Source organism: Beta vulgaris, chromosome 7 (genome assembly GCF_026745355.1).
Source record: "Beta vulgaris subsp. vulgaris cultivar EL10 chromosome 7, EL10.2, whole genome shotgun sequence".
NCBI classification, from domain to species: Eukaryota; Viridiplantae; Streptophyta; class Magnoliopsida; order Caryophyllales; family Amaranthaceae; genus Beta; species Beta vulgaris.
Genome location: NC_079208.1, coordinates 50,042,186 through 50,113,688, shown reverse-complemented (window position 1 = coordinate 50,113,688; position 71,503 = coordinate 50,042,186). Strand labels below are relative to the sequence as shown.

At 35.4% G+C, this 71,503-nt stretch overlaps 7 protein-coding genes across 8 annotated transcripts; 4 read left to right on the top strand and 3 right to left on the bottom strand.

The window, feature by feature from the left end:
• Positions 1-14,580: 14,580 nt before the first annotated feature.
• LOC104908660 (disease resistance protein RPS2) lies at positions 14,581-19,769 on the top strand. 2 transcript variants are annotated; one of them, XR_007276013.2, is made up of 3 exons: positions 14,581-14,888; positions 15,063-17,601; positions 19,345-19,769. XR_007276013.2 is itself a non-coding variant. In XM_010697794.3 (2 exons), the coding sequence occupies exon 2, from the start codon at positions 15,063-15,065 to the stop codon at positions 17,544-17,546; it is 2,484 nt and encodes an 827-aa protein (XP_010696096.2). In that variant the 5' UTR covers positions 14,581-14,888; the 3' UTR covers positions 17,547-18,424. The 2 variants fall into 2 exon arrangements, 1 of the variants encoding a protein (XP_010696096.2); XM_010697794.3 differs by lacking the exon at positions 19,345-19,769 and having other exon boundaries at positions 15,063-18,424.
• A 5,273-nt stretch (positions 19,770-25,042) lies between these two features.
• On the top strand, positions 25,043-35,050 carry LOC104908659 (putative disease resistance protein At3g15700). Its single transcript, XM_010697793.4, has 2 exons — positions 25,043-25,125; positions 33,369-35,050. Exon 2 carries the CDS (start codon positions 33,382-33,384, stop codon positions 34,480-34,482), a length of 1,101 nt encoding a protein of 366 aa, XP_010696095.2. The 5' UTR covers positions 25,043-25,125; positions 33,369-33,381; the 3' UTR covers positions 34,483-35,050.
• On the top strand, positions 26,638-28,456 carry LOC130592217 (uncharacterized). The gene is made up of 2 exons (XM_057396407.1): positions 26,638-28,064; positions 28,138-28,456. Exons 1-2 carry the CDS (start codon positions 27,425-27,427, stop codon positions 28,140-28,142), a joined length of 645 nt encoding a protein of 214 aa, XP_057252390.1. The 5' UTR covers positions 26,638-27,424; the 3' UTR covers positions 28,143-28,456.
• A 12,327-nt stretch (positions 35,051-47,377) lies between the features above and the next one.
• LOC104908657 (disease resistance protein At4g27190) lies at positions 47,378-49,436 on the top strand. The gene is made up of 2 exons (XM_010697790.4): positions 47,378-47,903; positions 48,052-49,436. The coding sequence occupies exon 2, from the start codon at positions 48,065-48,067 to the stop codon at positions 49,187-49,189; it is 1,125 nt and encodes a 374-aa protein (XP_010696092.2). The 5' UTR covers positions 47,378-47,903; positions 48,052-48,064; the 3' UTR covers positions 49,190-49,436.
• Positions 49,425-52,144, bottom strand: LOC104908658 (probable acylpyruvase FAHD1, mitochondrial). Its single transcript, XM_010697791.4, has 7 exons — positions 51,942-52,144; positions 51,604-51,769; positions 51,383-51,435; positions 50,911-50,973; positions 50,729-50,779; positions 50,510-50,627; positions 49,425-49,953 (listed from the first exon to the last, which is right to left on the bottom strand). The coding sequence occupies exons 1-7, from the start codon at positions 52,023-52,025 to the stop codon at positions 49,838-49,840; spliced, it is 651 nt and encodes a 216-aa protein (XP_010696093.2). The 5' UTR covers positions 52,026-52,144; the 3' UTR covers positions 49,425-49,837.
• A 4,401-nt stretch (positions 52,145-56,545) lies between these two features.
• Positions 56,546-60,164, bottom strand: LOC104908667 (exocyst complex component EXO70A1). The gene has a single exon (XM_048634187.2). It carries the CDS (start codon positions 58,583-58,585, stop codon positions 56,630-56,632), a length of 1,956 nt encoding a protein of 651 aa, XP_048490144.1. The 5' UTR covers positions 58,586-60,164; the 3' UTR covers positions 56,546-56,629.
• A 96-nt stretch (positions 60,165-60,260) lies between these two features.
• On the bottom strand, positions 60,261-65,784 carry LOC104908656 (coatomer subunit beta-1). The gene is made up of 5 exons (XM_010697789.4): positions 65,564-65,784; positions 63,055-65,129; positions 61,975-62,484; positions 60,885-60,970; positions 60,261-60,793 (listed from the first exon to the last, which is right to left on the bottom strand). Exons 2-5 carry the CDS (start codon positions 65,101-65,103, stop codon positions 60,589-60,591), a joined length of 2,850 nt encoding a protein of 949 aa, XP_010696091.2. The 5' UTR covers positions 65,104-65,129; positions 65,564-65,784; the 3' UTR covers positions 60,261-60,588.
• Between the last annotated feature and the right edge of the window lie 5,719 nt (positions 65,785-71,503).

Here is a 71,503-nt window from a genome sequence, read left to right as displayed (position 1 = left end):
ATAATAGAGATTCCTAATTCATACCTCTTTTTTCATAGGTAAGAGAAATCTTAATGCATGCATGCTCTCATACAGTGCCTTATCTAGAGGCCCATTGTAATCCTACAACCCCAACTTTCCTTAAATTCCAAACAAATATTCGGGGGTAGAAATTGAACCTTAAACTTTGTTAGGGAAGATGGAAAAACTCACTACGTGAACCAACCCCTCATAAAATTGTCTTATTGTACGGTAATACCATTGTACTTTTTATGTTAATCTAATTAGTTCTTAGATACTTTCACAGTTTCATGTTAGTTGTATCATATTGGCTTTTGACAATATTCACTAATTTTGTTTCGACCATTTTGTATTATTTGTACATAAGGAAAAATATAGTCATTGGGAAATCGTGTTATATGGTTCCAACTTCCAAGGTAGATCAACTTCTTATAATTTTTTCTTATGCATAATTAGAGATATTATAGTTAAAAGTTACGTGTTGAAAAACTTACAAAGTAATTTGGGTATAACTAAAAGAAATGAAAGAAGTAATTGTTTTGTTACTTTAATATAAAAATTACTTTATCTCATTTGTTCTGATGTGAGTCACGCAATCAACTAACTATCTTCTTCACACACTCATGGTAATGTGTTATCCTCTACTAAAGCTTTGTTCTTTTATACTTATTTGAGTTTTAACTAGATTGAAAAGAGGTTAACTGAACTAAGTTGAATGGAGATGAACTAAATTTAACAAAACAATAGTAAGCGGAAGTTAAGTTTTAGAAAAATAGGGTTTCTATTATCCATTTAACTTTTATTCTTACTTTTAACTATCTACCCAACCATCTACATACCATGCCCTTTACGTTTAATATGCATGCTCAAACTTGAACAATTAATTAAGGACGGAGGAAGTTACTGATGCTATGAACATTTAACTATTTACGCTGTTGGTAGCTAGCTCTGTATTTGACAAGAAATATATTGAATTGTAATTTGCATAAGGTAGTGTTTGGGAATGGACATTTCATTTGAAATGATTCATTTGAAATTTGTATTCTCAAATCATGGAATCTAAAATCAAATTCATTGTTTAGTAAACTTAAGAATTTCAAATTTAGGATTTCAAATCCATCTTCATTGTTTGGCTTACCATAGAATTTACAGAGAGGAGATCGAATAGTTAGAAGCTAGAGATTTGTTAATGGAGGAAAAGAAAGCTAAGAGATATGTTAATGGAGGAGAGAAAGCTAGGGTTTATAATTGAGGAGAGAAAAAGTTAGGAATATGTTGAACACTTAAAGAGGAAGTAGAAAATAGTTAGGGTTTAGAATTTGCAAATGACACCCTTGCACATGAAATTTGAAAATTCTTAAAATTGGGCTATTACTACCTTCGTTTCCTAAAGATCTTCCTTGTTACTGTTACTACAGATACCAATGAGAATTAATTTTGTGTGGGGTGGATAAAGTAGGAGAGAGAAAGAGGTTAATATAAATAAACAAATAAAAATGGGTTAAAGTAGGAGAGAGAAAGGAAGTAAAATTGAATTAATAATGTAATGGTGGACCAAATGATAGGGACAACTATACTAATATATTAAAAGGCATGCCTAAACCAGAAACGGTGACACGTGGCGCTCTCTCTAAGGGAGTTTTACTCCATGTAATCCACAACAATAAAAAAGATTAGAAATTGCATAGTGTAAGGTTTGATCCCGGAACCTCAAGAACATACACTAAAGAATTAACCACTAAACCAAATAATATTTAGCGTTATCATCTTAAATTATAATATTAATAAATGAAAAATTTTCCTTACTCGGAGCGTAGCCCGGGCCTAATAACTAGTGAGAGGGTAAAAAGGGGAAATTTTTTTCCAAATGAGTAAAGTAAAAGAGGGAAGATCTTTTGGAAACGCACTTAAACGGAAAGAGGGAAGATCTTTAGGAAACGGATGAAGTATTATAAAGGTTGGAATTTGGTTGGAATTGGGCCAATTCCAATTCCAAATTCCTGGATTTCCCAAACATGTCATTTGGCCCAATTTCACATTTAGAAATGAAATGCTCATTCCCAAACATAGCATAAAGGAATTACAAATTATTTTTTGGCCAACAAAAGCCCGCTAATTTAGACCCAAAATAGGGGGCTTTGGGCACAAAAATTCGGCCCGCATTTAGGCCCGGCCCGACCAATGGGCAAATTTTTTTGCTGCTGCCCGACCCATGATCACCTCTAAATGATATGAAGACCCAACATGAGGCTTGGCTTCATAAAAGCCTAGCGAAGAGAGAGCTGCGTTGCTCAAGATATACTTAGCATGCGGTAGCCAGTTGAGCGAGACCGACACCCTTTTTTTTACCGGCACGAGCCGATACAAAAGAAGCTTCAAAAAAATCATAGGCCTCTTTTTCCCGGTATGTAAGGCCCCGATCGAGGATGTGCTCCATCGGGGGCGAGGTTTAATTCACTGTCGGCGCAATGAAAAGTCTGCAGGCACCTTCACCCAGAAGAATCTGGGCCGCCAGTGCTTCAAGGAGGTAAGCTTGGGATATATTGTCAGCTTACCACCCTTTGTGTATAAAGACATCCATCCACCCTAGTCTGGATCCTCATCGGCCCGTGATCTCTTTTTCTTCCCGCCCCCTTACCCTTCGCATAATCGTGTTCTTTGATCTAGTGATGTTTGCGAAACAGGTTAAGGGTTTTGAGGGAAACCTCTTATACCGGATAGTCCAGACATAGGCTATCAGGTTGCGCCATCCTAACAACGTTAATTGTGCTAAACAAATGCTCCATGCCTGGAAAATCTAAACGATAAATGGGTCCAAGGGGAAGCAGAGGCCAATGTCCAGGGTGTGCGCGTAAATCGCGACATGACCCGCCGGGCAATCCGTTACTCGGCTCCCAACAACCGATAACACTAACTCATACCGTCTGGAAAAGCGTAATATTTCAGACCTTTCATGCATAATCTGTTTTCTTTACAGATCTCCATCCAATCTAAATCGACCTGTACAGAGGCTGCACTGCCGGCCTCATTAGGAGGCATGTACAAATCGGCCAGTGAGTCTTCATCATCCTCCTCGGGTTCTAAGGTGGTCGACTCCCCATCAGATATCCGGGAGCGCACTACGCTATCTACCTCGTTTGAGTCAATGAACGACACCTTATCCTCTACAACGTTCGTGTCTTTGACGGTCTGGAGCGGGCTCAACCTCCTCTACTGCCCATGTCGGTTCAGAAGATGAGGGTTCGCCAGGAGGAAAGAGTAGGGGGAATGTTCGGCAAGTCCCACCATGGTCCCATATTGGCCGTAAACAGGCACCCCTAAGGCGCTCCCAAGCGCCATAATGGCGGTAAGAGGGGAGGCACGTACTGTCGGCTCCTCGACAACTCTACCGGAGGTACGACAGATGTGATGACTCTTAATCCTATGTTCTCTAATATAGTCCACTATCGGTGAATTAGCAGATACTACAGCGCTAGAGGAAGTGATATCGAAATTAAAATCACTATCGGTCATAGAAGAAGGACTCTCAGAATTATTTTGAGAATTAGAATGAGACAACATAATTATGATTTAGAAGAATGAATTGTAGAAGGAAATTTGTGGGAAATACCTGGGAGCAAAAGAGTTGGAGGAATTTGCGAATGAAGCACCGAGTTCAGCCGACAGGAAAGTTGAGAGATTATTTGTGAACGAGATAAGAGCAATTCAAAGAGAGAGTGTTTTGAGAGTGCAAGCAAAGTGAAAATGAGCAACGAAGGTCATCTGTGCCCTATTTATAGGAAAATTCACGGCTTGGATCAGGCGACTCTTCGTCTTTCCGTCTTTGATCATGCCACGTGGTATGAAGTACAGAAACAGCTAGAGAGCAGTTACTCCGAAATCTCCGACACCATTCGCGCAAAAACCAAGACGACGATTGGTATTCCTACGAAATTCCCAAACGGTTGTACCCATGATGGTTTATAACTCATTTGCTTGTATAAGGCATACCCGCTTGGGGGCTAGTTTTATGGGGGCTGACTAAGTTCCATACCGGTCTTGAGGAACCGCTAAGGGTCGTAATGGTCATTCACATACTATAGGACCGTTGACTGCATCATATCGCCGGCTTTACCAGGATATTTTGACGGTACTCCTGCCCTGGGCCATCCTCATATGGGCCTGGGTCTAATCCAATGTCTATCTAATATGCCTATGGGTCTAAAGATAAGTATTAAAAAATGATAAAATTGTATCCAACTAATAGGAGCAGAGTCCTACCTCAGCAAGGACACTGTCGGCTCCTATAAATACTCCCCCTAACCTTAGTCACAAGGTACGTTCACATACATTATTATACTATACTTGAGATATACCGGCTATTACCCTTTAGTGACTTAGGCTTCGAAGGGGCGTTCCTCGGATCAACCCCCGAGGTTAGTTTACGTGTTCTGTCTTGCAGGATATTAAACCGGCTAACACAGTCGAAGGATACTTGTTCACTCCAACGCATTTATTCCATACCAGAGCAAAACATATGGTCCAAACTATACTTTTGCAACAGCTGAGCTGCTTCCATTGCTTAAGCAACGCTGAGTTTGCAGATAAGGTAGCCAATAAAGGTTCACCCCCAAAAAAAATATTCTTGCCAAAACATGGTCGTAGGAAAAAAAACACATGGGTGAATATTGAAAGAGAAAAACAACAATTTTGAGAAGTGAGTGGTATGTTAGAGTACTTAACTAATCATACTAATACAGTATTACATACTAATACAATATTACATACTGATACAATATTACATACAAATAGTAATAATCATATACAATCATATGTAAATTCTTAACTTTCAACTAAATTTTAGGAATTACCAAAAAAATATACTAGCACCTGCAAATTCTCTATTTATACTTCATTCTTTAGGATCAATCAAAAAAAATTAAAACAAAGAATATAAATGAACTGGGCATGCAAGTCATCCAGCACGCTTGATTTGGATCAAACTCATGCCCGACAAATATAACTCATCCAGAGGTGTCGGAGACCCTGCATGCTTTCATTTGGTCACACCCAGGTCCCTTGATCATTTTAGGAGACTTTAACCAAGTTGAATACTCCACACAAAAGCTAGGAGGAAATCTAGTCCTACAAGGAGCTAATGATTTTAGTAGTTGGAAGCTTGATTGCAAATTAATTGAATTACCTTTCCATGGGGTACCTTTTACTTGGACGAATAAGAGGGAAAATGAAGATGTCATACTGGAATGATCGTGCATACTATAATGATGCATGGAATTCAAAATTTTCAAATGCCTTTATCACAAACTATCCTATATTTGTATTGGATCACGGACCAATTATTTTGTAGTGCAGTCCAAAAGCTAAGAGACTAATGAGACCATACAAAATTGAGGTATGGTGTCTAGATTATGAGGAGGATGATGAGTTAATCAGAACTAGTTGGACAAGAAATGTAGTGGGCTCAGCTTCTTTTGTTCTACAAAGGAAACTAAAGCATGTCAAAAACAATTGCAAGAATTGGTGTATTCAGTTTAAGGATGAAAATAATATCCGATGGGCTGACATGAACAATGAGCTTATTGAAGCCCAAAAGGATTTGTGTGAACTGGAAAAACGAGAGGACGTGTTGGAAATGACAAAACAAGTGTGTGTCTCACGAGATTTGAAGCTAGAATTTTGGAAGTAGAGGGCCCGTTGTATTTGGGATGATTTGGGGAACCAATCCAACAACTTTTTCTTCAAGAGTGTTAAGATTAGACAAGCGGGTAATTGTATTAAAGCAATCAAAAAAACTCTGAAGGGACCTGGATAACGGAGGCCTCTGAAATGAAAAGGGAGTTTGTCCATTATTGTTGAGCCATCTTTCAAGGCCCATGTGCAGAACAAGGGGAAAATAGGGATCCAAGTGAGATGGATTCTTGGTTCATGGATATGCCTGATGAGTCATATTAATATAGGTATTTCATGATGCATTTATATTGCATTTTAGGATCATTTAGTTGCATTCTTAGCCAATAATTGCATATAGTTACTTAAGTTGAGAAGATATCACTCTTGTGTGTGTTTTCGGTGTTTTTGATAGTTTTCAGGTATTGAGAACACAAGTGGAGTATTATTGGACAAGTTTAAGCATGAGAAGCATCTAGGAAGGAGCTAAGTCAAATAAGAAGTCCAAAGGGCATCTTCGAGTCGGATTGCAACCCAAACATAGCGGAAACATATTAAAAGAAGTATGGAAATTGAGTCATGTGCACTCTTTTGATCATAACTCATTATCCAGAGATCGGAATTTAGTGATTCCAGTGGGGTTGGAAACTAGACTTGAACAGATTTAGAAACGGTATATCACACGCCCCAATACGACTTCTAGTTTGCGAGATATGGTCTTTACAAGTTGACGCTGTTTCGCAGGTCGAAAACCCGCGGCCGCGGGTTATTCCGGGTTTCCTAGTCGAATAAGGCTTTATCTTTTGACGAATTGAACTATATTTTTCTAGTTGTTTTAGGAAATAGAAAGGTATAAAGACTCAAGGGAATATTATTATTTCCTATGTTATTTTCTATTTTTTTGTTTTTCCATCATTAATTCATTGGAGATTAGAACTCTTTTTCTCTCAATTAGTGAAGAACCCTAGTTTTGCTTTTTCCCCAATTACATTGAATTTTCAATAGAAGCTTTGATTTTTGCAAGATTGATTCTACACTTGGTATTATTTCTTTTCTCTTCTTATTCCTATTCAATCCTTTATTATTAATTCATGTTTGCTTATTTAATTATGAATATGTCTTCCCCAATTATGATTGAGTAGTCTATTTCTAGGGTTTAGGGGGATCCATGATCAATTAGGAAGGGATGTTTATTAAAGTATTGATTTTTATTGATGCATGTTGATTCCTATTGAATGTTTCTATGTCTATTCGATCCAATTTGGCCAGATTTGATTGTTATAGTGTTGCAATATTAGGTTATGCACCGAGAGGTATAAACTTGATATTAAGGCTAGTTTCAATAGGTAGAGTTGGTATTAATAAATTGCGAGAGCATGTTAATACCGTCCTATGGTTGATTTAGACTTGAGAGAGCGAATTAACCTATTTAACTGCATCATTAATTGTTGACTTTTGTGTTTTATCCCGAAATATTGATCATTGGTGAACCTATGCCCTAGACTTCTTATTATTGATAATTCTTGATATAGTATAGTCTAGTTTAGTATAATTACTCACAAACACTCGTTCCTATACTCTAGATTTGACTCACAATTAGGAAAAGAACATTGTTTCTCTGTGGATTCGACCCTACTTCCCTGACTACTATTTGTTAGAGGACTTTAGGATTACTTTTGACAAGGTGATACGACTATAGCCTGTCAATGCCTTCAATGAATAAGGAACAAGCCTAGGATCTTTCAAATACTTTCTCAAAGGATGAAGTTCACGCAGCTTTGCTTAATCTAAAGCCATTTAAATCTCCGGACCCATTACGGGATCTCGCCGGGTTTTTTTCATAAAAAATGGGATATTTGTGGTGAAGATGTTTGCAAAGCAGCTTTGGAATTCCTCAATGACGGATTCATGCTCAAGGAAACTAACTACACGTTCATTACTCTCATTCCTAAAGTGGAAAGACCAGATCAAGTAAGTCACTTTCGCCCAATCAATCTATGTACATTAGTGGAAAAAATCTTATATGTCACTTAGTATCAGATGCGATTTTCTGTAAAACCACATCCGAAAATCAACCAAAAAATGGGAAGGATATTTGGCCAAAAAAATCTGATGTTGTCCTCAAAAACTGCATCAAATTAAAAAACCGATGCGGTTTTTTTAAAATTTGATGCGGTTTGGTGGACCGCATCAGATTTATGTGATTTTTTTCAATTTGGCCCAACACAAAAAACCGCGGCTTATGAAACATAAACAGCCCAAACTGTTTAAAATCTCATACTCAGCCCAACGGGGGTTTTTTAAGAATAATGGATGAAAGCATCATGTTGTTTCTAACCTAACTCCCTCCTCTCTCCTTACACGCGGCCTCTCTTTCTCCTAACTCCCTCCTCTCTCCTCACACGCGACCCCTCTCTCTCCTCAAACCCTAACTCCCTCATCTCTACCACTCCCACTCTCCTCAAACCCTAACTCCCTCCTCTCTACCACTCCCACTCTCCTCAAACCCTAACTCCCCAAATTCTCACTCACCTCTCTCTCTCGTCGAGCGAAAAAGAATATCGAAAAAGATCGAAAAAGAAAGCGAAAATGAAGTGCGAAAATGGAAGATCGAAAATGAAGAGCGAAATGAAGAGCGAAACGAGAAACGAAGAATCAATGATATGTACACAAGAAATTGATTAGGTGTTTTTTTCCATTTATTTTGAGATTTTGTTTTTAGATCTGGTTTTGGATTTAGGTTTTTATTTCGTTTTTTTAGCTTCCATTTTCGTTTGATTTTTTTGTTCGAACTCTTAATTTTCCTTCGTTTTCTATAATTATTTCCTTCGTTTTCTAATTTTCGTTTTTTTGTATATATTGAAATTTTAGATCTAATTTTCGTTTCGTTTCTAGATCTAATTACTTCGTTTGGTTATTGATGCATGCAACGCATGTACTTTCTAAAACACGGTTAGCTGTTTATATGTTTTAGTAAAAACTAGTATGCTTGCTAAGAGGAAGCTTCAATTAGTTTCAAATTCTGAATACTGAGCTGTGCTAAAACACTTGAGAAACTGTGATAAGAATTAAGAACTACCATAAACTGTTGATATCTTTTATGATCGATCAATTCGTTTGAATACAATACTGGCATTTTTTGTCCAAATGTTTAATTTGCGAATATATTTTGATTTCTTTGCACATATCCTGTAAATTACTGTGTTCCTTTCCTTTTAATAAGAGATGGAATTTGCTAAGTTAATTACTATATCGGTTTTTTTTTTTACCAAATACCTCTGACAAAAAAAATTATATATTGAAATATTAGATCTAATTATTTCCTTCGTTTTCTAATTTTCATTTTCTATATATTGTCGTGTATTTTGAAATTTAGTTCTTAATTTTCGTATAGTCTCAATTTTTAGGTTTATAATTTTCTGTATATATGTTAAATTCTTATTTTTGCGTATTTGTGTCTTTTTTTATTTATATTAATCATGAATTTATGTTTAGTTTATATATATATAATCTTATTTATATGTATTTTGTATAATTTTCGTTTCTGTATATTTTTATTGTTGGTATATAATGTTTGGTAATGATGTATGTTTTTTATTGTTGGTATATTAATCATGAATTTATGTTTCTGTATATTTTCGTTTCTTAATTTTCACTCCTATATATACATAATATTCTTATTTATATGTTTGGTAATAAAATAAATGTTGCGCCCAGATTCTTATTATATATGTTTGGAAATATGTTGGTAATAATATTGCGTCCAGATGAGTTGAGTCTCAATTTAGAGGATTGTAAAGCTGCAGGCCTGCTGCTGCAGGTCTGCAACTATTTTTTTTACCACTAATTTCCACATACTAATGCAGTTCTTATGTAAAATCGCATCAATATGTAAGCTTAGTGAAGCGATTTTATCTTAAAACCGCATCAGTGAATCATTTTCTGATGCGATTTTGGACTGCATCAGAAAATGTTTGTAAGCTGCTGCAAACCCACTTGATGCGAACCAAAACCGCATCAGAAAGGCCAGTTTTGGCCGCATCAGGTGGGGTTTTTTTCCACTAGTGGTAATACCTCTTATAAAGTGATCTCTAAGTGCTTGGTTAAAAGGCTTCAGCCCATTATGCGAGAATATATAGGGAAATTTCAGAGTGCTTTTGTTAAAGGTAGATCATAAATGATAATTATATCATTGCGCATGAAATGTTGAATGCTGTTAAGAAGAAGAAAAAAGGGAAAGCTTATTCCCTTATTCTAAACCTAGATTTGAACAAAGCGTATGACAGAGTTGATTGGGATTTCGGGGAACATATTGCTAGTAAGATTGGGTATGCTTGCTTCTTGGGTACATGCATTTGATTATGCAATGCATAACCACTGTATCTTATGCAATCTTGGTTAATGGAGAGGCTTCAATTGAATTTAGTCTAGAAGCCGGGTTGAGGCAAGGGAATCCCTTCTCCCCTATATATCTTCATTTTATGCATGGAGTCTCTCTCAAGAAAGCTTGTTAGAGCACAACAAGAAGGACAAATTTGAGGTCTAAAAGCTGCAAGAAAGGCCCCGAGAATCAATCATATGGTATTCGCAGATGATGCTCTTTTCTTCCTACAAGGGACCATGGATACATGCTAGAATCTCAAAAAAACTCTTAAAAAGTTTTGTGAGCCATCATGTGAAATGGTTAATGTAGAGAAATCCTTCACAATATTCAGCAATAACACTCCAAAGAAGTTTATTCGTATCCTAAGTAAGAGACTAGGAGTGGGAAACAAGGATAAACTAGGAAAATACTTAGGGTGCCCAATGGATGTAGATGGGAGCGCTTACAACTTTTGAGAACATTCCTCAAAAAATTTCTTCAACCATCTCATCTTGGAAATTCTCTAATTTAAACCAAGCTGGCAAAATTCTTCTGATCAATAGCATCTTAGTCACCTGTGCTTCACATATTATGGCAACCTTCCAGCTCCCAAAGTTCATTCTCAATAAAGTGTCGCCTATTCTCCTTAAATTCTGGTGGGCAACTAGTCATAATAGAAAACCCATTTATTGGAGGAAGAAAGAACTACTCCAAGAGCACAAAAGTAAAGGGGGTCTAGGATTAAAAGATATGGAGGCTTTGAATCAAGCTCTTCTTTTCAAGCAAGCTTGGCGAATTCAGAGTAATCAATCATTATTGGTCAGTGAGATTTTCAAAGCCATTTACGCAAATGATTGGTTAAGGAAAGGCCTGAGGGGTAGCTGGCCTAAAAACAGTACGTTGGAGGCAGAAGTATCATAAAAAGTGTTCATGGTATGGCATATGGTGTTGGCAGAATTATAAAAAATAGTTTAGACACTTCTATATTAGATGATCAATGGTGTGGTTCCCTAGGCAAGATCACTTTTAAAGAATGTCAGAGATCTAACTTCACCAATGGGCCAAGATGGGTAAAGGAGTTTTGGAATAGTGAGAAAGAGTGGGATAATGCAAAAATAGAGGATTGGTTTGATGAAAAGAGTGCTAACTGTAATAAGACAGTTCACATCTCCCAAAGCCAATAGGAAGGTGAGTTTACTTGGTTAAACACTACACATGGTGAATATATAACAAAAACAGGCTATTGGCTGCATAGCGCATATGAAAAAAAAACAAAACAGAGGATCAAACTTTTTGGAAGAAATTCTGGAAGCAAAAGTTATGGCCAAAGTGGAAGTATTTCTTCTGGAGGCTATTTGATGGGGCGTTAGCCACCGGAATTAACCTTAGAAGAGAAACGTCCTAAGCGAGAGACCATGTCCTTTCTACAGAGAGAACGAAGAATCAAATACTCACTTATTCAACAATTGTTCAATTTCAACGAATGTGTGGAAGAGTAGCAATCTGGGGATTTCCTCAGGCACAGTTCAGAGTATGGAAATCTCAAGGTGGGCTAGAGATTGGATATGGTTCTTAATGAACCTGGAATAAGAATACTCGGAAGAAAGGCTCTTTGAATTTATGGCGGTATTGTGGTACTTGTGGACCATGAGGAATGGAATAATCTTCTCTAGCAAATCACAAAGCAATATGTAAGCAATTTTGCATCTTGTAGATAAACGGGGAAAAAGATGGTTCTCCACTTATGGTGGAAAACATGGGAGTAAATCTGATGAGGGACGAACTCCTAGTCCTTCGTATGGCCAAATTAAGCCAAATTTTGGTAAGAATGGGTAAGATGAAGAACTCATGCATATTCTGATAGTTGATGGGGCCTGGAAGAAAGCAAAAAGAAAGAGAGAGGCAGCTTTTGGTTGGATCCTTAAAGATATGAACCATGTGATAAAATCTGGTGAAGGAAAAAGTTCTGCTTCATGTGCGTTGCAAGCAGAAGCCTTGGCTATGTTGGCTGGGCTTCGTGGTATTGATCGAGAAAGACTGCCAAAAATTGCTATTTGGTCGGATTCAGAGGGTCTAATCAAGGGCTTGATCAATCCAGTCAAGGCCCACAGATTTATAAAGACAATTATTATAGATATATATCGTTTATGTATTAGACACTTATGTTAACTTTAATGTTTTGAATGTTTGTAGAAGTAGAGTAAACGAAGCGAAGCTCACTCCTTGGCTATCAAAGCTAGGAAAGGCTAAGTTTGTCTCTTGTGTTATTTCTGCTTTGTTATATATATATATATATATATATATATATGTATATATATATATATATATAGTTATTATATATATATATATGTATATATATATATATATATGTATATATATATATATATATGTATATATATATTATATATGTTATATATATATATATATATGTATATATATATATATATATATGTATTATATATATTATATTATTATATATATAATATATATATATATATATATATATGTATATAGGTTTAAGTTTAAATGAGAACCACCCTTATGGTGAGAACCGTGAGAACCGTGAGAACCACTCACTTTTCCTCATTTTACGAAGATTTTGATCATTTCATAACATTTTTGCTCATTTTTTGTTTCACATATTTTATGGTTTTGCTCATTCAACAATTTTATGCTCATTTATCAACGTTTTTGCTCATTTTACGTTTTGCTGATTTTACTTTTTTTCTCATTTAACTTTTTTATGCTCATATTATGTTTTTCTTCTTTTACATTTTTGTTCATTTTATGTTTTTGATAACTTAATATTTTCTATTCATTTTATGTTTTTGATAACTTAATATTTTCTACTCATTTTATGTTTCTGTTCATTTGATAATTTTTTTTGCTCATTTTAGGAAGTTCTTGCTTATTTTAAGTGGTTCTCACGGTTCTCACCATAAGAGGGTTCTTACTAGAACCCAACCATATATATATATATATATATATATATATATATATATATATATATATATATAATGGCCTTACCACAAAAAAATAATAATGAATTGGGCTTTGAGAGAGGCTTGGGTCAGTGATAGTGCTGGCAAAAGGTGGTCTAATCCGACAACGCCCAAATTTAACCCGAAATAAGCGGATTAGTGTTGAGGATTTTTAACCCATTTAAGTAAATTTAAAATTCGGTTAAAAAAGTAAAGTACCATTAAGGTCATAATTTTTCTAAGAAACTTTAAACATACATACTTTCAATAGTGAACTTGCTCATTTAGCTTCTTTTTTTAAAAAAAGTATTTTTTTCATTATAATAGTAATTATGATTAAATGATTTAAATGGGTTATACAGACAACAGTTCATAATTAAACTTCAAAATGAAGATTATATCTTCCCCCTCTCCTTTTTTTTTTCCTCTCTCTTCTCTCTTCTCTCCTACAAAACCCTAATTTTCAACCTAGGGGCTACCACTATCCTTTTGGGCGGTGATAGGCCCCTTTATATTTTTTCCTTTTGTTACTAGTTTTTTTTTATATTTATGTTCCTAATAAATTTCAGTCTCTCTCTAATGAAGAGTTTGTGAGAGTTTGGAGACTTTGTTTTTGATTTTTTTGTGTAATTCAAGATGTTGATTTGTTGACCGAAATTTGTACGGAGTTGCAAGTGATGTCAAGACTTCATTTACAATCACTTGAATTAAATCCAGTTTTACTTGAAAACTACAAAAGATCGACAGACCCCCTTGCAGAAATCTGCATCAGATAGCGATGTAAAAGACGAGGGTTTTTAGAAGTGTTAGATCTACTTAATGATCATGGTTTTATTATATTGAAATTGTATTTATATCATTTTGATATGTATTTGTTTAGTTTCTACTTCTATCGTAGATGTCGTATGACTTTGAATTAATAAATTAATGTTAATTTTTAAAAAATGGAATATACGAATATCTCGTTTATTAAATAGATCGGTTCACAATTGAGTATTTCAACATGTTTATTAAATTATTTAAATTTGAATCGAGTAATTCTTGATCCATTTATCATCAACTTGAATATGAACTCGATCAAACTTGAGTACTTGACCTAGGTTATGTTCAGTTCACCTTATTTTTGCTTATTTCAGATCTAATCAGATCAGATCAGATCAGATCAGAAAAAATAAGTTCAGATCAGATCAGTTCAGATTTTGCTTATATTTAAAAATCATTATATCTTTCATAACATATTAGTAAAAATTATAATAATTGAATATTAATAAAGTATTCATTGAGACGAATCAAATAAGACCCCACATGACTATATTTTTTCTTATATATTGAGAAAAATCTAAAAGATAAGATCTTGTAATCAGATCAGTTCAGATCAGATCAGATCAGAAAAAATAAGTTCAAATCAGATCAGATAAGTTCAGATCAGGAAATTTCAGGTGAACTAAACATAGCCCTAATTGTCAGTTCTAGCTAGTGACACTGACATCATCACCCACATCTTGACTTCCACTCCATTATGCCCTCTTTTTCTCTCTTTATTGGTCATCTGTCATTCTAGTAGGTAGTAATCTCATTTTGTACTCCTATTCCATAATTTAATTCAAGCATTTCGTGGAAAACAACAAAAGTTCGCAGATTTATATTCAGATGAAACTTCCAAGAAATTTCCCATTAACGACGTCTTATAAAATATGTGGTTGTTTCATGACTATATTATATGACATCATCTGTGAACCTCTTAATTACGCCACTGTCGGTTTCTTGTTGAATACTTGAATCCTTTGACTTCCAGTAAACATAAATGAATTTTATACAGTTTGAAGACGCATAAATTGAGCAACTCTTCTCTCCAACTCTCTTTGATGCAGTAGCAGGTTTGTACAGTTTTCTTGATCTTTTTTAAATCTTTGTTATTTTACAATGTCAATGTTTTTCAGATTACATCTTGATTTTTTCTAATTGAACAACAATAACAACAACAACAACAAATTGAATCAGCTTTTTCAGAATAATGATATGAACAATTAGTTATGTTTTTGTTTGTGTAGATGATGAATGCCATATTTACTAAATTTTTCCGGATAGAATTGTTCTGGCGTGATTTACGATGTGATGGAGGAAGAATTGATACAAGGGTTGAAACTGTTGTTAATAATCAATCTGAACTGGGAACTGGTCATATACAACAAGAAAATAAACGCAGGAGATTAGTACAACCATCTTTGTGTTTTAATTCAGAGTGTGTAGATAGGATAATTAGCTGGTTAGATAATGATGAAGTTGACACTATTGGTGTTTATGGGATGTGTGGTGTTGGAAAGACCACTCTGGCAACGCAGCTCGAAACTCGGCTTCTAAACCATGATATCCGTTTTAGTGCTAGTCATGATGTTGCTGGGGTTTCTGTGGGGGTGAATTGCAGTGTATATAAATTGCAGCAGGATATCGCGGGTGCTTTTGGGATCGATCTTCAAGGCGATGAGGATAAGATTAGAAGAGCCTCTATGATAGAGGCGTTTTTGTCTCGTCGTGATAAGTGTGTACTCATTCTTGATGATTTGTGGGGTGATTTTCGTCGAAAAGATGTAGGCATTCCTAAGGAGTGCAAGCTAGTTTTGATTTCTCAGTCGTTGGATGTTTGTCGTGTCCTTGGTTGTGAAAAGGTGCTCAAGGTTGAGCCTCTTTCGGAAGGAAAGACTTGGAAGTTGTTTAACCATAGTATAGGGGGTGGTGTTTTGAATAATGAAGATGTGTGTCGTATTCGGAAGCTTGTGTATGATAAGTGTGCTGGTCTCCCTCTTGCTATCGTTGAATTAGCCAAGAGATTGAGAAAGATGGTTGATGATAATGGTTTTAGTTGGAGGGAAGTCCTTGAGGGTACGAATCCCTTTTCTTCGAGATCAATGCACTTGGAAGATACATTCAGTCACTTGAAGTTGTCTTATGAAAGGCTGAGCGACATCAAACTCCAGCAGTGTTTCTTGTATTCTGCGATATACCCCAAAGGCCATGCTATTAGTAGAGAAGAGCTAATTCGTGTTTGGATTGGAGAGAAGTTGATAGATGATATATCATCATTGCTAGCACAGTATGACAAGGGCCACTCAATATTGAATAAGCTTATCAACTCTTGTTTATTGGAAGCATGTGAAGATTATAAAGGCTGTATAAAGATCCATGAAGTTGTGAGGCATATGGCTCTCTCAATAGCTGGAGATAGTTTTATGATAGAAGCTGGCGTACCTTCAAAATTTGAGTTCCGGGAAAATGTTCGTGTAGTTTCCTTGATCAATTCTTTAATTTCACCGATCCCATCAGGTGCTTCCTCAAAGTATCATACTCTTTCTACCTTACTTTTGCAACACAACCCCCTTGAACTGATTCCAGAATCATTATTCTTGCAAATGCGTGCCCTTAGAGTTCTGAATCTGTCTGATACTCGCCTCATTAGACTTCCTAGTTCCATTGGTGCCTTGGAGGAGCTTCGAGTCTTAGATCTTAGCTTTTGTCAGAACTTGAAGCAAGTGGCAGCCTTATCAAAGCTTCTCAAGTTACAGTTTCTAAATCTCTCTCAGACGACAATCGAAAAAGTTCCTTGCTCTCTTGAAAAGTTAAAAAGACTCACAGAGCTCAACCTATCCTCTATTCCTGAACCAACAAAAATCCCTAGTGTAGTATTGCTTGCCCTATGTAGACTCAAGAAATTAACATGCCATGTTATAGGCACTATTCATGAGCTGCAGAGAATGAACTCGCTAGAAATTCTTGATGCCAGGTTTTTTAGCCTCTGTGACTTGAGTGCTTATGTAAGGTCTCAGCATTGGTGCATACTAGAGAGCTACAGTTTACAGCTTGGTTGCGAGGTGCAAGCTGAGCAACCGTACATCAGAAGAGTATCACTGCAGGGTTTTTCCTTGACTGGTCAAGAACAGTACATTGTGCTTCCAAGTAACATCCAGGAATTATATGTCGATAATTGCAGAGGCTTCCGTAGGCTATCTGATGTCATGTATCCTGTTGCATATCAACATAAAAGTTGCCAGAACTATGAAGTTTTTTTAAGCCTCGAAATATGTGTGATCAGTAGGTGCCCTGACGTTGAGACATTGTTTGCAGCGAATTGGGTAGAGAATCTCCAATCCCTTGAGTTATTGCAAGTTGAAGATTGTGGACAACTGAAGGAAGTAATAACAGAAGAATTTGTAGAACGGGGTGTCTATCCTGAAGGAATTTCTGCTCCTATCAATCTCCTCCAGATTAGGCAGCTAATTTTCACTCGGTTGCCTCAGATGGAAAGCATCTATAAGGGTCAATTAGTTTGTGCTTCGCTTCTGTCATGTACATTTCTGGACTGTCCGAAACTGACGCGCCTTCCCTTCTCCTGCATGGGTAATGGAGAAGAAACATTTCCCTGGCGTCTGGAATGGATTGAAGGAGAAAAGAAGTGGTGGGAGATGTTAGAATGGGACCAACCGGGATCTGAGGCTTTGTTCAAACCTCTGTTTAGATGCAAGTCTTTGGATGATCATTGACTTGGCCATCTTTTTGTGTTGGAGCTTGCTAGCTGAGACATAATTCCATCAAATGGTTTGGAACACTTCTCTTTTCCTTTCCTCCCCCACCCCTTTTGCTTGTTTGAAAATAAACTTTTAGCTGGCTCTAAGTTTCAACAGGGGCGGTAAAAGATTTAAAAATGGAAAACAAAAAGAAACCCATCGTTTTCGGGGAAGTGCTAGCCTCTAATAAGATAGATCCCCAATATTTCCCATGTTGGAATCTATCGTACATCATTACACCCAAAAGAGGAAGCAAATATTTTCAGTTGTTACTCAAAACCCTTTCAATTATTGTAGTCGAATTCATAAAAAATTAAAAGTTTCACAGTATGATCGGAAGAGTTTTTGAGGACTGACATGTCTTATAGATCCCATGTTAATCTATAAGGAGAGGTTTATAAACCCTTCATTGTTCCCTCCAATGGAAAAATTGAGCCTTTTATAAGATAAATAACTCAAGAAGCCTTTGTGATTGAGGCTTTGAGATATACAGTAAGTTATTTGGAGGTAAACAAGAATCCAAAGTGAACCAAAAGTATTGCTGCATTTGTTTACGTATATCTGGGTGTACCAGTACCACCTATGTTGTGGATGTAGATACTAAACACCTACTAATAATACAGTAGTTTCCGAGTGTTTTTCTTTTCTATATTATTACTTAAAAGTTGGGTTGAACTCCTTTTTAAAATATTCTATGTAATTTTTCATGTAATGTGTAATATTTCATGTAATGTGTAATTTTCGTTTGAGCATTCTTCTGCCTTTAAATAAACTCCTTAAAATGAAGTTGGACCTTTGATTTATGTTTTTATATAGGAATAAGACCATTATGATATGATCAATAGGCTTTATGACATGGTTTTATCTCTCTGATTGGAAAAATTTCCTGCATTGATTTATATCTTGGCCCGGTCCGGTTTTCGGCAGAACTTTTTGGCCCGCGAACCTGTTTTTTTTTTTTTTTGCTTTGGGCAAGCCATAAATGACTTCTCAGCCTGTTTTTTGGCCCGATCCGATTTTGGCCTGCAAAGCCCGCTCATTTTGACCCGACCCGGCCCGACCATTGGGCATTTTTAGGTCCAGTCCAGCCCATGATCACCTCTAATCTTGGTGTATTAAGATTGTGTGATACACTTGTGCACATATTTCTTCTTGATCATTTTAGAGTTGTTCGAGGTTGAGTCGACCCACTAAGCTCGATTTGTATTTTTCATGTCATGATGTCTTATAGATCCCAAATTGGAATCTATTTGAAGAGGCTTGTAAACCCTTTATCGTTTCCTCCAATGGGAAAAAGAGCCTGTTATAAGATAAACAACTCAAGTAGCCTTTGTGGTTAAGGCATTGAGATATACAGTAAGTTATCTTCTTTATTCATAAGTTACAGTAAGTATTCGGAGGTAAACGATAATGTGTTGGTTTTCTTACCACTGCGATTTCTTACACGTATATGAGTGCCCGTAGTAGTAGACATAAATATGGAATAATGGAACAACAGGTGATAGCTTAGTGGTATTGGCATTACTTCCTATTCCAGAGATTCTGGGATCGAGTCTCCTCTCTTGCAAGGATGGAGTCCCAATTCCCTCCCCTCTTTAAAAGGGACTTTATCTTACCTTAAAAAAAGGGAATAACGACAAATCTTAGTCATTTGTGAGATGTTAAACTTTTGAAATGGGGTAAGTATAAGATTGTTATATTATTGATTTCTAGTAGTTAGGATGAAGTCCTTTCTAAAATATAACAATCTTATACTATGTGTTTTCTGTAACAGGTGCTTCAAGCTGTCAAGAGGTTTATGAATGGGCCGGTGAATGAGTTCGATATGTTAAAACATCTACCGGAGGAGCAAAAGTTAGACTGGATTTTATTATGTATTAGTAATTAGTAGTTCTATTTTGTTGGTTGTAGGATCGAATTACAATTCCAAACTTTAACTTGGTTTGCCAAACAGTATTTGAATTTGAAATTCAACATTTGAAATTCCATGAATTCCCAAACAACTTATTGGAATTTGAATTCCAAATTGAAATTTCTTAAGTTTCCCAAACACTAGACTTGGAATTGAATTCCGGAAATTGGAATTCCGAAATTGAAATGTACTATTTGAAATGAAATATGGGTATCCAAACGCAACCTTATGTAATTTCTCATGTAATGTGTAATATTAATGTAATGTGTAAGTAGTTGTACGTTTGATTTCTGGTATATAAATAACTAAGACTAGTAGACTATTATGATATGATCATATAAACAAGTCTTACAACATTTTCTGTTCTTTGGTTTTACCTTCATGCTTGGTAATGTTTGGTTCATCTCCCTGATTGAAAAATCTTCTTGCATTGATTTTCATTTTGGTGTATTAATTGTGTGATACCCTTGTACGGAAACTTTTTTCCTGATCAATTTAGACAAACAACCCAGGCGAGGTGGCATTACCCCTGTTCTGTGGCTCGCTTGATTTTACCCTTCTCTAGGCGTAAGTATGCTAAAAGCTCATGCAAAGTATGTACCCTATATACAAGTTTTCATCCTACTCCCAAGGGGCCTTGTCTGCAGACTCGGGTCGGATTGACTTGAGCGAGGTTTCATTTTGATTAGGGCGCCTTTTCCTTACTTTAAAAATATATATACAAGTTTCCACCATGCAAAGTATGCTAAAAGTTCATGCTAAGTCATGCATGTATCTCGGTCATTTCATGAGTAGTAGTAGTAAACAAACCTATGTAAGGAACAAGAAGAGGTAAATTTTTTTTGCAAGGAAGAAAATATGAAGTATAATTTATTTGCAAGGAAAGGGAACTATATTTTGCACCCTACACTGTTATATTGCTGGTAATTTTCTATCCTATTATTTCTTTTTGAACGGACAATCTTATTATTTCTATACATAAGTAATTCCAGGACGATATATTTCCTTACATTTATATTACAAAAGATTTTCCTTACATTTATATTACAAAAGATGGTCAAAAGAGAATGTGTAAATAGTAAAAGTCCAAATGAGATAATAATAAAAACACAAAGAAAGTGTATTGTTAGGGATGTAGACATGTAGTACTTTAGCAAGTTTTTGAGTAAGTTTTCCGTACAACGATATTAGCGTAAGTGTAACCAAGGATGTCTTGGCCTAGTGGTTAAGATTGAGGTGTTGTGAACGATAGGTCATAGGTTCGGATTCCCCTTCTTTGTACTTGTATTGCCTTCGTGGCTCATATGGATCAAGAAAAAAAATATTAGCGTAAGTGTAAGATCACCTCTTGTTTTGCCTACAATATAACTTTATCAATTATACTGTCATTTTTCAAGTTAAAAGAGTCACCTCTTACTTTGCAACGTTCGGTTCTTCTGAATAAGAACCCTCTAGGTAAAAAACTACCCATCTTATATTCCCTCCGTTTCTTTTTAGGGTGCGTTTTCTTCACCTTAATAAATTAAGTTTCATGTCCAATAAGTTATGATAAGTTTAGATTAGTTTCAATCAGGTTCAATCAGGGCAATAAGTTCCAATCAGGTCTAATAAGGTTCAATAAGTTCCAATCAGGTGCAATAAGTTCCAATCAGGTGCAATAAGTTCCAATAAGTTCCAATTGCTAAAAGTTAATAAGGTCTAATAAGTTTCAATCAGGTCCAATAAAGTCTAATAAGTTCCAATCAAGTCAATAAGTTTCAATCAGGTCCAATAAGGTTCAATCAGGTCCAATAAGTTGAATCAGGTCCAATCAGGTCTTATAAGTTCAGTTCATGTCCAATAAGTTCAGTTCAGATAAGTTCAGTCCAATCATTCTCTTCATCTGAATAACCCTTAACTTATTTGAACTAAACTTATTGGACGTGAACTGAACTTATTAGACCTGATTGGACCTGATTTAACTTATTGGACCTGATTGAACCTTATTAAAATTTATTGGACCTGATTGAAACTTATTGACCTGATTGCAACTTATTAGACCTTATTGGACCTAATTGAAACATATTTGACCTTATAAGACAAAAAAATTGATGAGTTATAACATAAATATTACTCCTAACGTAAATACTAACCCTTAAAACTTATTATGAAATAATAATTATTAAAATTTACCCTTTAAAAAATAATTATTATTAATCTTGTGATAAATAATTTAACAAAAAAAATATACTATTTATATACTTGTTTATATACAACTTTCAACATTGATATATCTGATAGTCTTGTTAATAGTAATATGAATAATAAAATAATAGACAATAATACAAGTATAATACTATACATTGTGGTACTTTAATTAAAAAAATTAATAATAACATAGTCAACTAGCAGTAATATGAATGATAAAATAATAGACAATAATACAAGTATAATATGATATAATCATTGTGATACTAATCAAAATTCTAATAAAAACATAATCAACTAATAATAATATGAATAATAAGATAATATACAATAATACAAATGTTTATTGATCATTGACTATTTGGACTTTACTAGAACTTATTGGACCTGATTATACCTAATTGGAACTTATTGCACCTGATTAGAGCTTATTGGACCTTATTAGACCTGATTGAAACTTATTGCACCTGATTGGAACTTATTGGACCTTATTAAACCTGATTGAAACTTATTTCCCTGGTTGGACCTGATTTATCTGAACTGAATTGAACTGAACTTAGGGCCTGTTCTCTTCGGCAAAAAACAGCTGAACTGAACTGAACTGAACTGAATTGAACTGAACTGAATTGAACTGAACTGAATTGAACTGAACTGAACTGATCTGATCTAAACTGAACTGAACTGAATTGAACTGAACTGAACTGAAATGAATAGTGATATGTGAGAGTAAAAGTATTGTCAAGAGCTGAACTGAACTGAACTGAACTGAACTGGTCTGAACTGAACTGAACTGATCTGAACTGAACTGAATTGAACTGAACTGAACTGAATTGAACTGAACTGAACTGAATTGAACTGAATTGAACTGAACTGAACTGAAAATAAGCTGGGGAGAACAGGCCCTTATTGGACTTGAAACTTAATTTATTAAGGTGAAGAGAACGCACCCTTAGTTTACTCACTTTACTTTAGGGGAAAACTAATGAAGTACAAAAGTATGAGAAAAAATATTGAATAGGTGGAGAGATAAAATAAAAAGTGGGTTAAAATACCAAAAGGAGGATAACATGGGTGAAAAAAGAGGGGAAAAAAATGAAATATATTACTAAAAATAGAACAACAATGTGTAAATTAAAAAGAAAATGACCAAAAAAAAGTGTTTATATTAAAACGAAACGGAAGGAGTATTATTTCCTTCCTAAAGTATCCAAGACTGCTAATCCAAGTTCGATTGACTTGTAAGAGTTTATGATTCGATAGGTTTAGAAAACCTCTTTCAATTACAAACACTAGCATTTTTTGCACGCGATGCGTGCTTGAATGCTTTTCAAGACAGAAACTCGATTTTTTTCGACTTATGTAAAAGTCAAAATTTGAACATTAGACATACAAAGTATAATTATTTTTAGTTACAAAATTTAATTGGTTTAGTCTCTGTCACTTAAAGTCTCTCACCAGTCTCTTTTTTTTTTTTTTTTTTTAACTTTTCAAGGTCAAAATTCTATGAACAAAATAGAAATTTTATTGAATTTATCTATGATTTCTAATATTTTAATTTTTAGTTGATTTTTAAATTAAGTACACTACTTCATATATTGTGAAGAAAGTGGACACTTGAATTTTAAGTCAAATTTTTGTGAGTATGTATTGACGTTGTACTGTATTGGTTGTAGTTTGTAAGATAATTTTTTGATTTTTGTAAACTTTCATCATTTGAGTGATTTGTATAATGTAAATTACGCAATTCTATGATTTAAGTTGACTTGTGAGTGATTTTTTATAATTTTATTTTTAATATTTTTATTTGAATCTCCCTTTGGTTTGTAAGTGGATTTGTAATTTAGAAAAGAAAAGGGGTAAAATAGTCTCTTTATTCGGGAACACCATAGCCCCCCCTTCCCTTATATAATAAAGATATGTTGTACTTTAATTCTTGAATGATATTTTACATAAACCTTTTTACCTTCATAATTAATCTCTATTATATAATAGAAAGAGATAGGTCCAAATATATGTAAAAGTTTCATTATATATAGGAAACACTATGAAAAAGTAAATATTTTTTTTCTTGTCTAACTTCTAAATTATGATTTCACTACAAATACACCTCAGTTTTTTTATTCCTTGTCTAACTTCTAAATTATGTTTGCACACATCGATATTTAAAAATTTTCATCATTTCAATTTTTGTCCTTTTCTAAATTTTAACACTTTGAGCTTTAATTATATTTGAAATGAAATTTTGATTTTTTTCATACACAATTTGATATTGGATTTTTTTTTGAACAAAAATCGTTAGTTTTCGCAAATTAATTTAGTTTTTTTTTTTTCTGAAAATGGATTTTTGCAAAAATTATTCGCAAAAAGTTTGATATTGTTTTGTTTTTCAAAATTTATTTCTGAACATGGACTTTTTGCAAAAGTTATGGGCAAAAATTAAAATATTGGCTTTTTTTAGAAAAAAACTAAATTTGTTTTATATGAAAATGAATTAAATTTAAGTCTCATTGTATAAAATCCCTTTTGAACTCATTATTGTCATCTCTATTTTTCTAACCACATAACAGTCAACTATTTTGCTATTGTTTATTTCAACTAATGTGAAATAATTTTGAAGGTTAAAAAAATTATGTACCTTTTTGGAAATTCGCAAATCGCGATGGATGAATGTGTGATATCGCCGTCAAAATCTTATATTATGCTTTTCTTAAATTTGTGTTTATAGGTAACTTTTGTGAGTATGTAATTGTGAATGGTTCTTGAGAACAGTGATTTGTAAGAAAATTTTTGTAGTAAATGTTTTTGTATGTATTGACATTCTAGGTTATTAGTTTTACTTTGTATGTTAATTTTAAGTTTTAATAAAGTTTTCTGATTTATTTGATTGCGTGATTTTTATAACATGATTTTCTTAATTAATTGTATGAGTGATTTGTAAAGTTTCTTCTTTTATGTGATTTGTGAGTGAGTGTTGTACATTAATTTTCGGTAGTTTTTTTTGTTGAGTCCCGATTTTAATTTTGAGATTTCTTTTATAATTTAGGAAAAGAAGGGGGGCAAAATAGTCCATTCAAAAGAGGACACCATAACTTCCCCTTCCCTTATATAATAGAGATTTAACATCTTATTCTTATTTTGACTTTGACTTGTAAAAAGTCATCTGCTTGAATATTGTTCGGAAGCTGCGTAGGAAAGTAATTAGGAACGTTATATAATCTATCTCTGTCACATGCTTACCTTAACATTCAACGCTGACGCAAACTATGCCATCATCTTGTTCAAGAAAATAATTAAAAAAAATCAGTGACGCAGCAAATGCCTCATCATGCCCACTTTTTCCTCACACCTATAAAAACTCGAAAACATATTTTGTGTTTGTTCTCAAAGTTAAGAGGATTCAACCGACTTCAACTTCAAAGTAGTATATTTTCTGAAGCTTCTATTCCCAAATCCCAGGTAATCATTAACTTTTCCATTCTTATATACTTCCTCCGTTTTTTTATAGATGCTACATTTTTCTTAAATGGAAATGTCATCTACATACCATAAATGGATTCCTTTTCACCATAAAAATCTTAAAATACTATTAAAAAGTTGGTGGTCCCCCACCTTCTCTTTTAAAATACTCATACTTTTTCCTTAACAAATGTTTTTTATTCAAAAAGTGGTGGTCCCTTACTTTCTCTCTCTACCTTTCTTAAAAACCTCCCACTTTCTCTATGTAGCAAGAATAAAAACACGGAGGAAGTACTTGTTGTCGTTGTTGATCACTATATTTTGGGTTCTTCCTTCAGTTGTTGTTCTGCTTTCCCAAATATTTTATTACTTACTTTTATTTGTTAAGGGATTATGGTACTGTTGGATTTGCCAATAGGGGGCTGTCACTAGGTTGTCCTAAATTATCACCGTGATATGTGAATAGGCATTAGACTTAATAGTAGTATTTGCTGTGTTTTTTACGTGCAATGTTTTGACTTTTACGTTTACTACTTACTAGTGCATAACATTAACCCTTCATATCTCTAATCATAGATAGGTAGAAATTACATGGGTAGAGATGAATCTAACAAGATCTCACATAAATATATTTTACGTTATATATAAATTACCAAAGTCAAATGCAAGCAAGTGGATAGTGAGAAAAGAGAAATCTAAAAAATTGCAAGTAAAGAGAACGGATGAAGTATATCACAAGGGCATTTTGTATTTTTTTGGGTTAAAATTATGGGAATTTTAAGGATTTATAGAAAAAGTGTTGGATTATGCTCCAAAATTAGTCAAATAGTTTTCCTAATAGTTAGAATTAGTTGCTAATAATTAGTTAGTGGGTTAACAAGTAGTGGTCTACATAATGGTCTAGTTAGTGTGATAACAAGTAGTGGGCTACATAGTGGACATTTATTAATAGTGCTTTGTATGCCTATCTAAAGGTTGTTCTGTTTATTCATTATGTGAGTATGAAAATATATAAAAATGTAGTCTTTTTTAATCCTCTTCAAGTTTCTCTCTTTCCTCCTCTAAAAATTTCAACATGGTATCAGAGCTCCAGGTTAGATCCGAGAAAGGGAAAGAGATGAAGCAAAAAAAAAAAGAGAGAGAGGGATAGAGAGAGAGAGAGTATTAAAAACAAAATTGAGTAAAAAGAAACAAGCAATACAGCTTGATTTCATTGTTTGTGAGCAATTTTTTTTTGTTTAAGTGAAACTTTTTGTGTTTAACCATGAAAGTAATGGTTGGGTGTGATGTGTTGTTTGTTGGAACATTTATAGGGTAATGGGTTTGAAACTCATAAGGGTATGTACTAGAAGAGGAGGAGGTCTAGTATGCAAAAGGCTAGAGTGCATCAAGTGGCAAAACGCATTGATAAACCAAGGGAGACAGAAGACTGGCCGCGAGTCGCGACAAGCGCGCGAGTGCGACACGTCGCGAGTCGCGACCAGTGGCCGTCGCGAGTCGCGACAGGTCGCGGGTCGCGACCAGCGCCTCGCGACTCGCGAGCTTCTTCGCGAGTCGCGACGTGTCTTCTGCCTTGGAATGCGAAAAGATGCCTTGACGGTTTTATGTCCGTTGTGATGTTATGGCCTCATTTTAATGACCTTTAAGGTCCTTAAATCAGCTGATTAAAGGCCTTTGATGGGTGATTAAAATGGGGGTTATGGTTTAGATACTCTAGTCAATGAAAGGTTTATTCTTCCTATATAAACCTTGGGATTCCTATGAGTGAGGGTTGGAAGAAAATCAGAATTTTCTATTCTATACTCTCTCAAATACTTCTTGCTTAGCTTAAGAGAAAACTTGCAATCTTCTCTTGAGTGTTCTTCACAAACACAAAACACAAGTTCTTGTTTGATTCACTTAGAAGATCATCTAAGTGGATTGTTCTCTCCATTGTATCTCATTAGTTATTTCGTGTTAACCCGGTGATCCTAGAGGGGCGAAATTAAACTAATAGGAAAGCGTAGTTTCCGTGCCTTGGAGTGGATATCCGGTTCTCTCATTGATCACAAAGTCTAACAATCTATTAGTTTAATTTCTCTTTTTTCGGATATGGCTCAATCACTCAAGGACATGACTATGAACTTCCAAAAGTTGGATAAGTTTGAGGGGGTGGGCTATCGGAGGTGGCAAAAGAAGATGCACTTCTTGTTGACCGCCTTGAATGTGGTGTATGTGTTATCAACTCCTATGCCACCACTCCCGGAAGATGGAGAGGAAGAGCCTCTTGAGACTACTAGGAAGAGGATAAAGTGGGAGAATGATGACTACATTTGTCGTGGTCATATTCTCAACTCTCTCACCGACCCGTTGTTTGATCTCTACCAAAATGTGGAGAGTGCAAAGGAACTTTGGAGCTCTTGAGGCCAAGTACATTTCGGAAGATGCTTCAAGTAAGAAATTCCTTGTTAGTAATTTTAATTCTTTTAAAATGACTAATGATCGGCCTATTATGGAGCAATTCCATGAGGTTCATCATATTTTGAACCAAATAAGATCACATGGTATGGTGATGGATGAGGCAATTGCGGTTGCCTCAATCATTGACAAATTACCAAATTCTTGGAAAGATACAAAACATCTTTTAAAACATAAAAAGGAAGACATGTCCATGGAGCAATTAGGAACTCATCTTCGTATTGAAGAGGGGATCCGGGCTCAAGATGGGGTTAAGGATACTACTCCTAGTATTCCTAAATCTACCGTTAATTTGGTAGAGGTTGGTGGGTCTAGTAAGACCAAGAAATCCAACAACAACAATAACAAAACCAATGTTGCAAACAAGAAGAGGAAGACCCTCTCTTGTTGGATATGCAATGGTCCTCATCTTAAGAGGGATTGTCCTTCTAACAACAAGAAGAAGACAAAGAACACACAACCTAGTGTTGTTCAAAACCAAGGTAACAATGCACATGTTAATGTAATTGAAGAAATGCATTTTTTGCTATGATTTCTGAAATTATGTGTGTGCAGGTTGATGATTCTTGGTGGATAGATTCGGGAGCCTCTAGACATGTGTGCAATAACAAGGATTTCTTCAAGTCTTTGAAAGATTTGGATGATGGTCCAATCTTGTATATGGGGAATGATTCTACGGTAAAGGCTAGAGGCATAGGCCAAGTAGAATTGTTGTTAACCTCGGGAAAGACTTTAACTCTCCGGGATGTTGTGTATGTACCGGAAGTTAGGAAGAATCTGTGTCAGGAGGTCTCTTGAATAAGTATGGTTTTAAAGTTGTTTTTGAGTCGGATAAATTTGTACTTTCCAAGGGTGGTATTTTTGTTGGACAAGGTTTCTTTTGTAATGGAATGTTTAAATTTAGTATTGATAATAAAATTGGTACTAGTTCTATTTACATGCTTGATGTTTCTTCTCTATGGCACAATCGTTTATGTCATGTGAATTATCGTAGATTATATGACATGTCTAAAATGGGGTTGATACCTCCTTTCGATTTAAAGTTAGAGAAGTGTCACACTTGCGTGCTAAATAAAATTACAAAAAATCCTTATCCTAGTGTGACTAGACAAACGGTATTGCTTGAATTGGTGCATAGTGACTTGTGTGACTTTCATAGTTCACCTTCTTTAGGAAATAAAAATATATTGTAACTTTTATTGATGATTTTTCAAGGTTTTGTTACATATATTTTTTATTTACTAAAGATGAAGCACTAGAAAAGTTTAAGACCTTTAAAATCGAAGTGGAACTCCAACTTAATCAAAAGATTAAAAGACTTCGAACGGATAGGGGTGGTGAATATTATAATCCAAGTTATTTTAGTTCCATTGGTGTAATTCATGAAACAACCGCCCCATACTCACCTCAAAGTAATGGTATAGCGGAAAGGAAAAATAGGGTCCTAAAAGAAATGGTTAACACTATGCTTTCTAATTCGGGTCTTAATGACGGTTTTTGGGGTGATGCAATTTTAACTGCATGTTACATTTTAAATCGAGTTCCTAATAAAAGGAATAAGACTACCCCTTATGAACTTTGGTGTAATAAAAAGCCTAATCTCAATTACCTTAAGGTATGGGGTTGTAGGGCAATTGTCAAATTGACGGAACCTAAAAGGAAAACTTTAGGTGAAAAAGGAATTGATTGCATTTTTATAGGCTATGCGGTACATAGCAAAGCCTATAGGTTTTATGTCATTGAGCCCAATGACTTTGTCTCTATTCACTCCGTAATAGAGTCAAGGGATGCAATATTTGATGAGACTAGATTCTCATCGATTCCTAGACCAAAGGACATGATACCTAGTACTAGTTCCAATGTTGTAGATGACATTGCAAATGATCATGATACTACAACACCGGAAATTAGGAAAAGTAAACGAATTAGAAAAGAGAAATCTTTTGGACCGGATTTTCAACTATATTTAGTTGAAGGGTCAAGGGAGTCAATTTCGACTCAAATTTCATATTGTTACAATATGGAGGAGGATCCTAGGTCCTTTGATGAGGCTATGAAGTCTCATGATTCTGCTTTCTGGAAAGAGGCAGTGAATGATGAAATGGATTCTATAATGGGTAATCACACTTGGATTTTAGCTAATTTACCTCCCGGTTGCAAACCCTAGGTTGTAAATGGATTTTTGTAAGGAAAAAGAAAATCGATGGAACCATACTAAAACATAAGGCCCGGTTAGTGGTCCAAGGTTTTAGGCAAAGATATGGTATCGATTACTTTGATACTTATGCTCCAGTAGCTAGAATAGCTACTATTAGACTATTGATAGCATTAGCTGCGATTCATGGTCTAGTAATTCACCAAATGGATGTAAAAACTGCTTTTCTTAATGGTGAATTGGAGGAGGAAGTGTACATGAATCAACCTGAAGGGTTTGTGGTTAAAGGTCAAGAAACTAAAGTTTGTAAATTGGTTAGATCTTTGTATGGTCTTAAACAAGCACCTAAGCAATGGCATCAAAAATTTGATGAAGTTGTGTTGTCTAGTGGGTTCAAAATAAATCAGTCCGATAAGTGTGTATATAGCAAATTTGATAATAACGGTAAAGGAGTTATAATTTGCTTATATGTTGATGATATGCTTATTTTTGGGACTGATTTGGAACAAGTGGAAAAGACCAAAGTCTTCCTTTCCTCTAGCTTCTCCATGAAAGATTTGGGTGAAGCGGATGTTATTCTAGGTATTAGAATAATAAGAGGGAAAGGGTCGTTTTCTTTATCACAATCTCATTATATTGAGAAAGTGGTCAAGAGGTATAATGAGTCAAATTCGACTCATTTTGCTACTCCTATGGATCCTAGTATTCACTTGGTTCCGAGTAGTGGTACTCCAATTTCACAATTGGAGTATGCAAGCTTAATTGGAAGCTTGATGTATGCTATGACTAGCACTCGGCCGGATATAGCCTTTGCTATTGGCAAGCTCAGTAGGTATACTAGTAATCCTAGTATGTTGCATTGGCAAGCATTGAGAAGAGTGTTAAGGTACTTGAATAAGACCTTGGATTATGTCATAACATATAAAGAGAACCTTCTATCTTAGAAGGTTACTCGGATGCTAGTTGGATTCGAATAAGGAAGATTATTCATCCACTAGTGGTTGGGTGTTTCTTCTTGGAGGAGGTGCCATTTCATGGGCTTCCAAGAAGCAAACATGTATAACGGATTCCACTATGGCATCGGAATTCATTGCTTTGGCTTCTTGTTGCCAAGAAGCGGAATGGCTAAGGAATGTGTTGAGTGAGGTGGACTTATGGGTAAACCAATGTCACCTCTTGCTATCCATTGTGATAGTGCATCAACCATAGCTAAAGCATATAGTGAAGTCTACAATGGCAAGTCAAGGCACATTGGAGTTAGACATAGCTATGTGCGGGAAATGATAAGGAATAGTTGTATAACTATTAATTTTGTTCGGTCTAGTTTGAACTTGGCGGATACGTTTACAAAACCGTTGTCAAGGGAACTAGTGAACAAAATGAACAAAGGGATGGGTCTTAAGCCTATTGATCAACCTATGGTGAAGGAAAACTCTATTTGATGTCTAATACAACGTTAGATCTCAAATTCAAGGAGGATAGTACTTCTCTAAGAGGTTGGGAGCACTTGTTTAATACATCCCGAGGTTAGTGCTTGTTGCTACAATGATAAAGAGGTTGAATTTTATTCTTAATAAATCTTTGATAAGGTGCTCAATTGTAGGAGCATGTCCGGAAAGATTTACCTATGTAAGCTAGAAGTTTGGCCGCTTCATCAAGTCTAAGGCTTGACTTGGAATGCTTATGAATGGATATGGACACCAAGGCTTCATAGGTGTCGGAGGTTTTAAGAACCTAGTTTATGTTTGTGTGTATTAGTAACTTCAATAATTTGTAATGGTTATATGATTCAAAGCTCATTATGATCTAAATTATTGTAAAGATTACTTTTACTAAATGGAAATTCAATCGTTAGATATTTCCATGATGCATGAACATGTGTGTTTGCGATTTATAGCAAGTTGAAAAACTTTTCAACATTACCCTATAAATGGGAGGAGGATTGTTGGAACATTTATAGGGTAATGGGTTTGAAACTCATAAGGGTATGTACTAGAAGAGGAGGAGGTCTAGTATGCAAAAGGCTAGAGTGCATCAAGTGGCAAAACGCATTGATAAACCAAGGGAGACAGAAAACTGGCCGCGAGTCGCGACAACCGTCGCGAGTCGCGACCAGTGGCCCGTCGCGAGTCGCGACAGGTCGCGGGTCGCGACCAGCGCCTCGCGACTCGCGAGCTTCTTCGCGAGTCGCGACGTGTCTTCTGCCTTGGAATGCGAAAAGATGCCTTGACGGTTTTATGTCCGTTGTGATGTTATGGCCTCATTTTAATGACCTTTAAGGTCCTTAAATCAGCTGATTAAAGGCCTTTGATGGGTGATTAAAATGGGGGTTATGGTTTAATACTCTAGTCAATGAAAGGTTTATTCTTCCTATATAAACCTTGGGATTCCTATGAGTGGGGGGTTGGAAGAAAATCAGAATTTTCTATTCCATACTCTCTCAAATACTTCTTGCTTAGCTTAAGAGAAAACTTGCAATCTTCTCTTGAGTGTTCTTCACAAACACAAAACACAAAGTTCTTGTTTGATTCACTTAGAAGATCATCTAAGTGGATTGTTCTCTCCATTGTATCTCATTAGTTATTTCGTGTTAACCCGGTGATCCTAGAGGGGCGAAATTAAACTAATAGGAAAGCGTAGTTTCCGTGCCTTGGAGTGGATATCCGGTTCTCTCATTGATCACAAAGTCTAACATTGTTGGGTTCCCTTTTAGCCCATGAAAATGGATTTTAATCCTGTGAAAAAGAGGGCATAAAAAATTGTTTGAGTTGAAGATCGACTAATCTTTACGAGTGTGTGGAAGTCGTACTCAACGCAGAGACGATTTCCAAAGTTGTAGTAGTGGATGTGATCAAATTTGCAAGACTAAGTCAAATAGAGTTTATGGAGAGAAGTGCCTCATTCATTCATTGAAGGTTGATGAGAAGTGCATCAATAAATTTGAAGATGATAATGAGAATAAGTGCATTACTTTAGGAAGAGAAGTGCTTCCGTGTTAGTGAAGAGAAGTGCTCCATGAAGATAAAAAAAATGAAGGTCCATCATGTGGGAAGAATTACCAAGAATCAAGATTGTGACATAATATTTAATGTTGGCTCCTACAAATTTTGGAGCAAAGGGGTGTGTTGGATTATGCTCCAAAATTAGTCAAATAGTTTTCCTAATAGTTAGAATTAGTTGCTAATAATTAGTTAGTGGGTTAACAAGTAGTGGTCTAGATAATAGTCTAGTTAGTGTGATAACAAGTAGTGGGCTACATAGTGGACATTATTAATAGTACTTTGTATGCCGATTTAAAAGTTGTTCTATTTATTCATTATGTGAGTATGAAAATATATAAAAATGTAGTCTTTTTTAATCCTCTCCAAATTTCTCTCTTTCCTCTAAAAATTTCAACAAAAAGAAGGGTGTTTTAGATAGTAGCTTTCTCTTTCTTTTCCCTCAAAAATTACAAAATTGCCGACCTGATATGCACTATTGAGATTAATTGGTTAGTTTCTTGTGTTATGGGGTGTAATTCGAGGGAACACTTTTTTTTTTAAGAAATATTTTGAGAGAACACTTGTATTAAGGAGTATCAATGAAGAAAATTATGAAAAACAAGTTTTTAACACACTGAATTTTAATTCAGGGGAGTCATTTCTATGGAGTCCATTTCCTTGTTCTGGGAAGTGATGTTACCTTGGGGACATTGTCTTGTTGAGAAAAAAAGAATTCTCCATGATAAAACCCAGTACTTAAGTGCCAGGATGGAGGACATTGAGGGAGAGAACTCCCCTACTCGGGCTCAACGGGGCAAGAAGCGAAAGCGAGATGATGAGCTCATTCACTGGAATGATGAAGGACAGGAGCTAGTAGGTAAAGCCAGGTGTTTCTTATCACAAGATGGTGGTGGATGGAGGAGCTTCTTAAGGAGTGCTAAGATGAGGTGGGATCTTCACAGATTGGTGGATGCTTTGGAAGTCCATGACAAGAAGGGTGATGTGCTGCTTAGAGAAGCGATGTCTGATGCACAGGGACCTTGTCGTGGCTATCATATACCGGTGAAAGCATTGGTCAGCCAAGTAGCATCGAATACTCTGAAGCAACTTCAGCTTCTTTTGGAAGATGATGAGGTTGGAAGGATTGCCATTCATGGGGTAGTCGGAGTTGGTAAGACCTTTTTGATGAAGCACCTGTATAACAGTGCACTAAAGTGGGTTGACAAGTTTGTTCATGTTTTCTGGGTCACTTACCCAGATCAGTTTACTACCATCAAGCGTCTGCAAGACGTTGTTGCTGCAGTTGTGAAGTGTGATTTAACCAGTGATGATGACTTGAATGTAAGGGCTAGAAAATTGTCGGAGACACTTGGAGATCTTGGTAGTTTTGTGCTCTTCTTAGATGGTGTACCAGGTTCTGATTTCTACTTGGACGAGGTAGGAATTCCTGTGTCTGCAGAAGGGAGAAAATGTAAGGTGTTTTTAACTACTAGCTCTACCCTGGAATGTAGATTGTTGGATAATTTTGAAGCTATCAAAGTTGATCATCTTCCAAAGGAACAAGCATACCAGTTGTTCATGCGTGAAGCAAATATAGGGAAAGAACTTATTTCTTCCCTTGGCGGCATTTCTAACTCACTTTCTGATAAGTGTCACGGACTGCCATGTACAGTTGTAAACATAGCTACTCGTATGCGTGGCATAGACGACCCTCGCGAATGGAGAAATGCACTGTTTGAATTAGGACATTTTGGGGATGAATAGCAAATTACTTCCATTTGAGTTGTAACTAGTAATTCGTCAACTCAAGTGTGTGGGTGTGTGCCAGTTAAAAAAAAACTCGAGAGAAAAGTGATGCCTTCCTCTTTTTCTCCTAGCTGAGAAACCTTTCCTATTTTGTCGGATAGGTTAACAAGGAACTGAGTAAACTAGCATTTGTAACGAACGAGTAGCTGAGAGTTTCATTGGGTCATTCGACAGGAGAGTTGAATAGCTGCAGTTGATGAGGATCCTTAGTTGCTATTTTCTCTTCCAGGAATCGGGTTCAACCGAATCGAAAGAAATTTTGCAAATGGAATTTCTTCAAGCTGATAATTTCATATATTCATCTAATCAGATGAGACTTGAGAGCTTTCGCCACAGTAAGTGAAGTAATTTCAAACATACAGCTACAGAAGGCGCTCAACTTCTGGGAAACGAGGCTTAGGGATCAGGATTAAAGTACATAAATTTGAGGATTGCTTTTTGCCAACTTCTCTTTGTAATGGATGGATGAGGGATTTTACATTTGATAAGCCTTTCTATTATATTATGAAAATCAAGTTCATTCACACTTTTCTGTTGCACTCTGATTAATTTCTATAGTCAGCAGTAATATAGGCATCTTATGTTTTCAGTTCTCCCCTGTTTTCATCTGAATGTTTGTAACTCATGGAAGAATTACTTGTGGTTGTTCAGCAAGAACATAAGCATCTTCCCTTGGTTTTACTCCTAGACTACTTGCAGTCGCAGATAGGTGTAGGAGAACGTCATGTATCACTGTAAACATAGCTATTGGTAAAAAAAAATGGCGGTCTGATGGGGGCGGGCATGTCCTTGCACGCCTCCCTCCTCAATTCGACCCTCGTCTCTAAATTCTCAAACCCAAACTTCCATCTCCTTCAAATCTCCCACCTTCGCCCTCAAATTTCAAAAGTATCTGTTATGAGTAACTTGTGATGCTCCGTTGTTTATAGTAAGTGGGTAAATTACTTTTAGGAAAGTGTATCCAATTATACATAGTGGGAAGAACTTATCCGATCACTGATCACTCGCTATATTTTGTTCCTCCTAGTTCTTAACAGCGGCTTGATGTTATAATTGATATGGCTGCGATGTTTGTTTCTTTGGCACTGTCTGGCAGATTGAGCTATCAAATGTTGCTTGTTAATGAAGTCTTTCGAGGCTGTCTTTTTTCTAGCTTACAGGAGCTATTCTGCTAAGTTTGATTGTGAAGGTCTTGATAGATCTTTGATCTCTGAGCATGGTGTCGACATGAACGTTTTGTTTGTGAAAATTCTATTGTGATCCAAGGAGCACAGTACACACGATGCACCCAGTAAATTTGTTTCATTTCCAATGAGTAAATGTTCTATTTCAACAAATGTTCATTTTAAGCATATTTTTCAGCAAAAAAATATGTTCTATTTTTCGTAAAGATTGTTCTATTTTCAATAAGCAAATGTTCTACCTCAACAAATGTTCATTTTAAGCTTGTTTTTCAGTAGAAAATTATGTTCTTGTGAAAATTGTTCCATTCTCGATAAGCAAAGCTTCTATTTTCAAAAATGTTATTTTAAAACTTCTTTTCCACCAAAAAAAATATGTTCTATATTTTTGATAAGCATATGTTTTATTTAAGTAATTGAATTCTAGTAATGTTCCACTTCAAAAATAAAATGTTTATTTTCGTAATTGAATTCTGGTAATGTTCCACTTCAACACCAAAACGTTCTTTTTCATAAATGAATTCAATTAATGTTCCATTTCAACAGTAAAATGTTCGTTTTCGTATTCGTAAATGTTCTATTTTGTATCGTGGGAGCACAATTCTGATTGTACTCTGGGAGCACAATACACGCATTATTTTGTTTGTATGGTGTCAGTTGTTATTTCTGTTGTTACTTCTCGAGTGTTGAGTATATGGGCGGTTCAATTGGTAGGGAGGCTCCGTGCAATAAAGATTATATTGAGCTTTTTATTAATAGAATAAAAGTACAAACATATATCTTTAGGAGCATTACAAAAATTATTAAAGTGTGTAGATTAAAATGAAACGGAGTGAGTAAAATTTATTATAATAGTTAATAAACTCATGGTTTTACCATTACCTTTACGTTAAGGGTTTTACATGATGCTTTGTGTAACCTGAGCTTGTTTATGAAATCCAATAGGAGTTATATTCTACATATGACTTAGTTTGTTATTATTATAAGTAGGAGGTGTCTAATTTCATGGATTAAAAATTCTAAAAATCTCTTTTTTTTCAAATATTTGAAGAGATCATGAGTGATATTTGGACTAGTTTACTATTTGGTTACATATCTTTCATAATTCTCCAACAAAGGCAGAGCATAAATGATATAAAAGTACAAAACCAACAATGAAAAACGTTTTATACAATGAATCAACAACTATTAATATAAAAACTAGTTATTAGGCCCGGGCTATGTCCCGAGTAAGAAAAAATTTAATTTATTAATATAATACTTTATGATAATAACACTAAATACAACTTAGCCGAGTGGTTAAGACTTTAGTATATGTACTTGAGGTCTCAGGATCAAACTCTATATTATGCAATTTCTAATTTTTTTTATTGTATATGGATTACATGAACTAAAACTCCCTAGGAAGAGCGTCACATGAAACATTTTCTTGTTTATGCACGTCTTTTAATATATTTGTACTAGCCTTATATTGCACGCGATGCGTGCGTTAATTTTAAAATAATGTCTTATTATCCCAACTAACAAACGACCACTATGAGCCTTTAAATAAATAAAATGATAAATTATCCTAATCGACCCATAAGACAATTATAAAAGGCAAAAAATGAAAAAAAAAAATGAGAGTGTCCTTTTTTTGGGTATGTTTATGTCAATGTATGCTCTTTGAAATTGTGATTGCAATTGGAAGTTTAGTTAGAAAGAAACTTTGTAAGTTCTTACTTTTTAATTGTTTGAAATTGGTTTACTTAGATTAGTTTAATTTACAATCAAAAATATCTCTTTTTAAGCATTGGCTTATATAATAGATATATAATAGCTCACCCCTTGGCTTATATAATACTATAATTTTTTGCACGCGATGCGTGCTGGAATTTTTTTTCGAAACAGAAACTCGATTTTCTTCGGCATAAGAGTCAAAATTTGAACATTAGACATACGAAGTATAATTGTTTTTAGTTGCAAAATTTGATTGGTTTAGTTTCTGTCACTTAAGTCTCTCACCATTCTTTATTTTTATTTTTTTTTTAACTTTTCAAAGTTAAATTCTATGAACAAAATAGAAATTTATTGAATTTATTTATGATTTCTAATATTATAATTTTTTAGTTGATTTTTGAATTAAGTACAGTACTTCATAAAGTGTAAAGAAAGTAGACACTTTGATTTCAAGTCAATTTTTTCATAGGTTGTAGTTTGTAAGTGAATTTTTAAGTTTTTGCAAAGTTTTCTCGTTTAGTGATTTGCATAACGTAAATTATGCAATTTTATGATTTTAGTTGACTTGTGAGTGATTGTTATAATTATATTTTTGATATTTTTGTTTGAAGCCCCCTTTGATTTTAAGTGAATTTGTAATTTAGAATGGGAAGGAGGTACATAGTCTCTTCATTCGGGGACTCATAGCTCCCCCTTTCCCTTATATAATAGAGATATGTTGTACTTTAATTCTTGAATGATATTTTACATAAACTTTTTACCTTGATAATTAATCGCTATTATATAATAGAAAAAATAGGTCCAAATATATGTAAAAGTTTCATTAATATTAGGAAACACTATAAAAAAGTAAATAATGTTTTTCCTTGTCTAACTTCTAAATTCTGATTTCACTACAAATACACCTCTATTTTTTTTATCATGACCCACCATTAATTGTGAATGGTTCTTGAGAATAGTGATTTGTAAGTAAATTTTTGTAAATGTTTTTGTATGTATTGACGTTCTAGGTTATTAGCTAGTTTTAGTTTGTATGTTAATTTTAAGTTTTAATAAAGTTTCCTGATTATTTGAGTGATTTGTGATTTTTATAACGTGATTTTCTCAATTGTATGGTGATTGTAAAGTTTTCTCTTTTAAGTGATTTGTGAGTGAGTGTTGTAAATTATTTTTGGTAGTTTTATTTGAGTGTCAGATTTGATTTTGACATTTCTTTTGTAATTTAGAAAGAGAAGGGGGGCAAAATAGGCGTTTCAAAATAGGACACCATTGCTCCCCCCGTCCCTTATATAATACTAGAATTTTTTGCACGCGATGCGTGCTTGAATTTTTTCGAACATAAACTCAATTTTCTTCGGCATAAGAGTCAAAAAATTTGAACATTAGACGTACGAAGTATAATTGTTTTTAGTTGCAAAATTTGATTGGTTTAGTTTCTGTCACTTAAGTCTCTCACAATTCTTTTTTTTTTTTTTTAACTTTTCAAAGTTAAATTCTATGAATAAAATAGAAAATTTTTTGAATTTATTTATGATTTCTAATATTATAATTTTTAGTTGATTTTTGAATTAAGTACAATACTTCATAAATTGTAAAGAAAGTAGACACTTCGATTTCAAGTCAATTTTTTCATAGGTTGTAATTTGTAAGGGAATTTTTAAGTTTTTGTAAAGTTTTCTCATTTTAGTGATTTGCATAATGTAAATTATGCAATTTTATGATTTTAGTTGACTTGTGAGTGATTATTATAATTATATTTTTATATTTTTGTTTGAAGTCCCCTTTGATTTGTAAGTGAATTTGTAATTTAGAATGGAAGAGGGTAAGATAGTCTCTTCATTCGGGGACACATAGCTCCTCCTTCCCTTATATAATAGAGATATGTTGTACTTTAATTCTTGAATGATATTTTATATAAACCTTTTTACCTTGATAATTTATCGCTATTATATAATAGAAAAAAATACGTCCAAATATATGTAAAAGTTTCATTATATATAGGAAACACTATAAAAAAGTAAATAATTTTTTTCCTTGTCTAATTTCTAAATTCTGATTTCACTACAAATATACCTCTATTTTTTATCATGACCGACCATCAATTGTGAATGGTTCTTGAGAATAGTGATGTGTAAGTAAATTTTTGTAAATGTTTTTGTATGTATTGATGTTCTAGGTTATTAGTTTTAGTTTGTATATTAATTTGAGGTTTTAATAAAGTTTCCTGATTATTTGAGTGTTTTATGTGATTTTTATTACGTGATTTTCTCAATTGTATGGGTGATTTGTAAAGTTTCTTCTTTTAAGTGATTTGTGAGTAAGTGTTGTAAATTTATTTTTGGTATTTTGATTTTGACATCCCTTTTGTAATTTAGAAAGAGAATGGGGGCAAAATAGGCGTTTCAAAAGAGGACACCATTGCTCCCCCCTTTCCTTATATAATAGAGATTATATATGTATATATATATATATATATATATATATATATATATATATATATAGAAGTGAGTTCATATGAGAATGCCTACTTATATGAGAAATGAGAATGAATTTTACACGCTATAACTCTTATGAATAAGTGATGTAACTCTAATGAAAAAGTGATGTAACTCCAAAAACAAAAGTATATTAGAAACAAAAATTCAAAATTCAAACTTTTTTTTGGCTCCAAAATTTGTTAGGTGGGTATAACTCTAATGAACAAGTGTTGTAACTCTAATTCAATCGTGTGGTTGAGATTCATGCTCATTTCTCATGTAAGGAGCATTCTCATGTGATCTTGCCTCTATATATATATATATATATATATATATATATATATATATATATATATATATATATATATACACACATACATACATACATATATATCATCTTACTTGAATATTTAGAAAAAGAATTACATATCATTGAAAATTTCAGAAAATGTCATTGCGAACATAATAATATTCTGGAAATGCGCGAATATTGTTAATCTAATCATGACCTATTAAGTTATTAGCGTTTTAAATTTATTTTAGTTTTTTTTCTCTCTTGTTTGGAGCTTCTTTTCTGAGTTATCAAAAATTTATTAGATCGTAGTATTGTGTAGTTATAAGCCCATAATCGAATCCTCGCAACCTGTATGATATATGGCACGAAATATATATATTTTTCTTGACTGTGGCTGTGGGAACTGGATATGGTAACATCTTTTTGAGGGAAAAAAAAAGGAGGAATACAGTTTGCCAAATATAGGCAGCTCTTAAATTTAGCAAAGTCAAAAATACAAATACTATTTTATAATTTAGAAAGAGAAGGGGGCAAAATTGGCATTTTAAAAGAGGACACCATTGCTCCCCTTTCCTTATATAATAGAGATAGATAGTATACGGGCCTTTAAATTTTCGATGGCATGTGAACCTTCACTTTGCCATTATGCTCCAGTTTATTTTTGAGAATGATAGCAATATTTGACATGGTAAATCGATGCTTAATTAGATAGTATGACGATGTTACACTTTGTAACTAATATAGGTGATGGTTTTATACTCCTCTACTAAGTACTTGAAGTTGTGCTAACAAGCGTGAATCGGACGGTTGTAAAACTTTCACTCCTTCTCCAAATCAAATAAAGTAAAAAAGAATTGCGCCTGTTTTTTTGTTTTTTTCCGAATTGCAAATAAACCAACCTAATTTATTGATTATCTTGAAACAAATATAATATTGATTTATCAAGTGACTCATAAAAAAGTTGGTTTTAACATGTCAACACCATAGTGATGTTAGAAATGACGATTATTTTCGATTTTTGATCTACTATCACTTCAACCTTTGATGCTCCTTCGATCAAATTATAAACAATGTTAGAGTCCCATTAAAGACACTTTGGAGCATGATCATTTTCCCTTTTTCCATCACTCACACCCATATTTCTTTTTCGAATATGTAACATTAATTTAAGGATGATTATGGTATAGAATTTAGAGGTGATCATGGGCCGGGCCGGGCCGGGTTCGGGCCGGGCCGCGGCCAAAAAAATTTACCCATTGGCCGGGCCGGGCCTAAATTCGGGTCGAATTTTTGTGTCCAAAGCCCGCTATTTCGGCCGGGCTTAGCGGACTTTTGCGGGCCAAAACGGGCCGGGCCAAAAAATAGACTAAAAAGTCGTTTTTAGCTTGCCCAAAGCTCGCCCAAAAAAAAAAAAAAAAACGACCCGGCCCGGCCCTCGGGAAAAATTCTGCCCAAAACCCGGCCCAAAAACGGGCCGGGTCAAAATGATCACCTCTAGTATAGATGAGATTTGATAATCGACTTACTATTTTCTCAAATGAATAGAATTGTGTGCCCATTTAAATAAGTTTGTTCATTTGTGCGAATGAACAAATGTTAACAATCTTAGTATTATGCATTGTTATCAGATGAATGATGTAAAGCTTTAGAGAGAGAGAATTCAGTATTATTGAGAGAGAATAGAATGTATATCTTGAATACAGAAGAATGAGAAAACTAAAGTATTTATACTAGTTATTACAGCTTGTAGAAGAAGCTAATTAGTAACTAATTAACTGGATGTAGTAACAGAATGTAACAACCATAACAGAATTATGTTGAGCTGGACATGAGGAGATTCTTCTGTATTGGCTGAGTTAATTGATCTTCTGCTGAGGTGGATGAGGGAGTCTTAATATCCCCCCTCAAGCTTGGCACTGGTGAAAACATGCCAAGCTTGGAAAGTAAGAGGTTAAACTGAACTGAAGGTAAAACCTTAGTTAAAACATCTGTCAATTAAGCAGAAGTAGGTGTATAAGTTAATGAGATGAGACCTTCCATGAGCTTTTCCCTTGTGAAGTGACAGTCAATGTCAATGTGTTTGGTACGCTCATGGAACACATGGTTCTTGGCTATATGCAGTGCTGACTGGTTATCACAATGGATAGTAACTGGTTATAGAGAAGACACACCCAATTCACCTAACAATCTCACAAGCCAGGTTACTTCAGCTGTAGCATTTATGGCTCTATACTCTGCTTCTGAGGAAGATTTTGAGACTGTTGGTTGTTTCTTGGACTTCCAACTTATAGGAGAAGACCCAAATAATACAACATAGCCAGAAATAGATCTCCTGGAGTCAGGTTAAGACCCCCAATCTGAGTCTGTAAATACCTGAAGAGTGAGATGAGCTGAACCCTTCATCAAGATACCTTGACCAACAGTACAATGTACATATCTAAGCACATGTTTGAGGGCTTGCAGATGTGATGTAGTGGGACTTTGCATAAACTGGGAAAGAGTTTGTACACTGTAGGCTATGTCAGGCCTAATGTTGGTGAGAAAATTGAGCTTCCCAACCAAACATCTATAAACTGTAGGATCTTCCATATAACACCATCATTAGCAGCAAGTTTTAAATTGATAGGAAGAGGAGTCACAGCAGGCTTTGAAAGATCAAAAGCACAAGAATGCAGAAGTTCTTTAGTGAACTTGGCTTGTGTGAGAGTAATGCCTTGAGGTAAGTATGAGACTTCAATGCCTAGAAAGAAACTAAGTCCTCCTAGGTCCTTGATGCTGAAGACTTTGTCTAAATGAGACTTGATGTGATGTATGGTGGTAATATCACTGCCAGTCAAGATGATATCATCCACATACACTGCCACAATAGTAAGAAGATCACCATTATGTTTTAAGAAAAGAGAATAATCATTCTTAGATTGCTTGAAGCCTTACTTTGTGAGTTCAAACACTAATTTGGCAAACCATTGCCTTGAGGCTTGTTTTAACCCATATAAAGACTTTTTGAGTCTACAAACTTGATTAGAAGGATTAGGAAACCCCTCTGGAAGCTTCATATAAACTTCTTCATGGAGATCTCCATGAAGGAAAGCATTGTTCATATCAAGTTGAAAGAGCTTCCAACCTCTATAGGTAGCCAAAGCAACAATACATCTGACTGTAGATAACTTCACAACAGGAGAAAAGGTTTCCTGAAAATCAATACCAAACTGTTGAGTGAACCCTTTTGCCACAAGTCTTGCCTTAAATCTTTCTACCTCCCCTGTAGATTTTAGTTTGATTTTGAACACCCATTTATAGCCTATGGGAGTTTTGCCAGGAGGAAGATCAACTATATCCCAAATATTGTTAGTAGATAAGGCTTGCAGTTCCTTTGTCATGGCATCAATCCATTTAGGATCTTTGGAAGCCTGGGAATAAGTGGTAGGTTCAATCAAATAAGAAGAGTGAGAGAGAAAGATTTTGTGAGAGGAGGGAAGAGAATGAGAGCTGATGAGATTACACCAGTGAGAAGATGGTGTTACAAATATAATCTTGTAGCTAAGTGTGAGTAGTGTGAGATCTGGAAGACTGTCTGAGAGGGATATTAGTGGGAATAGGAGAAGAGGCAGTTGGGGGTGAAGGGGTTGTAGGAGAGGGAGAAGGAGAGAGAGTTTCTGGTGTAGATGTAGGAGAAGAAGTACTGTCAGTGAGTATAGGTGGAGTAGTGTCAGGAAGTATGGGCTGGAAAGGATCAGAGAAAATGTGGTCATTATTGATGATGGGAAGAAAAAATTGAAAAGTGGAGGAGGATTGATGAGAAGAAATATGAAAAGGGAAATGATGTTCATAGAAAACAACATCCCTAGAGATGATATTTTCTTAGTAGTGAGATGGTAAAGTTTATAGGCTTTCTGGTGGGTAGGATAACCAAGAAAAACACAAGCATCAGCTCGTGAATCAAACTTTGATCTTCCATTCTTCAAAGTAGATGCAAAACATAGACAACCAAAGCTTTTGAAGTAAGAGATATCAGGTGTACTGCCATATAACTTCTGAAAAGGAGATTGTTTGTTCAAAGAAGACAAAGGCATTCTGTTGATGATGTGGGCATCACAAAGGATACTTTCTCCCCAAAGATGAAAAGGTAATTGAGCTTGAAAGAATAAAGCTCGAGCAGTTTCAAGTAAATGCCTATGTTTTCTCTCCACAACTCCATTTTGTTGTGGAGAATCAACACAACTTCTCTGGTGAATAATGCCATTAGCCAAGTAAAACTGCAACATAAAACCTTAACACAATTCCTTAGCATTGTCAGTTATAATGCTTTGAATGGAACATTGAAATTGTGTTTGCACATAGGAAGCAAAATTGATCAGAATAGGAACAACATCATATTTAAATTTGAGCAAATGTACCCAAGTGGTCCTTGTAAAATCATCAACTGTAGTGAGAAAAAATCTGCAGCCATTATTAGTTGTATGTACATAGGACCCCATGTATCAACTGAAAAGGCTTACAAGTATGAGAAGAACTAGAATGAAAAGGTAATCTAGTTGTCTTGCCTTGGGACAAATTTGACATAACGAGTTAAAATTCAAATCAGGAAACAAGAGGGCCAATTGAGAAAAGGGCAGATGACCCATCCTTAGATGCCAGAGTTTGACATCATAAGCAGTAGAGGAAGATGTGAGAGAAGTAGGACAGTGAGTAATATCAACAGGTGTTTGAGAAGAATCAGCATCAGCACCCAAAGGGGTGCTTCAACATAGTAAAGTCCTGACTGAAGTTTACTAAGAACTATTGGCTCTGTCAATGAAGGGCCCTGAAGAGTGCAGCAATTAGCAAAGAAAGATACAATACCAGAAAAATCATGACATGATTTAGGAATGGATATTAAATTAAAATGAAAACCAGGAACATAGAGAACTTGATGTAAGGTTATAAAGTCATTCAGGATTATGGTGCCAATGTGTGTTATTTGTATCTTTCTACCATCAGGGACTGTAATGGTATTATCAATGTTATCAAGCACCTTATAAGATTGAAAGAGGGAGAAATCATGACAAATATGATCTGTAGCTCCACTGTCAAGAACCCAGCCACTTTTGCAAAAAATATTGTAACAAAATTTACCTGCAAAGCAAGCAGTGTGTTCATGTGAAGCTTCATGAGAAGTATCTGATTTCTGAGAATTTCCTCCAGAATCAGTCAGCATGTCAAGGAGCTTTTGGTATTTCTCCATAGTAAAACTTAGCTGGATAATGTCTGTAGAGGGAGCAGGATTATGGTTCACATCAACATCAGTAGGGATTTCATCCCCATGAACAGCTGCATCAAACCTCTTCTGTGAAGGCTTGTAGTCTGGTGGACACCCATGGAGCCTGAAACATCTTTCAAGGCTATGGCCAGGGATCTTGCAATGAGTGTAGTAATAATAAGATCCAGCTCTCTTAATACCAGTAATAGGTTTGTTGCCAGAAAAACGTGAAGCATTGTAATTGGAACTAGATGATGGCTTGTAGTTGTTGTTTCTGTTAAAGAATCTCTGTCTCTCAACAACAAATGCCATGGACTCAGATGAGGCATAGCATGCATAATGCTAAGCTCTTCATGTCTTTGTTCTTGAAGGAGAGTTCTGTATGCTTGATTTAAGGGTGGAAGTTCAGGCATCATCAAAATATTGGTTCTCAATTGTTGATGACCTTCCTTTAACTTCATAAGGAAATGAACTAATCTCTGATCTTGTTGTATTTTGTGAAATTTCTGAGTCAAAATCACACTTGCATCCAGTGCATTCACAATAAGGTAGTGGATTAGTAGTGTCTAACTCATCCCATAGTACCTTCATTCTAGTAAAAAACACAACAATATCATCATTTTCTTGTGATCATATGTTAGCTAGATCCTGTTGGATGGAATATAGTTGAGCAGTAGAAGATTGACCAAAACGATCCTCTAGATCCTTCCAAATGTCCCTAGCTGACATCAAATTTAATACACTCTTTGCTGTCATAGCTCCTAAGGATCTTAAAATCCAGCATGTCATCATATTATTACAACGTTCCCATGCTCTGAGTTCTTTGGAACCAGCAGTAGTAGGCTTGGTAAGGCTACCATCAACAAAAACAGACTTTATTCTTGGATGATAAGCTTATGATCATCATCCTCTTCCAATCAGCGTAATCAGTGCCATCAAAAACAGGTGAAACTAATTGAGCAGAAGTATTATCTGATGGATGTAGAAAATAAACACTAGTAGGATCTTGAGTTAACTCAAGAATATTTGTGGTTTCAGGCATCTTGAATAGATTTCAGAAATTTGCAGAAAGTCAGAGAAAGTGAATCAAATCAATCAGATTTAGATGAATGGAATACTCAAAGAATCAGGAGAAAAAGAAATTTCAACAAAGAAGAATCAGATGAACAATGATTGCAGATGAATGAAGAAGAAAATGGATCAAACTGTCAAAATTTGAAATGAATGAGATGAAATTCAGATTTCGGTTGCAAATCAGAATCAGAATTTAGAAGAATCAATCTAAATTTAAGATGAAATTAGGATTTTAAAAAAATCAAAATCAAGTTATAGCAATTACGACAAAATTCAAGATCAGAGAAGTGAGAATTTCAAACCAGTAAGAATTTCAGTGTGAGTCCAGAATGATCAGTTTATCAAGATTGGAGAACAGCAAGCTTTGATACCATGTTAACAATCTTAATTAGTATTATGCTTCATTCATTGTTATCAGATGAATGATGTAAAGCTTTAGAGAGAGAGAGAGAATTCAATATTATTGAGAGCGAGAGAATAAAATGTATATCTTGAATACAGAAGAATGAGAAAACTAGAGTATTTATACTAGTTATTACAGCTTGTAGAAGAAGCTAATTAGTAACTAACTAATTAACTGAATGTAGTAACATAATGTAACAACCATAACAGAATTATGCTGAGTTTGACATGAGGAGAATCTTCTGTATTGGCTGAGTTAATTGATCTTCTGCTGAGGTGGATGAGGGAGTCTTAACAACAAAGTTATTAAATATAGTTAGAATTTTACTTATTAGAGAAATTTTAAATAAACAAAAATAAGCTTGGATGTACCATGCATCTAATTCAAAGATGTCCTAACATTATCTTCAACAATGTTAAAAAAAATCCACAACAATAATTGTCTTTTTTACATGTACTCTAATGGTTATATTTGCCCTTTCAAACTAAAAAAATTCTTATTTTTTGCATACATAATCTTTTGAGAAAATAAGTCCAACACTCTACACATAACAGAGGGAAATTTGACTTTGTCAAAAAGTGGTATAATTTACACCTAAAAGATGAAGTGATCTAAATTATTACTCTAATGAAGTTGCCTCGCAACTACTCTCACGACACAATCCACATCAGTAAAACTCATATCTACATCTTCTTCTTTTTTTTCCTGGACCTATCTACATCTCAATGACCTTAACATTCAACCATGACGCACATAACTCCGTCATTTCTTATTAAATATGATAAAGAAAGAATCAGTGATAACAAACACGACCTTCTCCTCACACCTTTCCACTTCAACTTCAGCATTATAAATACTCGTTCAACCAATCTTTACCTCAAAACTAAACCAAATTTGTGTTTCAACTTTCTAGCTAGAAGAAACTATCAGATTATCACTCTGAAGTCTGAATCTGCCATTTTTACGGTTTTACCGACGGTGCATTCGCAGGGTAAACCATCTTCTTCAATCTACCTTTCGAAACTTCTGTCATTGTTGATCAACACTTTTGTGTTTTTAAGTTGTTGTTTTGCTTTCCCTTTATTGTTTAAGGGATTATGAGAAACATATTCTTGACACATTGAGTTTTATATATTCAGGGGAATCATTTCTATGGAGTTCATCATATTGGCGATGTTACCTGGGAGACATTGTCTTGGAGACAGACAAAGAATTCTCCAAAACAAAACAGACTACTTAAGTGCCAGGATTGAGGACATTGAGGGAGAGATCTCTCCTACTCGGGCTCAACGGGGCACGAAGCGAAAGCCAGATGATGAGCTGAGTCATTGGAGTGTTGAGGGGCAGGAGCTAGTGGGTAAAGCCAAATATGTGTTATCACAAGTTGGTGGTGGATGGAGGGATTTCTTCAAGGGTGTTAAGATGAGATGCGATGTTGACAGAATAGTTGATGCTTTAGATGTCCATGACAAAAAAGGTGATGTGCTGTTTAAACAAGCGATGTCTGATGCACAGGGACCTTGTCATGGCTATCATATACCGGTGAAAGCATTAGTCGGTCAGGTAGCTTCGACTACTCTGAGGCGACTTGAGGTTCTTTTACTAGAAGATGATAAGGTTGGAAGGATTGCCATTCATGGGGTAGAAGGAGTTGGTAAGACCTTTTTGATGAAGCACTTGTATAACAGTGCACTAAAGTGGGTTCATAAGTTTGATCATGTTATTTGGATCACTTTCCCAGATCAGTTTTCTATCAAGCGTCTGCAGGATGCTATTGCTGCAGCTGTAAAGTGTGATCTTGCTTGTGATGATGACTTAGACTTAAGGGCTAGAAAACTGTCGCGGACACTCGAAGATCTTGTTAGTTTTGTACTTTTCTTAGATGGTGTAACAGGAGATGAGTTCACTTTGGACCAGGTAGGAATTCCTGTTCCTGCAGAAGGGAGCAAGTATAAGGTGGTATTAACTACGAGCTCTACTTTGGAACGGAGCTTGTTGGATAGTTTTGAAGTAGTCGTAGTTGATCCTCTTGAAGAGGAAGAAGCATTCGAGCTATTCATGCTTGAAGCAAGAATTGATCTGGCGTTTGCTGCTTCCCTCGGGGACACTCCTAGACTACTTGCAGAGAGGTGCTGTAGAATGCCACGATTGATTGTAGATGTAGCTACACGTATGTGTGGCATAGATGACCCTCATGAATGGAGATATGCACTATATGAATCAATGTGTCTAGGGGATACTCAAATTGACGGGGTGTATCATCAACTCGATTGGTGACAGTAAAAAAAGAACATGAAAGATATGGTTCTGAGGAGACTAGAAAGATCTGAAGTTTTGAACAGAACAGTTTTTGTAAGGACAAATAGCTAAGGGTTATATTAGGTCAGTGAGAGGACAGAGTAATGGGAATAGATAAAATAAATGCTATAGCCGAGGATTTCATTCAATCTGATGTAATGAAACTTGAAGTCAAAGGCGCTATTTTCAGAAGGATGATCCATGATCAGTGATATTTGTGACAGTAATAATAATAATTATAATAATAATAGAAATAAGCAGGGGTACAATCTGAAACATGTGTTCTTACACAATAGAAGTACTTATTATTCTTAATCTCATATTCTCTGCAACAATAAGTTGTCCAGCATATTACGCCTAGAATCATACAAGAACTTATTACGCGACTAATGGACTAAAATTTAGCTGCTGTCCAGCTTAAAGAAAGATATGAACTAACCCTTCAGTAGATAAGCAACGACTTAAACAAATAACTCAAGAGTAATCAAATGATGCTTCCATAAGATCGAAAATGGCAGCCAAATGAGCTAACCCCTTAATAGATCAGCAACTGACTTAAACAAATAACTCAAGACTAATCATATGAGGCTCCCGTAGGATTGGAAATGGCAGGCCGAATGATGGCGCTTAATTGGTTACTGGTGTGCTTCTTCTTTCAGCATCAAAATGAACGTCTACCAGACCTGTTATACCAGCAGTTATTTTTTGACCTGGTTTCACTGGCCCAATACCTTCTGGGGTGCCTGCACAACGTAATCAGTATCCAGAAGCTTCAGTTTCACATACGTTTTGTCCTAAAGCTAGGATATCAGCATAAATGAATGGAGTAGATTGCATCAAAAAGCCATGCTTCTATTTGTTTGTAAGCATTTACAGGTATTCAGTGAGTTTGGCATAACCAAATTATATAGTTCAACTGATTCCTATCTTTTGGGACCAAGGCTTTGGTATTCTTGTTCTTTTATTGAGATAAATTTGGTGATTCAAGTATAGTAGGAGTATTGAATTCTACACCAGGTCTACACACAAGTTGGCTCGTATTGACAAACAATCTAACGACAGGCCAAGAAATTTGAAGCCTTTTTTTTTTCCAGGCCTCCAGGGGTGTGTAGAGAGCCACATAGTGCAATGATGTAAATGAAATTTGATTCGGTTACCAGTATACTACACCCATAAGACTTTACCAACTAAGGTAGCTAACATTCACAGAAGTCCGAAGAGATGCAAAAATGCAGTAATGATCCAAGGAAAAGAAACACGATCAACTTTCAACAAATAAGGCTGCAGAGCAACACATACCAGTTAGGATGACATCTCCTTCTAGAAGTGTCATGAAAGAACTTATGTGGCTGATGAGGTATGGAATCCTGAATATCATATCGTTTGTAGATCCTTTCTGCTTTAAGTCTTCATCAACCTGATTGTCACATAAACTAGCTTACTTCTTCATCTTTGTTGAACAGTCATAATATATAGTATACAAGATGCATATCATAGTTAAGTTCATTAATCACCCACCTTTAGCCACAGCTCCAAGTCATGAGGATTAGGCACTGCAGATTTTGGAATCTGGGAAGAATTAACAAACCAAGAAATAAGTAAATAATCCAACCATAATCTATCCTGTCTCTTTAACAAATTGGGAAGACGAAATCAAGTTGGAAAACATAGGATGACTAAAATCATATAAGTATAATTACCATTTCACTTATGGGTGTAAAGGTGTCCAGTCCTTTAGACAATAGCCAGGGAAGTCCTGAAGACTAGTAGAAGAGAAACAAGGAACACAATGTCATGTCATCATGTTAGTAAATTTGTCATTAAGCTCTTTTACAGAATTTATGCCAGGAGCCCAATTTCAATTAGTTTTCACTAAATATATCTGATAATAAACTCAAAATTTAGGATCAATCTTTTACTTTTTGGTTGATGGGTAGTTTTTCAGGTCTCGCGAGGACTGCCAAGTTAATCCCCTAGATTAACCAAGCAAATCATATCCAACTTAAGATGTTGAATTAAGGTTCTATAAATCATTTCAAATGCATATAATTTTCGATATGATCATGAATATGCCACTTGATATACTTTGCTTGGTTAATCTAGGCAATCAACTCTGCATTACCCTGAATCATCCAGCCTAATAACATAATGTGTATAGACTAAGCAAATCACCTTGATGGTTGCTTGGAGTTCCTTTGCTGTCATATCAAGTCCTAAAGCATAACCTGAGAAGTCAAGATCACCACACACTTAATTTTCAGTACAGAATACGAACGAACATAATTCTAAAGAAAGCAATTAATCCAGCACTTCCTTCCATCATACACACACAAAAAGAAGAAAAATCAACACAGAATTATGATTGAAAAAGTAATCCAAGGCATAAAAAAGACCTGCAACATAATCCAAGGCCTCGGATTCAGGGACATCGCGAGCTTTCTTGCCTATAACAACAGCAAGCTCGGCTTCATACCATACATGCTCCATTGAAGCTGGGATTTCAATAGTTCCTCCATTGGCCAAGTATGATGATGTTGGCTTCAAGAACAACACTGGCTCCTGTACATTAATACATACATTCAATAGCTAGCTAGTAGCCTAGGACGAAGAACGCATTTTTGCTATGCTACTAATATTTATTAATACCGTCTAGAGTCCAACTTGACTCGAATCTGGATTAGTTGAAGTCTAGTAGACTCGGAAACTAAAAGATAAAAAGAAAGAAAAGAACCTTGGGCATTGGGGCAGGATTTTTATCAACATAGTTACGACCAACACCAATGATTTTGGTCCCTTTCTCAATTAAATTGGACATGATCTTACTTTGTGCTAGCTCCCTCTTCTTTGTTAGCTCTTTAGCTTTAGAACAAGTGAAGTAGAGTAATAACTATAGTAATAGTAACTTCTATATGATTGGTGTGATACCTTTTTTTTTAATCTTAGTTTATTTATATATACGTGATGGAGTAACCAACAGAACATTGACAGCTCATTCCAGCTGAAATTGTAGAACAAAAGGTTATCACATGTTCATATTATATTTTAATGTTGTGGGGTTAGGTAAGATTTCAGGAAATTGCTCGTCTTTGGCTATTATTGAAGATGTAGATCGGAGTTTGGCACGTTATTATTGGTGGTAGTTGATGTAAGTCATATGGTGCCTTTCGTATTTTTTGGCCACATACTTTAGGAAATGAGATGCGATCTTAGTGATAGATATGAAGACAAACTTATTGCTACACTACAAAACTGATATGCATCAAACAAGTATATAACTTCACTCTTATGCTTTTAGGAGGGCTACTAGTTGTTATGCAATGGTGTCAATGGAAATTTTTAGGATATATTTTATTCAATGAACTAATCTAATCTTACGTGGACCTGATTCATACTAAGTATTATTGTTAACATAGTGATTTTTTTTCTTCATATAGTCATTTTTTACAATATAATATTACACTAATCAACCATTATGTAACATAGCGATAATTTTTGTTTTCATACAATCAGCCTCTCTTACATGGGTTTATTGTAATAAAGTTGCAATTTATAAGTAATATTCTTTTGTCTCATAGTCACCCTTTACAATCTATAGGCTATAGCTAGTTAGATATTCCTCTTTTATATACTTCCTCCGTTCCGTTTTAAATGAAACGTTTGCTTTTCCACGCAACCCAACGCGCTTCTTTAGTCATTAATATCTATAGTTGTGTACGCGTAAAAAATATAAAAAAGTTATAATTTGATAGTATGCATCGAGACGAATCTAACAAGATCCCACTTGACTATGTTTTTTTTTTATATAATAGCGATAAATTGGAGTCAAAATTGATCAATGAATAGTGTCATTTCATCCAATGTTTCATTTAAAACAGAACGGAGGAAGTATATTGTTTTCTAATATAGTGACCAATTTTTTTTAGTGTGGATCAAGTTCATGTAAGTTTTTTATCACTAAGAAAGTGTTAGTTACAATTTCAAGTATCACCCTTGGAAGTCTCTCTCCTCTCTCGAAACTTCTTCCCTCAATTCGCCCCCCTCAAAGCTTCAGCATCTAGGTCGCCGGCGGCCAAATCTGCCCACTGGTCTGGTCGCCGGGGGCCAAATCTGCCCACTGGTCTGGTCGCCGGCGAGCTACCAACTACGCCGATCTTTAGCGTAATTTGGTGTGCAATAGTCTTTCGTGTCGCGTGTCTCTTCGGACGGTGAGCGTCGAAATCTCCTCGACAGTGTCCGATCGGTGCTTAGTGTCAGTGTAGGAGCCTTTCTACCGTGGTAGACCTCCGTTTATCGGTGTACCGATCTCAGGTGTGCTCTTTCTAAATTTTGTATTCCTTTTTACAAGTTGTTGGAGTCTCTCTGTTTATTAGGTTCTGATTTTCAAATCTGGTTTTTTAGATATGTTTTCTTTAGAAGATTGTGAGAGGTTGAAGGGAGAGCTCCATGAGCTTCTCAATAAGGGCTATAATTTAAGTCCAGATAATAATGAGTTTCTGAGTTATGTTTCTAATTTAGACAGCCCTAAGACTTCATTGGAGCTAGTTAAGTCATGGAAAGAAGAAGGAAGCTCCCATTTCAGTCAGGGAGATATTGATGATGCATTAGAATATTATGGTTTTGCTAGAGTGATGCTTAGCTTAATTGTTTTGGATGAAGAACATATTGGAGACTTTTGTGAATTATCTTTCTACATCTTGTTGAATCTAGCTGCTTGTTTACTAAAAAAAAAATGAATTCGATCAAGTTGGTCTTCTTTGTTCTATTGTTCTAAGTTTTGACCCGTGCAATGCGAAGGCCTTATTTAATTAGAAGAGCTAAAGCATGGGTAGGGATGGGAAGGTGTGATTTAGCTTATTGAGATTTACTGCAAGCCTTTAAAATTGACCTATTAAATAAGGAGATTGCGAAGAAACTACATGAAGTTAAGAGTTCATTTGATCAGCAGAAGGATTGTCCAATTGGATTAGGGGTGGTGCCACTGCCACCAAGGAAAAATATGAAGGAGAAACATCAGGAAGAAGGGGAATGTTCTTCTAAGGTGATGGAAGGGGCAAATAGAGAGGATTTAAACTTGTTGCAGGTTAAAGGAGATAAGGGTCAAGTTGTTGGTGAAGATCATGATATTGAAATGGAGTGTGTTAACAAGTGTGTGAGTGGTTCCGAATCTGAAAAACCAAATCAGGCGGAGCCAAGATATCGGTTTATTGACCGAAGAAGGTCGGGCTCCTCATTACAATTGTCCAATAATATTATTCAAAATCACTGAGGCAAGGGAAATCATTGCAATTGTATAATCCAACATCAGGGTCATACATGGTAGTTCGTGTTCGAGTTGCTAATTTCACAAAGGAGGACACCAAGGGGAAAACCGTAATGCAAGGCGGACCTGTGAGTGAGCATAGTCGCCGTAATAAAGGGGGTGAAGTCGATAATCCTAACTTAGCTCACCAGGAAAGTGTAGATTTCTTGATGGAAAGCGAGGTGGCCAAGTTTACAAGTGTTATTGGAAAGGAGATAGCAGCTAATAGGCCCCAGCTGTCCCAGATGAGTCCAGTTGTTTCATCCAGTTTTCCAGCTAGTGGGGGTATTTCATTATCCTCCAAGGAAACTCAAGGACGAGGAAAGCGTAGCAAAGCCCAATCACAGTTTGGGAATTTCAGGAGAACCCTGAAAACTAGTAGTAAGGAAAGGTCCAGTTTTCTTCCTAAGTTTGATGTTATTGGCAAGTTGCATGCATGAATGAAGAGGAAATCTGGTTTCATTGATGATCCTTCCCAAAGCTCAAGGAAAAAACTAGCTTCAAGTTCTTGTGTTTCTAACAATAAGTTAGATGTTCATAATGCGTCAAGTCCTTGTTTGAAGTTGGATGTTCTTAGTAAGTCATGTTAGTAATGTGTTAAGTCCTAGTCTGATGTCGTCTAATAGTGAGTTGAAGGATGAGCTTGATAGTCTATGTATTGCGAGTCCGCAAATAATCAAAGCCCACAACCTAGTCATAGAAGCTAGGCAGATGGGCTCACTTGTAATTTAATATTTTTTATCGATGTATGCTCTTGCTGTAAAAAAAAAAGTGTTAGTTATGTCCACATGTAGGGGAGATACATATTTATTAGGTTCTCTTTGCAAAGACTCTAATCTTGAGGACTTTTAGAGGGGCAATTACCTAGGGTCCAAGTTTGAAAGGGGCCCAATCTTTCAGGTTTTGAAATAGTTATAGGAAAAAATATAATTTAGTGATAAAGAAAAAAGAAAATTATGTTTTTTTCAATCTTCACAAGCGAAAATATTTTTGACTTCAACCCATCCAAACTCTTCTTCTAATTCCCAAATTTATCACTAACCACCATCAAACTCATGGATAATTCCAATATTTTCCAAAAAAATATATGAGTTGTTTGAACAAATAATATTTTTGGTAACTTTATTACTCCCTCCGTCCCATAATATAGTGCTTACATTCTATTTTGGATGTCCCAAAATATTGTGCCTTTTCTATTTTTTATCAACTGTTTAGACTAAATTATCCCCAACTTCTACACAAACTTTCCAAAATATTCATACATTTCTTTCAAAATGTGTACTCCTATCTATTGCATTGCACCATTCCAAGGAATTTTTTTTTTTTTTTGAGTTTCTTTTAAGGAAAACGAAAATAAAAAAGCTATTCCAAGACAAAAGTACTTCATTAAATATTTTTTTCTTAGAGTCCTACTACTCTCTTCATTCTCCTTAATTCTCATGAAAAAAAAGAAGTAACCACTATATTATGGGACGAAGGGAATAGTAAAAATGTATCCACTTAACCAACAGATTATTTTTATAGAATTACTATTATTTGTTGTTATTTTTTCTATTACACATTGTAACTTTTTTTAAAAAAAGGCTCCATTCCACTATTTTGCCTTAAACCCCGAAAAGATCAGGATCGGGGATGACAGAGTACATATTACAGAAAAAGGGGGGCGGGTTGGAGGATGTATCAAGGAATCTCAATAGTAATCTTTTAAAACGAGTTTCTGAAGTTAGTTACTTTTACTGTTTACATAATATTTCAGGTTGAATCAAGTGGGAGTTTGTTGTAGTATATATATAGTTGGGAGTACTCTTATTTCGTATTCAAAGCTTTTTAGGCCACCTAAATCTGGACAAAATTGTTAAACGTTGCTATCTTGAAACCATTTTCTTTGTCAAAACTCAAAAGTTGATATACATAGAATTTCTATAGTTTGATTCGCTCTACATTTGTTTGATCAACCATTTTTGAGCTCATTTATAATCCATTTCGAGTAGGAGCAAGGCAAAGACGAAAAGAAGCTGAAGCAATTGTTAACCAAATAATTACAAACTCAGAGAAATGCATTTCAGTCTTTGATGTACAACAGGAAACAGGAAACAGAAGAGCTAAATATATACAACAGTTCATGTAGTGATCGGAACAACACGAAACTGATTAGCAACAACATTTCTAAGTTTACCCATCAAATGATTGGATTTAGAGCTGTTGCTACGCGCAAATTTGGTTATATTAGGCTGGAATAAGAACAAAGAGTTAAGCATAGCTTCCAAGCTTGATGCAGAGTACTTAACATATTTACTGGGACTAGAACCATACTCCACCAAGTAACTGTAGTTGTGAATATAAGACCGATAAGTAGGAATAACTGCATGAACTATAAGTTGGCATGCCTTCTCTCTCAATGCATTATCCGTCACCACCCACTCAGATTGATTCTTATAAATTTCTTCAAATGTGTCATTGAATTCTCGAAGTCTTTTCTTCACCAATTCTTGAGTACTTGTTCTTCCAGGGGAGAATAATATTAAGTCATCTTCACTTAGAATTGTCGGAAGCTTTCCCCAGCTATTTTTTAAGTAAGATTCAGCATAGTTTCGTATCTTTTGCTTATACCCGCTTAGCAACTTTTCTCCCATGACATCGCCAAAAACTGTTCCCTGCAAGAATTCATACAGGTGTATGTAATTGTTCATCAGAAAAAAGTAGGACAAGGCAGTGTCCTCAAAGGTCTTTGACCATGTCTCTAAGTTAACTTCCAAGGAATTGAGTATGTTTCGGAATTCTTCTCTTAGAATCCCCTTGTGGGTTTTTTTCGTATGCCAAATTTGATGAATTGAGAGGACTTGTGAGAGCTTCAGCCTGTATTCGTCCTTAAGGAGCATGAGACAGTAATTAGTGACAAAGGTCACCAACCGAGGCACACTACCATCTGATGGGGGCATCATGTTGTACCTTTGAACCTCTACTTGAAGGGATAGTTCCTTGAATATCTCACACGCTCCATCAACTACCCGTTTGATGAGGTCTCTCGTAAGATGTTGGATCTCCAGGCATGCTTTTGAGCCAAAGAGTGTGTTGAAGTCTACCCTAAGGTTGTCCAAGATTGCAAATATGTCTAGCAACTTCAGAAGCTTAATTGCATCTTTTTTGGCCTCAGTAACTCTAGTACCAAATCCAAGAAGTTCTAAGAACCCTGATTGAGCTGTGATTTTCGCAAAGCATCCAAGAGAACTCTCCAAGCCAAACTTCTCAAAAACGCTCTTGCAGAGCTCGCACTCTGGTTGAAGTATATGTTTCACAGCAAATTCCATATGCTTCCCCCATTGAATTGTATGCTCTTCAAATTTCTGTATAGAATCTGATTCAGAAATTTCTATTTCAAGGTAGCTCAAATTAAGCTCTTGTAAAGCTGCCCGTGCATTTGAGCTCCTCGCATCTACAAAGATAGTCATGCAATTCTCAAGCCTATCATTAGCTTTTAACCTCTCAATGATGGTTTGAACTTGGGAGTTACGAGGATTATCCTTGACCAGCTGCCTGAACCCGAGCTCTACTTTGTTCAATGACTCAGTTAGAAGTCCTCCGTTGAGCCTAGCATGAGCCTCCATAGCCTTCATCTCCAAGAGAATCCTCAAGGATTTCTTCACATTTAATATGTACTTATCATCAGCCATTACATTTTCGTCTAAGAGCTTCACCATATCCTCCATCCACTGCACTGCTAACCCACAATTGTCAGACAAAAACACCAACGCCTCTTCAAGTTGCTTCACTACTGACAAGTAACCTACAATATCACCACCAGTAGGCCCAGCCATTAGTGACAACTCAAGCCCACGGACAGAATCATATATCTTCAGAACTGCTGCTACGGGTCCAAAGGCTCTGTCGGCATGCTCTCTTATCGCACAAAGGGTTGATTTTCTGGTGTAAGTAGAGCGAAGCTCAGTTGATAACAACGGCAAGTTTTTGTTTATTTTTTGTAATGTTGACTTAGTTTCATCAATGTGAGAGGCTACAGATTTTGATTTCTCAAGACTGTCTCTTAGGCACTGTCGTGCAGCTAAGAGCTTGTCCATGTTACTGGCAGCCACTGCCTGTAGTAATCAGCAAAGAAACCATAAAAACCGATGTTTTTGAGTTAAGCTAATGACTTTTAAAATATATGCATACATATAAGCAAAACTCCAAGTTAATTGATCATTAATTAACTAAGTTGTCCTTGAAGCTGGGAGTTGAGAAATCAGTATCTACTATCTTCACCAAACATTACCAAATAGTAAGTCAGAATAAGAGGGGAATTACCAACAGATTCTTAACAAACAAGTCCTTGCTTTTAGGGCAAGTTTTTCACTCAACTTCAACCAACCCATTTACTTCAGTTTTGTGAAAATCGCAAAAGAAATTAAAGAATCAGAAGACTTGTAAGATTTACTTATGATGTTATCAGCAAATCTTGAATAAGGACTTGCACAAGTACAGTATGATGATGATTTTGGATAAAATATCAAGTTTCATGGATAATACCTAAACTATAACATAACTACAAGTAATATAAAAGATTTTGAGTTTTGACTATACTTTTATGGCAAGTTATTTTGACTAATTGGTTTTGTTCTTTGCTTTTGTCTCTAGCATGGCAGTAAAACTGATGCACCAATTTTTTGGAGCCACGCATTGCAGCAGGACGGTACCCCCAACCACTGGAAGATGATCAAAGCAGCAGCAACAAATTCGTAGTTTTCTAAATCTATGTGCTCAGGGTCTTAAAATTTGTCATTAATTCCTTTATTTTCCCGCTTAATATCCTCATTGCGCAAATTCGTACATTTTTTTAGTGGTGAGAGGAGAAAATAGGTTAAACCATGCACAATTATTGAATTTCATAATTCAATTTCACCATATTTTTTCAAGTTTTTCTTTGTGGGGATATACCAACCTAAATTTAAGTATTATTTAAAAGTACCCATAATACTATTTCTAGCGAGAAAGTCAAATTTTCGATCTTTGACTTACTTAATTACTCTTTTCATAATGTGTGATATTCAATTGCTTCTATTACAATCATTACCCTCCAACTTCCTCACTATCACTTTGTCTCTCTCCGAGTTCCTACCAAGTCAGTCCGAAAATTTGACTTTCTTGACGGAAATAATATTTTTGATACCTTTTAACAAAACTTAAATTTAGGTTGCTATATCCCTACACAAATAAAGTTAGTAAGATATATCCCCACAAAATGCCCTGTTACTCTGGTATACCCCGCAAAAAACTCCATTTTCAGTCCAGATTTCCTAAAAATGGTCACTGAATACCTAATTGCTCCTATATATTCCATAAACATTAAAAATGATATAAAAAAAATTGCCCAATATGAATATTCATGCATGATGTATGATCCATCATTCCACGGAAACGGGTAAGTACTAAGTAGCAGATGCATCTTGGGCTCAAATTCATATACATCACATATTGACAACGTGAAAAAAAATCCAGCATCAAACCTGATTTTAATTTCGGCACAACAAAATAATTGTTGCTTTAATCGTGAGAAAGGGGTACAACCTCAAATGAACAACTTTTCGGTAAAAAAAAGTTTCAAAATTTACTGTGAGATGAGGCCAAATGATGTCTCTCACGGTGATCTGCAACACAAAGTTTGATCACGTTTCATAAGATTGGCTGGACACAATGATGCAGATGCTGTTGATAAAAAAAAAAAAAAAAAAAAAAAAAAAAAAAAAAAGGAGGTAGTAATGAAGATATAAGGATTGAACAACAGCTAGTCATATAACCTCGAGAAAGAGGTCTACATTTACAGTATTCCTCAGCCAAAAGCACAAAATGAGGGAAACATAAGGCATACATCTCAAGAGTTACAGAAATGAACATCCGCTTTAAGCTAACTTTCCGAAAATGGAAAACTGAAAATACAAAAATTAGCACTATGAAAGTAACAAATCTGCCCCTCTTAAAAAACAAATGCGTATAAGGATATGCAATGGTCATGCCAAGTAGCATCAAGACACAATGAATAATGGTGAAGCGATAAACAGGGAAACTCCTATGATGCAACAATGAATCAAGCAGCTCCCTTCTGTTTGAGCGTTATCTTATCCCCAAGACTGAGGGCAATCCCTTGTGTTTTACTCCTTATTCTGATGTAACCGCTGAGCTTGCCATCTGATTGTTTCTCGACACTCACGTTCACCAAAGCATCCTCACCAAAGACACTTTTAGCATACAGGTTTGCCGCAAGGAAACCACATTCTCCTTCCAATGCCGATCTGGTAAAGAATATAAGAAGTGGTATACATCAAAAATCATGGACATATGAATCCATTAATACAAGGAACTCGGTTGTATCACATGACTTACAGTGGAGTAAGACATTTCATGTTCGTTGACTTAATGATGTGGTCTAAAAATTCCTTTTCGCCTTGAATAACAGTATTCACAGCAACCTGACGAAAAATCAAAGTTACAGAAGCCTGGATAGAATAATACCCTGGACCCTCGATGGCTATCACAAGCAAACTGGGGGATATGAATCAAGACTCAGAATAAAAAGGAGAGTTTTGGAAAATGCAAATGTCAAAGCACGAATCAAACACTTGGTGAACCAGTGAATATTCAATCAAAATTGTAACAATCAGAGCATAATCAATCAAAACCATGGCAATGACAGTCGAAGCAACCAAGATATCAACTTTCAACTTTCTAATTTCGTATAGAGGTAGAGTTACAATAGGAAATCTTGATTATCAAGGTAGCGTTAAGTTCTGACTGTTACAAACTCATCAAAAGACCTGCGTGAATCCAGCAAAAATTTTAAAAATTAGGGGGGGGGGGGGGGGGGGGGGGGGATGAATACATAGTTAAGAATAACCTATGTTGCTATGAGCCTACGACTCTCCATTTCATCTCAGGTACCCAAGTCAAATGCTCAACACCCATAGGCATTAGCACTTCCTAACATTCAAAAGTTTCATTAACACCTGTACTCATACAGATGTCTGACACTAGCAGGCACTAGCAAGTCAGAGCGACAGACTAACATGCTTGACACATGAAAAAAGGAAACCACTCCACTCTGCAATCAAGTGAAACCATACTGGATATAGCAAGCAAACATCATCATCTAAATTCTAAAGGTAGGAACTATGAAGCATATATCGAAGACCTATAAATTCAACCATATTAAATTTCAACACTGATTGTAAAAGAACATATGGAAGCAGACCACTGCAGATATCAAAAAAGGACAAATATTATTATAACAAAGCTTTGTTTGCAAGACAGCAATAGAACAATCAAACAGTCTGACGTAATTACTTTTAGGATCACATGAAATCACAGGAAACACAGAACAAGAATAACCCCCTTTCATGATATTGTCAAGCAACATTCTAACACACAGCAAGCAAACCAGACGTCTTCATATTAAACATATGAACATATGACATACCTTGTTTTCCCATTCAAACTCGGCCCACATAGATCTGAATGCAACATCAGCACAGGTTGCAGGAGAAATGTAATCCATAATATCAATGTGGATGTCATTGAGCACAACAACATTGCGTTCAAGCACATTTGAAGTCTCATACACAATATTTCCAAATATGACTCCCGTTTCAGTAGAGGAGACCTTAATGTTAGCCCTAATTTGTTTGCTTGACTCTGGTGCCAGAGTATAGTTTTGTGGACGCTCCACAAGTTTAAGGTCACCCATGGTTGCCAATTCCAAGCATAGGTTTTGCAGGGTTTCCTTTGTTCTGTTTATAACAGTAACATCAAGAACAATGTCATAATGATGAACTGTCACATAAGCCTCAGCATAAACAGGGTCACTAAATCCTGTGAGCTGAAGAATACGGTTGAGTTTATTCACGTCATCATTGTCCTTGGTAAATTCCCCAGTTGCACGTTTAAGATCATCTTGAACCTCATCCTCCAATTCCAGCTGGCTCATGCCCTGGAAAGTAACAGGCATTATTAGATGCAAAGCAACTTTCAATATGGAATTTCAAAATGGAAAGCTAAAGGTGGTCTATGATCATTATGATCTGCAAAAAGTTTTATCTGCATCAAGGATATTTAGAGGCAGCACTGGTTTGAGCCAACACACAGAATATCTTCATTTGCAATTGAACACTCAAAACTACAGTCTACAAGAACAGTAAGGCCTAGCAAAAAGCAGAAAAGAAGATAACGATAAATCAACAATATTGATAATCAAAACTTACACAGAAACACTAATGGTTTCACAAAGTAATAAAAAAACAGTTTATGAAGGTGAAGGAGGATCTAATGCAACATTCACACCAGCACTTAGTCATAACCGACACTAATAGAATGAAAATATGAAATAGGGACCCTTTCATTATAACTGAAAAAGCAGCTAATAGTCAGCTCTCCTTTGTGCTAAACTCATTTACTATATGCAGATTGAAGAAATACTAGCACGTCATAAAAAAAATCTTTCTTAACAAGAACATAAATTCCACTATTCTCTAATGCATAAAAAAAGGATTTTCACACTAACCTTCCTGCTCTTCAAATGATAGAAGTCAATCAGATCATCAGGTTGAGAGTGCGAAATCTGAGCCTTAGCCTTCCTCTCCTCAGTTTCACGGAATTGCTTGTCTGCAAGCATGTTAACGAAGCTTTCTTTACAAGAGTGAAGCCATATATTTCTAGTCACATCCCCTGTATTGCACAGAAGCCTAATGCAGAGAACTATCCTATCATAAGCATCATTGTCAATAGGGTGTGGAAGAACTGGCGATTGTCCCAGCTGAATCATGGACACCATATACAACAAGGCCTGTGTTGTTGCCTTGTTCACTTCAGCTTTGGATGGCTGAACCTCCTCCAATCTCAATACGAGCTTTGTCAAAGTGCAGGCAACAACAGCCCCTAGGAAGAAGTCACCAGATAGCAGCAACGATCTCAGGTTTCCTTGAGTAGCCAACGAGCCATGCACCAAGGTGGGGGGCGACATAGCAGTTTCTAGAGCTGCACTTTGAGTGGCATAAGTTCCATCGGCAAGGACCACGGGCCTTCTAGAAGAGACTGTTATAGCACTGGCTAACTGATCACTCCTGGGAACCTCTTGGGCCTCTCCTTCCTCGACGGCGGTGTAAAATGGAAGTTCTCCAAGACATTGCTTGATAGTTGCTATCCCACTCTCAACCTCTGAGAGTGAAAGACAATACTCCCCGATAATCCACAGAGCACAAGAACAAACCCTTGCAGCACGGATTTGATAGAAGGTATCTAAAAGCCTTGTTATAATGGAAACCCGCAATTTAGGATTAGTCTCAATGATCTCCCGCACAAAGACCACAACATCCATCGCTGAAGCGACATTTGTGTCTCCAAGGAAATCCATTAGCACATGGACAACTGTACTAGCCACCTCTGGGAACTTCATGGCACATGTATGGATGGCTTGAACAAGCATTTGGCGATACTCCCCATTCTTCTCAAGATCAGCATTTTGAGTCTTAACGACTTCTTTCTTCAAGAGAAGAACCACTTCATCAACATTCCTGGGAGTAATCAATTCAAGGGCAATATCAAGTGTCTTCCTCCTAATGTCAAGATTGGGACTAGCAAGCGCACGAAGAATATCCATAATCATATCAACCATGATCTCTTTGTGAGAAGTCTTCAGCTCAAGGAGACGATCAAGCACAATGAGCTTAACATTGTTGTCACTCTGCGACTGCAGCAGCTTACAGTAAGTATCAGCAGCTGCCCTAATAGCCGTAGGAGCTGACGAGAGCGATACTAGGGTCCCAGCACATTCATATATGACAGCTGTTGAAGGGGCAGTGAGCAAAGATATAATGATCTTAATATACTTCCCCTTCTCGTGCTTATTGGTCCGACAAACCTTACGAATCAACTCCAAAACCACCAGCTGAAGCTGCTCGCCCCAATCCAAGATCCGATCAATGTGAGTGAAGAGATAGTTAACTGCCTTATCTTGGGCACATGTAAAGAGCATAAGGAATGCATTCCTCTTTGCTGACGGATCTTGCTCAGTGGAGAGCACCTTCTCAATGGTCTCAGGTGCATCTACCAAGAGCTGCTCTCCATGTGGAAGCTTATAGATAGACATGACAGCAAGTATAGCATTCCTCCTAACAAACGGATTCCTATGCTCTAAATTAAGCAGCACAGAAGGGATCAACGGCTCAATGATCTCACTCTCATTCAATCGACACAAGAATCTAAGTGTCACACCTCTAATATACTCATTCGGGTGCTGCAAATTATTCCTTAAGTTTTGACAGATCAATATCATTTCAGGGAGCACTCTCCCTTGAGAATCAGTCTTATCAATAATTTCCAAATAATGCAGCAAAAGCTTCTGAATCGTGTGGTCTTCAGAGGGTAAAACATACCGAACTATAGTAATGAACAATTGGGGGATCGTCTCTCCATTCAACAAAAGCATGACCGCCTTCTTCATTGCCTCTACCTTAGCAGGCACATCGTTTCCCTCCAACGCCTCTTTGATCTCATTTGCTAATGCCGGAGTGCCCTTATCAAAATGCACCAACAGCGTACAGGTTTTCTCCATGATTTTTTGATCTCACTCTCTCGGATCTGAGAAAGAGAAAAATCAGTGTCTACGTTAAATCTCACTATCACAAACAATTCACTCACCACCATCAATCAACACATCCGGATAACAGGTCATTGATTCCAGATTTCCAGTCACAAAACTTCAAAAATTGATATGATGAAACAAACAACAACAAATGAACAATCGCATGAAAATAACATACGCGCACGTACAGATTGTAACATAAATGATCACCATTTGATGAATTAACAAGTTAAACCAAAAATTGGAATCATAAATGTAAATTAACCCTAAAACCATGAGACAAGATAAAAGAAATTCAATTGATGAAAAAAACAATTAACAATTGCATAAATTGAATCGCATAAATAATCAAATGAAGTAGATCTTAAAAATCGCAAGAAAACATTGTCGTGCAGAGTAAAAATGGAGGGATGTAGAGAGAGAAACTCACAGATCTAAACAACCAACGGAGGAGAGAGAACACGGAGAAGAAGAGTAATTAATATACAGAGAAATTTCGAATTACAATTGTGAGTATAAAACTAGTAATTGTGAGAAAATCAGATCTTGCGAGTTTGAGTAATGGTTGTGTTGAGAATTTCGGGAAGAACAGATCTGGAGAGCGGAGGGTGTTTGTAATTCTCCAGTGATCTTACACTCAACGATTAAGAAATGAAATGGAAATATTTGTATAGCTTACTGACTGCTTACTAGCATCACCCCGTGTCCCCGTAGCATGCGCGTTGCACGGGGTAGTAATTGCGAATTTGCAATTGCTTAGTGCTTACCGATGAAAACTAATTTTAGGACCCGTGTACGGGTATATTTATTGTTTTATTATATACTTCCTCCGTTTAGAAATAGTTGCACCATTTCTATTTTGTGTACTATTCACATCTTACACTTAGATTGTCTTTGGTGATTTATATTTTAGGAAAAACATAGTCATGTGGGATCTTGTTAGATTTGTCTCGATGTAAATTTTTTAATATCAACTTTTTATAATTTTTACTTATTGATAATTAAAGATATTAATGGTTGAAATCATACATCGGCATGCGTGAAAAGTAGAAACGGTGCAACTATTTCTAAACGGAGGAAGTATTAAATAAGTTACATATTAAAAATGACACATATGTAAGAGTGGTAAAGAACACAAATCATAAATATAACTTTCTAAATAAATACTACCTCCGTACTTTTTTAGTTGCACCATTTGGTTTGGTGGCACTATTCATCAATCAACTTTGTTAAGTTATCTCGCATTATTATATAAGAAAAACATAGTCAAGTGGGGTCTTGTTAGATTCGTCTCAATTGCGAGGATTCCAAATATCAAATTTTTTTATTTTTTACTTGCACCAATAAGAGTATTAACGTTCAAAGAATCGTCTCGGCAAATGTGAAAAAACAAATGGTGCAACTAAAAAAATACAGAGGTAGTATATATGTTTGCAAACACTTCTTTGTAAACTACATTTGTTGTACTTGTACGCACACCATATTCTGTATCAAACGAAAGGATCTTGATAGGCGTGTTGTGCATCTTACAAAGATAATGCCTAACTAAACCTCCTAATTATGTATCCACAAAGACAAATAATATCAAACACTAGGTATCTTGACTCAATTTAACTAAACATGTGACAAACAACGGTGAAATGGATGTTAACTAATACTAATATTAAACTATAACAACTAGCAATGACGCACGAAGTAAAATCAATCAATAAAAACATCTAGAATTAAGTATCTCCACCAGCACGAAAATACATGAATGATTCTCATCCCAATAAACATAATCAATAGTCCAAAAGGAGTAATGCACCCTAAAAATACCAAAGATTTTAATTATTAGAGAGGAGAGTTATAGTGTTTAGAGAACTTTTTGAGAGAAAACTCCATTATTGAACCTTGATTACTACAAGTTGGTTACTTTGGATTGATTCATTCAAGTAAAAAATAGGTTTTTTCTAATTTCCTCTCTTCCTTTTATTGTTATGTCGTTTAATTTATTTCTCAATTGCTTTGTTATTTCAATTATGAGTGAGTAATTCTATAATCTAGGGTTAAGTTTAACCCTGGCAATGATTAATGCATGAATCTCCCCCTAAATCCCAATTTAATGTGATTAATTGTCCTTGTTTGATTGAATTGTTCTTATTTTCATTATCATACTAGGGGTAAGTGATTTGAATTGATTCCTTATGTCTTGTTTTCTATGGGAATTGAATATAGATGATTTTGTTGATTCAATCAAGAGTATGAATAACTTTATGGGAATAAGTAGATATGATTACTAGGAATTTGTTTGTGATGCCATGTTGATCCAAAAATATGTTTAAAAAACCCTAATCAATGTTTCCAAAAACCGAAAAAGGAAATAAAGAAACTCGCAGATTTTAGCTGGCCAAAGCTTGCACGGGCAAGCAGAAAGGTGCATGAGCGTGCACCATGGTGCATGGGCGTGCACCATGGTGCATTGGAAAGCAGAATTATGCTTGGGTGTGCACGCGAGACAAAACATTTTTGCTCTTTTGTTCACAGATTTGCACGGGAAAGCAACAATCTGCTTGGTATCCCGCGGCTCATCGCTTGGGCAAGCAGAAATGTGCGTAGTCCCGCGAAAACAATATATTCAAATATCATCATTTCTTAAATCTCAAAGAATTCAAACTCATCTACTAGCCTCCGGGAACCGCTATGTAGACCATCTACGAACCATCTTAGCCTCTCTTAACCACAAACGGCCACAAGAACCTGAAAATCACAAAGTAGAGGCAACAGTATCTTGAAATAACAAAATGGTTTAAAAACTACTTAAATTATGCAGATAAACCTAAGATGTACTGAAAACTACATGAAAATGAGACTTAAAATTATACTAATATGAAACTAAAAATCGATTTATCAAACTCCCCCAAGCTAAACTATTGTTTGTCCTCCAGCAATCCAAACTAAGAAATCAAGGTAGGAGTTCAATAGCCGCCTCAAACAAAGTATGCATGCCAATTTTCAAAACCAATTCAAACGCAATTTCAAAGTTATCATCGTAGAAAACAATCAAACCTCACTATATAGCACAAGGAAAAGCAAATATCTTACCACAAGTTCTCCCCTAAGTTTGACTCAATCATGAATATAGTATCTTTCACTTTAGTCGTGCACAATGTATCTCATGTGTATAAAAGGGTCAAATGATCGCTTAAGGCTCGATTCCATTGACTATATCCTACCATAAGCTTGCATATCTTCTCACTCTCCACTGCTACGAGACTACGTTTTATTCAAAGAATCATGGGGACTTCATATGGGTTGAAATGAAGGTTTAAGGTATGGGTATGGAAAGTTTTAGGAAAGTGGTGCTCAAAGGGGAAAATGGTGCTCATCAAACACCATTGACAACTAATAAGTCATTTTTATATATAGTTTTTAGGTGCATTTAGGTTGCATTTTAGAGCATTTAGTTTCATATTTAGGTTCATTATTGCATTATATTCTTAAGTTATGTTTTTCTACTCCTATACGGTATGTTTTCTTATTTTTGATGAATTTCAGGCATTCATGACGTATTTGGAGTATGATTAGCTAAACTTGAGGATTAGGAGCACTTGGAAAGAAGTTACAGTGCATAAGGATCGTATGGATATGTCATAGTACGAGTTTGAGCAAAAACGAAGCGGAAAATCATTAGAAGAAATGTGAAAAAAGGAGTCACGTCTACTCGTCTGATCATAACTTTTGATGTGTTTATTAGAATTAAATTATTACAGCAGATTTGGAAACTAGACTTGAAGAGCTTTCCAACAATAGGTGGCGCACCCCGAGGAGACTTCTAGTCAAGGAGTTATACATTTCGGAAGATTGCACTGTTTTTGCTGGAATCTGCCACGCGTACGCGCGGATAACTAATCCGCCCATTAATGATTTAACTAGTTATAAGGCCCGGGCTATGCCCCGGGTAAAAAAAAATTCATTTATTAATATTATACTTTGATATAATAGCACTAAATACTATTTGGTCTAGTGGTTAAAACTTTAGTACATGAACTTGAGGTCACGGGATCAAAACCTATACTATGCAATTTCTAATTTTTTTATTGTACATGGATTACATGATCTAAAACTCCCTAGGGAGAGCGCCACGTGGCACCGTTCCTGGTTTACGCACGCCTTTTAATATATTAGTATAGATTAAGACTTTCCTTATCTTGTAAATGACTTTCCTAGTCATATTAGGTTAGAGTATATTATTTAGATTAGTTTTCATTCTTTCTCTCTCCTCTCCTCTCTCACGTTATTTTTGATAGTTTTAGGTTTATTTTAGTTTTCTCTCTTTTCTCTCTTCTTTTCCTATCTAGTTTTTTTTAGAAAAACCCTAGTTTTTATTCTTCTTCATTAATTCATTAGTTTCTTTCCTTGATTTATTTGATTATGCTTTTCTTGGTAGATTTAGATTTCATTATTAATTTCATGATAGAGTAGTTTTTAATTCTAGGGTTTGGGAATCCATGTTTATATGCTATGATTTGATTGATATTTATTCATGGTTTGATTAGTTATTGATTTCTCTAATTGATTAGTGTTCTTTCTTATTAATATTGCAATCTGATCAATTGTCTGATTAAATATTGCTAATATTGAGTCATATATCGAGAGATAGTACTCTTTAGAGGCTTACCTACAATTAGCAAATTTGATTATGTTGAGCGACCGTACTAACATATGTTGATTTGAGAGCGTTAATGCCTGACCAAGGATTAACCTGTGCTCTAGATATATGATTAATTGAACTGTGATGATATTTTGATAGTTTATAAGTATAAACATGGTGAACTATTGCCCTAGATCTTTTTAGTTTGATTTTCATAGTTTGATTAGTTTAAAACTTTAATTTAATTATTCCTGATCTTGTTTAGTTTCTCCATATATTAGAAGCTAGATTAAAACGACCATAATCTCTTTGTGGATTCGACCCTACTTACCCTACTACATTGTTAAGGTTTTGCAGAAATTATCTTTGACGGGTGTGCAACAACCTATCAAATTTTGGCGTTGTAGAGTTAATGTTTGCAGTAGAGTTAATGTTTTAAACTAACAAGTCATAGGACTTGTACATGGGTTTGCAGTAGAGTTAATGTTTTAGTTTTCTATTTCCTTTGTTTTTAATTTTTATTCTTCCCTTTCATTATATTATGGATTTTTTGTTTATAAGTATCTTACTTATACATGGAATTTGTACAAAATAGAAGGGAGGCAAAATATAGAAGGGAGAATAAAAAAAAGGAAATAACAAGTTATAGGACCTGTACATGGGTTTTATTCACTGGAAAACTACAGTCAAACGTCTGAAAATATTTTTAGCTAGTGGTCAACAAACAATAATGTAACAAAGGTAGTTTTGTATAAAATTTTGTAAATAAGGTAGATTCTCGCAAAAAAAAAAAGTATAAGTAAGGTAGTTATGGACAAGAAATCCTAATTAAAAACTTGATATCTATCAGTTACATAAATTTTATTAATGAGCCACAAGGGTTGTATATATTACAGATGAGTCTTACTTACTAGATCAGACGTTACTGGTTCTCTCTGTTCTGTTTTATTATTCATGTTTCTCGACATGGAATTACTAAAAGTTATCCTTATTTTGAATTTTCTACTACAAACAAAAAAGGGTCCGAAATGTTCTTAATTAAGAGTCTTTTGTTGGTACAAGTATCTAAGTAGTTATTAAAAAAAATTGTTTAAAAACAAAATAGATTGTAAAATATAACTTGAAACAACAATAAATTTGAGTTTCAAGTTCGAAGAATTCCAAACCGGCCACATGACTCAATTTCCGGGTCCGTCACTGATAATAGTGACATTCTTTCTACATTATGCTAGGGTGTCAAACTTATGGGCAATATTCGGTAATTAAGCTTCATGATATCTTATTTGATTCGTCTTTATGTATACTCTTATAATATTAAATTTTTATAATTTTAGTTATACAAAATTAAAGATATTAAAGATCAAAATAGTACTTTGAATAGCGTGTACAATGCAAATGTTGCATCCTTCAAAGAATGGAGAAAGTTTTTTATATTAAATATGTGTGAAAATAACAATAGAATATGATAAAATAAGTGTTGTACACCAATTATTGTTTGGAGTTGTCAAGTTCAACTTTATTTTTATTAGTAAGTCTAATGCCCTGTTTGACACTAGCGTTTTAAATAGTGGGTAGAGGTTGGACAAGTCAAAAAACTATTTAAGGAAAATTAGGAGTGTTTGGCAAGGTAGCGATTATGGTAGCGGGTAGAGATTAGAGTAAATTATGGGTAGCTTTTTTGAAACGTTACAATAGGTAACGTTTGAAACACATAAGCTTATTTTTGCTACTATTGCA

Excerpts from the sequence above, each read along its gene's own strand:
- LOC104908660 (XM_010697794.3), top strand. The coding sequence starts at position 15,063 with ATGATGAATGCCATATTTACTAAATTTTTCCGGATAGAATTGTTCTGG.
- LOC130592217 (XM_057396407.1), top strand. The coding sequence starts at position 27,425 with ATGATGACTACATTTGTCGTGGTCATATTCTCAACTCTCTCACCGACC.
- LOC104908659 (XM_010697793.4), top strand. The coding sequence starts at position 33,382 with ATGGAGTCCATTTCCTTGTTCTGGGAAGTGATGTTACCTTGGGGACAT.
- LOC104908657 (XM_010697790.4), top strand. The coding sequence starts at position 48,065 with ATGGAGTTCATCATATTGGCGATGTTACCTGGGAGACATTGTCTTGGA.
- LOC104908658 (XM_010697791.4), bottom strand. The coding sequence starts at position 52,025 with ATGTCCAATTTAATTGAGAAAGGGACCAAAATCATTGGTGTTGGTCGT. Across the intron at positions 51,770-51,941 it reads ATCCTGCCCCAATGCCCAAG|GAGCCAGTGTTGTTCTTGAA; the intron begins GTTCTTTTCTTT and ends ATTAATGTACAG. Across the intron at positions 50,628-50,728 it reads ACTTGGAGCTGTGGCTAAAG|GTTGATGAAGACTTAAAGCA; the intron begins GTGGGTGATTAA and ends TGTGACAATCAG.
- LOC104908667 (XM_048634187.2), bottom strand. The coding sequence starts at position 58,585 with ATGGACAAGCTCTTAGCTGCACGACAGTGCCTAAGAGACAGTCTTGAG.
- LOC104908656 (XM_010697789.4), bottom strand. The coding sequence starts at position 65,103 with ATGGAGAAAACCTGTACGCTGTTGGTGCATTTTGATAAGGGCACTCCG. Across the intron at positions 62,485-63,054 it reads ATCATTTGAAGAGCAGGAAG|GGCATGAGCCAGCTGGAATT; the intron begins GTTAGTGTGAAA and ends GTTACTTTCCAG. Across the intron at positions 60,794-60,884 it reads ATGAAATGTCTTACTCCACT|ATCGGCATTGGAAGGAGAAT; the intron begins GTAAGTCATGTG and ends ATTCTTTACCAG.